The sequence below is a fragment of the Cibotium barometz genome, chromosome 15, assembly GCF_041138505.1.
Source record: "Cibotium barometz isolate CiBa-2024 chromosome 15, ASM4113850v1, whole genome shotgun sequence".
In the NCBI taxonomy this organism is placed as follows: Eukaryota; Viridiplantae; Streptophyta; class Polypodiopsida; order Cyatheales; family Cibotiaceae; genus Cibotium; species Cibotium barometz.
In genome coordinates, this window is record NC_141060.1 from 57,280,791 (window position 1) to 57,352,879 (window position 72,089).

The 72,089-nt window shown below is 40.0% G+C and overlaps 2 protein-coding genes across 3 annotated transcripts; both read right to left on the reverse strand.

The window, feature by feature from the left end:
* Positions 1-5,293: 5,293 nt before the first annotated feature.
* Positions 5,294-11,170, reverse strand: LOC147631458 (uncharacterized). Its single transcript, XM_086809191.1, has 2 exons — positions 10,873-11,170; positions 5,294-5,598 (listed from the first exon to the last, which is right to left on the reverse strand). Exons 1-2 carry the CDS (start codon positions 11,168-11,170, stop codon positions 5,294-5,296), a joined length of 603 nt encoding a protein of 200 aa, XP_086665317.1.
* An 8,359-nt stretch (positions 11,171-19,529) lies between these two features.
* On the reverse strand, positions 19,530-38,899 carry LOC147631459 (zinc metalloproteinase-like protein). 2 transcript variants are annotated; one of them, XM_086809858.1, is made up of 10 exons: positions 38,607-38,899; positions 36,923-37,138; positions 36,615-36,695; positions 36,296-36,382; positions 36,093-36,188; positions 35,934-35,987; positions 34,936-35,801; positions 34,794-34,842; positions 20,086-20,125; positions 19,530-19,981 (listed from the first exon to the last, which is right to left on the reverse strand). In XM_086809858.1, exons 1-10 carry the CDS (start codon positions 38,856-38,858, stop codon positions 19,839-19,841), a joined length of 1,884 nt encoding a protein of 627 aa, XP_086665984.1. In that variant the 5' UTR covers positions 38,859-38,899; the 3' UTR covers positions 19,530-19,838. The 2 variants fall into 2 exon arrangements, with proteins under 2 accessions (XP_086665984.1, XP_086665985.1); XM_086809859.1 differs by having other exon boundaries at positions 19,573-19,981; positions 36,931-37,138; positions 38,607-38,883.
* Positions 38,900-72,089: the final 33,190 nt, after the last annotated feature.

Here is a 72,089-nt window from a genome sequence, read left to right on the forward strand (position 1 = left end):
TCAAAGGCATAGCATTTGAATTTGATTCAATCAACTGTAAAACATAAAAATCAAGAAAACCATAGATTTAAAATTTATAAATAAGTAAGAAAATTAGCTTACATGGAGCTTGTAAGCTCTCCTTTGGCTTGAGGGAGTGAGGGTTCTACTTTTTTTTGAAGCAAGAGTGGCCACCAATTCACTTTGGAGAGGATTAGGCCAAAAATAATTGAATTATTAAGAAATTCAATGTAGATGGCTCTGGACAATGGCTCTGGACAGGAATGAAATTCCTTGGCTAGATAGAAGAGTTGGGCCACTAAAGGTTAAAAAATGGTTGTTTTTAGGCTAGTTTGGCACCCAAATAAGTTAGGCTAAGCACTCTAATCTTGAAACCACGCATCAATAGATGGGGCCTACTTTTGTTGTACTCAATTTGGAATTTTTAATCTCTTTGTTTATGATTATCATCTTTGTTTTTAATCTCTTTGTTTATAATAATTTATCCTTGTTTTTAATCTCTTTATTCATGATCATATATGGATCATTATCTTTGTACAAGAATTTATGCCATGAGCATGATGTAGTACTTGTATTATTATTCTTTTGCTCACTCATATTATATACTTTCCATCATTTATACACACACACACACACACACACAATCAATGTGATCTTTCCATCAATTATATATATATGCACACATAGTTAGTGTAATCTTTGCTCTATATCTTTTTTTTTCTCTTTGTGTACTAACAAACTATTATCGATGCACATTTATCTTATAAATAATTCACCAAAATTTCTTAATCATTTAATAAATAAAATGCATACAATTATCAAGAAATCCAACCTCCACATGGAGAGTAAAAATCAATGAGAGCCTACAATGAAAGTTCCTGACTTGATCGATATTATGTCCCACTAACATTGAGAGCTCAACGAAGAGAGAGATAATGAGTGAGAGAGAGAGAGAGAGAGAGAGAGAGAGAGAGAGAGAGAGAGAGAGAGAGGGAGAGAGATTATTAGGATGCCACATGTTATTTTTTAACACTAAAAATATCATAATATGTTAAACGATATGTCGGAAGTGAAATTCCTTATAAAACCCAATGGGGCTTGGATGTGTCACTTCTAGCATCACTAAGGCCCCATACAAGTGATCAATACCATGATCTCTGAGCTTGTCACATTCATTAGTAAGAAGGAGACAAGCCACCATAAGAGCCATGGGGAGCTTAAACTTTGAGCTTGTAGAGAGAGAGAGAGAGAGAGAGAGAGAGAGAGAGAAGGGGGGGGATGTATGGTAAATAAATTGTGTGTGTGTGTGTGTGTGTGAGAGAGAGAGAGAGAGAGAGTATATGTGGAGGGGAGAGAGTATATGTATATGTGATTATGTGTGTGTGAGTAAACGAATCTCAATTATATATAAGAGTGTGCATGCATACATGCATGTGTGTGTGTGTGTGTGTGTGTGTGTGTGTGTGTGTGTGTGTGAGAGAGAGAGAGAGAGAGAGAGAGAGAATGCACGAGTGTGTGCATGTGTGTGTGTGTGTGTGCATGAGAGAGAGAGAGAGAGAGAGTACAACATGTCAGGGTCATATCTCCACTTCTTTTTTACATTTCTTTTATGCTGTTAATATGTATACTAGTATAAGTGCCAATGTACATGTTGATAAAGCACCAATATAAGCATCGGTAGATTGACTGTTACATCAGTGTTGGAAAATGTATTCAAAAATAGGATGGACATCGGTGTTGGAAAATGTATTCAAAAATAGGACGGACATCGTGCTTATAGGCTAGACATTGTATCAAACTTTTAGGGGCTTTTTTAGAACCTCTTCCTTTTGGATAGTATTGCTTTTTAAACCTCTTTTTTTCTTCTCTCCTAACTTATCTTGCACTAAGAAAATGTGAGATCTCCTTTTGCTTTCTCTTTCTTCTATTCCTTCTTTACATTCTTACTAATCTCAATGTGCTTTCTCTTCGTTGTCATTTTTATTTTCACCATCTCTATTCTACTAAACCCTTATGTTTTTTTGTAAAGTGATGAGTTCATTTATTTTTTTTGGGATATCCAATACTACTTACTTTAGGGTTTAGTAAGTTGACATAATTTCTTTTATTTTTATTTTATTTTTATAAATGTTTAAAATCTTCTTTTGTAAGCATTTTTCTCTTGTTCTTACTTATTTGTAAGAAAGAAGAAGAAACTTTTTGTATTTGTCCTCTTTTTTTATTTTCTTAAAATATACTTTTGTAAGCATGTTTCTCTTTTGTTACTTATTTGTTGAGAAAGAAGAAGAAACTTCTCATATTTGTCCTCTTTTTCTTAATTGTTTGTAAAAGAACAAGAAGTAAAAGAAGAGGAACATACTATTCAACTTCTTCTTATTCTTATTCTTATTTTAACTAACAAATTCTTTTTGCTTAAAGGGTTTTCTTAAAGCTTTCAAGTGAGCCCCTTCTCCAACACAAGTTATTATCACTTATTATGTTAGGTAGAAGTGTCTACTCAGGTAGGACTCTAGTTCTCTTCTCCCTTATTTATATCTATTGGGGGTTTTAGTCCTTTATTCCTAAAGCTCATAATGCATTGGGGGTTTAGTCCTTTATTCCTAAATCTCATAATGCATTGGGGGTTTTAGTCCTTTATTTCTAAGGCTCATAAGCTCTTATGCATTATTCATATACACTTATATATTATCTCTTGAGAATTATGCACATGAGCTTCTGCATATGCATAAGCTCTTATGCATTATCCATGTTATCTTATGCATTAGCTCTTAAGCATAAGAGCTTATGCATTATGCATTATACATATAAGATTGCTCAACTGTTATGCGCATAAGAGCTTATGTAAACATAGGATATCTTATGCAAAATGCCCAGCTCATATGTGATGAATAAGAGCTTATGTGTAATGCATATGAGGTAATTCGTATGCATTAGCTCTTAGGCATTATGAATTATGCATTACACATAAGAATCCATAAGAGCTTATGCAATACACATAAGATCTCTTGTGTATTAGCATTTATTGCAAAACCCTCTTATACATAAGCTCTTAGCTCTTATGCATAACTTTAGGCTCTTATGCATAATACATAAGAGCTTATGTACAATTCCTAAGAGTGAATGCACAAGATACGATACATATGCATTTATAAGCTCTTATGAATAATGCATAAGATCTCTTATACATTATTAGAGCTTATGCATTATCTCTTATGCATAAGCTGAATGCTCTTATGCATAACTGAATGCTCTTATGCATAACTCTTATGCATAAGCTGAATGCTCTTATGCATAACTCTTGCCTCATGCATAATGTATAAGATCCCTTATTCATAGGCTCTTATGGATTCCCTTATTCATAGGCTCTTATCCATATAGGCTTTGATGCATATGAGTGTTAATGCATAAGAGCATAATGTATATGTAGAGGCTCTTATCTATATAGGTTTTTATGCATAGGAGTGTTAATGCATAAGAGCTTATGCATAGACACTTCCTCTTAAGATATAGAAATCAATGGCAGGCACCTAGTCATTAGGGTGTGAACAACTATAATCACAACACACACCACCATAACCAAACAACACACAAGGTAGTAAACATAAAGAGATAAAGAAGAAAAGGGGGAATAAGGACAACCATGAAGGCCAAATATAAATCAAAAGAAGGTTAAGGATTACAATGACTTGCACAACTGCTTGGCATACACATAAGCTTTCAAGTAAGCTTGACACTTATTATCATGAGGAGTAGGAGTCTACTTCTCTTCTCTCTTATTCATTTATGCGTTATGTAGTAGCTCTTATGTACGCTCTTATGCATTATGCATAAGATCTCTATGTATAAGCTCTTATGCATAATGTGTACGAGCTAATGCATAATAATTTCATACATGTGTATTAACTCTTATGCATAAGCGGTTATGCACAAGACCTTTATGCATAGAGAGCTCTTATGCATATTATTTTATGCTTAAACATAAAGCTTATTTATGCATAAACGTTTTTGTAATTTATGTTTACTAAATTTTTTTCCCTAATTTCCATGGGCATGATGTTGCTAGACAAATGGCAAGAATTGAGCACCGTAAGGTTTACTTAAAAGACATATACAACAAACTAGCTAGCTTCCCTTGAATAGCAAAGAGGGTTTTGCTTATAGTAATACTCATAGTAGATTGCTCTCTCTTAGATTGAGGATTTCATTGTTAGAGTAGTTGATGGAGCATGGCATTTAATATGCCCTCCCATGCATTGAAAATGAGAAGGCAAAACAAGAGCCAATTTTTGGGTGAATTTTGTCAAGGAGGTCATGCATAACCACAACCACCTCCCAATCTTCCTCTACAAGATCTACTACTTGGGCCATGTTGACCACAATGTTTTTCCCTCCAAGTTTGGCTTGGCATTCTTTAACCTCAAAGTTTGGCTTGGCATTCTTTAACCTCAAAGTTTGGTTAAAAAATGCCAAGTTTGGCTTGGCATTCTTTAACCTCAAAGTTTGGGCTATTTGTTTCATCTCTTTGTGTTCAGTTTTTCGTTCTTTTTTGTCATGAATGGCCCTAAGGATGGTTTCTATTAGTGGGCCATAGTAGCGTTTCAATTTGCTACCATTGAAATATCTTGCCATCTCAACATTGTCGAGTATCTCTATGTGCACTTTGCCTTGCAGGGTTATCTCAGTGATGACTAGGAAAGGTCCTAAGCCTCTGAGTTTGAGTTTCTTTTTATGGATTTTTGTGCTAAAGAGGAGGACCATGTCGTTCATTTGTTTGTCCTTAAGCTGGTCATCATTAAACCATTGTTTATGTCTCAGTTTTTTGACAGTCATACTATATATAGCGAGGAGGCGTGTTTCATCAAGTTTTTCAAGCTCGAACAAGCGACAGCCATGGACATTGCCCGTGAGTTTTTCCTTTCATACAATTCGCAAACTCGGGACAAAGAACTCCATAGGCATAACTGCTTCAGTACCATAGGTCAAACTGAAGGGTGTCGCATTGGTCGCAACCCTGTAAGATGTTTGATAGGCCCAAAGTGCCATAGAAAACTTTTGTTCCCAATCGTTGCGGTGGCTGGCTTCAGCTATTTTGGTTAAAACGGCACAAAGAACTTTATTGGTGCTCTCTGCTTGGCCATTGGCTTGGGGGTAGTATGGGAAGGATTTCCTGTGAGTGACGACAAATTCTTGTAAGAGGAATTATATTACCTCATTAATGAAGTGTGTATCATTGTCATTCACAATCTCAAGAGGGCATCTGAAACGAGTGATCATACAGTAATTTGGTAGTAGATCACACATCAACCTTGCCGGTAGCCCTTGCTTCAACCCATTTCGTTGTGCAATAGTCCATGGTGGTTGGCCACGATGATGTATCGAGCTTGAGTGTATCAAGCCAGGGACTAATGGGTCCGATGAAGTCGATGTCCCATTTTTCAAATGCTTGTAATGACACAATGGGGTTCAAGGGCATACTGTCCTTAAAGCATGGAATTGCTGCTCGGTAGCATTCGTCGCACCGCTTGACATATTCAGTTGTGTCAACCATCAAGGTGGGCCACCATAGCCCTATTGTGAGGACTTTGCGCATGGCAATATCTGCTACAAAGTGCACCCCAGAGCACAAGCGGAGTGAGCCTGTTCTAAAAGGAAGACATATTCTTCTTCTCGGACACAGCGTCTTGTAATTTTTTCTTTCCCCTACCCTATAAAGTTGGCCTACAATCAATTGGTAGGGAGCTGCATGTTTAATGAGGCGGCATGCTTGGTCTTTGTTGAGGAGTGGGTCAATTGGTAGGCCATTGGCGAGGAAGTGTGCAACCTCCTCTCCCCATTCCGGAATTAAGCATAGTTGGAACAAGGCAACATCAGGTAAATTGTCATCGACTCCCACTGGTGGCTCGCCGTTTAGGATGCAAGACATATGGTTCGCCAAGACATGCTGTGAGCCCTTTCACATTGTGACAGTGAAGTCGAACTCAAGCAAGATTAGCAACCGTCGGGTGATTCTTATAGTTTTGTAGGGTTTGTTTACCAGATATAGAAGAGCTTGATGGTCTATAAAGAAGATAAATTTGGTTGCCAGAAGATAATGGCGAAACTTCTTGACCGTGTAAACTATAGCTAACCCTTCCCTCTCCAGTGTTGGTATAATTCCGTTCTACCTTGTTGAGTTGGCGGTGGCTGACAAAGCTGATGGGGAAATCCATCTTATGCTCACCGGGTTGAGCCAACACACACCCAACTCCGAAGGCAAAAGCATCAATGTAGACATGAAATATAATGTCCCGATTGGGGACATCAAAATAGGAGCACTTGTTGCTAAGGCTTTCTTTAGGGTGTTATACGCCTGTTGGTATTCCTATACCCACTCAAAGAGGATCATGAGTCCGTAAAGGGGGCGAGCTATATCGGCATACATGAAAATGAAACACCGATAATATCCAACGTGTCCCATGAAGCTCTGGACTCCCTTAAAATTGGTTGGTGGTTGTGGCAACTCAATGATGAGCCGCACCTTGCTATCATCAGTGGAGATTCCTTGTTTGGAGACAATATGTCCTAGGATGACTCCATGTTGAACCTAGAACTGACATTTAAGAGGGTTTAGGGAAATACGGTAGAGCCTACATCTTTCTAGCACCTTCCATAAACATTCGAGGTGTGATTTCTATGTGGGATTGACACAAAGGTCATCCATAAAGACTTCAAGAAATTTTCAAAGATACTCCTTGTAGGTTGTGCACATCAGACGCTGGAAGGTGCTGGGGGCAAAAGGCATGACACGGTATGCATAAGTTTCCCATTCGGTAGCAAAGGGTGTTTTGTGTTTATCTTTTGGATCAATAAATACTTGATTTTATCCAGAGAATCCATCCAGGAATTTGTAGGCTTCCCTTCCTGCGATTCTTTCGAGCACTGGCTTTGTGAAGGGTAAGGGATCGTGATCCCGTATAGTGGCAGCATTAACCTTTTTAAGGTCCACGCACACTCGCACCTTTCCATTCTTTTTGGGCACTATCACTAGGGTATTACTATGGGTGATACCCATTCCATGTGCTCAATTTCATTGAAGAATGAGGCATCTATATGAGTCAATCAATTTCTTCCCAGACCATCTTGGAGTATTTTGGATTCATAGGGTAAGCTCGTTGCTTGACCGGTCTCATCGATCAACCATGGGAATGGTGTGTTTGACCACTTCGCGAGGTACACCCTTCATATCTGTGTACTTCCAGGCAAAGAAATCCTAGAATTCAGTGAGGAGAGTGATGAGTTTGGTTTCTTCACCCGAGACCGCCAGATTAACTTCATTCACCTTGTATGGACCATCATACGAGGTCCCTAGCTTTCCGTTGTGAGACCTTTGGGGGCTGAATCATATTGTACAAATTAATCGCCGGCCATCTTAAAGGTTCTTAAGTGTTTGAGCACTTGTTTAGTCTCTTTTGCTTTAGCACTTTCCTCTTCTATCAATTTTTTGGCCTCTTTCTCTTCAAGCACTAACTTCTTGTTGCGTGCTTTGCGCCGTGCAGAGAGCGGCAAAGCTTTTGGGGTTCGGGTTGGGGGTCAACAGGTTGTGTAGGGGTGGTCATGTGGACTAGGAGGGAGTTATTAATTGCTTCGATTCCTCCCCAGTGAAAAACCGTGATACACCCTGTATGATTCCTCCCGGCGAAGTTGGAGAATGTGGGAAAATTGGAATTATTGATGAACTCCTTTTTGCAAGATTTGGTTAAAGTATTCATGTGTTTCAATTGCCCCTATGCATTTAAGCCAGTGGGTATCTCAGTCAGTAGGGAAGACAACGTTCTTGTCTAGGGAATCCATCAAGTTTGCGAGTTCTATGTGAGTGTGTTCCCCTTGAAGGTTCCGCATTATTGGCCTTTTCAAGCTCATGAGTGGTGACTTTGGACAAGTATGTGGTGCTGAGCATGTAGAGAGACGTAATCTCTTGCCCACCACATTTAAGCCAGTGGGTATCTCAGTCAGTAGGGAAGACAACGTTCTTGTCTAGGGAATCCATCAGGTTTGCGAGTTCTATGTGAGTGTGTTCCCCTTGAAGGTTCCGCATTATTGGCCTTTTCAAGCTCATGAGTGGTGACTTTGGACAAGTATGTGGTGCTGAGCATGTAGAGAGACGTAATCTCTTGCCCACCGGCTGTCTCACGAACCTGGTTCCCGTGCGCCTCAGAAATATGTCCAAGGTAGCCAAGGATATGCATCCAATTCTCAGAGTCTTCCGGCTCCACCAGGAGAGGTGCACATTCCTGGCTATCCTTTTCCTCATCTATTGTTTTGTGGCAAGTTTGGCACGGGTGGACTGCAGTGGACCAGGCGGCGGTTGCTTCCGAAGGGTCGGCCACTCATGGGATGAACCTTCCAAGTGCGTAGGTTGATCTTGACTATTTGGTCTTTTCTGTGATTATAGATGTGGTCGATATCCTTGTCGTGTATCATTTTTGTCTCCCTCATAAAGGGTCGTCATCCAAGGTGCAATCATACGAAATTGGCTATCTGCCAAAGTTCATCACCAACGTGGTGGAAGGTGGCCCAAGGATCTTGATTTTTAAATCCTTCAAAAGACCTATGGGCCTAGTGGTGGCTCCATCATCGAGTTTTACAAACAAGGTCGTGTCATCCATGGTTGGTGCCCCCCATTTCTCCTAGCATTATTTGGTGATAATGCTTACTCATGCCCCCCCATCCAGAATGGCAATGACGTGGAGGCCATCAAAGGTTATTGGTAATACCCCATTGAGTTCATCACCTTTGAAATATTTTTATGAGTTTGTTGACTCAAACCGTGGGGGTGCCAGCAATCCCATGGGATTTAATGAGTTCATCGTCCTCGGTCTCATTATATCAATCTAGCTTTGCAGATTCCTGCATCCATGTCCCAAGGGGTCCCTCCATCCAATCTTTTAGATCCTTCCATAAGCGTGGGCTACCTTGAAGCAAGGTGCCAATGGGGATCTAGAGCTGAGAAGAGAGGAAGGAAGAGAGATCTATAATGTCTCTTGGAGCATATGCGATTCCTTGAGGAAGGTCGCCTTGGCTTGTCCTCAAGCTCTTGTTCGTATAGGGTATTGGGATTTGGACTTCTACGTCTGTCCTTTTGAGGTGGTCATCCCTCAGGCTTTTAAGATATTCAGCTACTCGATTTCCCTGGTGGGGGGTAGATGGCATGGCTACCTTAAAGCAAGGTGCCAATGGGGATCTCGATCTGAGAAGAGAGGAAGGAAGAGAGACATGTAATGTCTCTGGGAGAAGATGCAGTTCCTTGAGGAAGGTCACCTTGTGTGGTGGGTGTTGATGCTAGTGTTGGCCTATTCGGGTGCTTGTTCTTGGAACTCTTTGTTATACACCTGAGCTTCCTCGGTAGGTCGCATCTTGGAGACCGAGGGGCATGGCTCTAGCTAAGCTGTCGGAGGCTCATCTTCTAACTGAACTTGGCAATCCTAGGCCAACCCTTGCTTTCCCATTAGCCTCTCCTTTTCCTCAACAATGGGATTAAGGTATTTAGCTAACTTTTTGGGAAGCTGGTTAGGGTCAATTGGCTCCCTGGCATGGCTGGCTAAAGGTAGCAATTGTTCCTCTCCAGATAAAGAGGTTGATGCATGGGTGGTTGTGCCATCTTCCAAGCTGCTTTTAATGACTACCCAGCTATCCTCTTTGCCAATTTTTGTCTAGTCATGCGTGCTTGTTCCGAGACATTCTTTTGAGATAAAACTTTTGCAAGGTTGATGCCTCCGCTGCGCGGGAGCTGTGGCCCTTTGTCTGCTTTGTAATCTCGTCACTACATTGAGAGGGACCGTATGGATGAAGCCCTCTCTTACACTCAACAAGTTAATGCTAGTGCTGGGATTAGCTGCATGAGCTTTTCCTGCTATGCCTGCACTCAGCGGATAGTAAGTGCATGAATGTGTGGAATAGTAGTGCTTGACCCCCTGTGGGTAGTCTCTCTTTCTCTGTAAGTGTTTTTTTTTTGGGAATGGTATGGCCATACACTTTCAAGAAGGTACGCGCATACGCTGAGATGAGGACATGGGCATACACTTCTCGGTAAGGGAATGGAACGGGCATGGCAAAGAAGACATGAGCATACGCTTCCAGGAAGACATGGGCGTATGCTTCCAGGAAGACACGGGCGTGGCTACAAGAAGGATACAGGGGTGCACTTGTGGAAAATGAAGGAAGCCGCAAAGGGAGAAGAGAAACTAGACTAACATCATCCACTCCACGCATGCACCACAATCAAGCAAGCAAGCATTCACAAACATAAGCATGCAACCATAAACACGAGAGAGAGAGAGAGAGAGAGAGAGAGAGAGAGAAGGCAAGACTCAATTGTGACAAATGGGATTGTGTCTTTTCACATTCCATAAAACCATTTATATACATGAGCTCACTTTTAACAATGGCCGGTCGCCCATTTACAATTGGGGACCCAAAATTGGCTTCCTAGCTCTATGTACATCTAGCTCATTCCTATAACCAGCATTATACAAGCCATAAGCTCAGTCATCCCATATATCTTTTCTCACAAATTCATACAGGAATTTAGCATTGGATCTCGCATTGGCCTTGCGGGTATGATGTATCGAGTTGCCAGACTAATGGGTCCAATGAAACCAATGCCCCATTTTTCAAATGGTTGTAAGAATACAACAGGGTTCAAGGGCATGTTGTCCTTAAAGCATGGGATTGCCACGCGTCAGCATTTGTCGCAATATTTGACATATTCTCCCATGTAAGTCAATCAAGGTGAGCCACCATAGCCCTACTATGAGGACTTTACGAGTAGTGATATCTCCTTCAAAGTGCCCCCCAACATAGGCAGAGTAAGCCTCTTCTAAAAGGAAGACATACTTGTCACACGGACACAGTGTTTTACAATTATGTCCATCCCCTGCTTGTAGAGTTGGCCTACAATCAATTGATAGGGAGCAACCTTTTTGATGAGGCGCCTTGCTAAGTCTTTGTTGAGGAGTGGGTCAACGGGTAGGCCATCGGCTAGGAAGTGTGCAACCTCCTCTCCCCATTCAGGAATTAAGCACAGTTGGAACAAGGTGACATTTGGTAAATCATCATCGACTCCCGCTGGCGGCTTGCCATTGGGTATGCGTGACATATGGTCCGCCAAGACATGATGTGTTCCCTTCCACATTGTGATAGTGAAGTCAAACTCGACCAAGATCAGCAACCAATCTAGTGATCCTTCTACATGCAGGGTTTGTTTACTAGATGTGTTCCCTTCCGCACTGTGATAGTGAAGTCAAACTCGACCAAGATCAGCAACCAATCTAGTGATCCTTCTACGTGCAGGGTTTGTTTACTAGATAAAGAAGAGCTTGATGATCTACAAAGAACATAAATTTGGTTGCCAAAAAATAATGCCGAAACTTATTGACTGTGAAAACCATTGATAACCCTTCCTTTCAGTAGTGGTATAATAGGGAAATCCCTATTATGTTCACCAGGTTAAGTCAACACACACCCGATTGCAAAGGCAGAGGTGAATTATAAAAAGGGGGGTTGTGTCCATTCATTATGAGATAATGCATTATTATATATAACTAGCCCTTATTCACACTTGGGGATGTCCAAAACTTTTAACTAAATGAGTTTAGGTGTGGCTAGATTTTACATAATTGTAAAACTTTTATAGTGTCTTGTTATGTTCACTCTCATTTGTGTGGAAGAGAGCATCTAGTTAACCCAAAATAGAACTAGCATCCCCCTACCTACAAATTCTATCCTTGGAAATCAATTATAGCCTAAAATCATAGTTGTGAGCTAGTATCTGGTTACGGTGTGAGTGGAGTCTTTTGAGTACACACTTGAGTAGGAATACATTGTCCAAAAACTTGTTATGAAATTTTCGTACATCCAAAATCCCCACCTCTAGCATAGGATTTTTTTCACATTATATATGGCCGTAGGGGGCCAATGATGTATCAGAAGGAAATGGACACCCACTTAAGTTAGGCAGCTGGGCAAAGCCTATTTGTATATATACAACTTTTGATAATGTGAATGGGGGAATTCAATCATTTCTCAAGTGCAAAGCTTTTTTCTTCTCTTGAGCTCTTGCTTTCTTGATTATAGGATGCATGCTTATGTGTAGATTAAGTGTATTGAGTATGCATGCTTCCTTACTTGAGTGAGAGCGTGATTGAGCATGTATTAAGTGTATTGAGTATGCATGCTTCCTTACTTGAGTGAGAGCGTGATTGAGCATGATTAGAGAAGAAGGTGGTTCAAGCTTTTAAGCGTAACCACTACCTTTTGGAATGATTACTTAGTTGATTTAAGAGTAGAGGAAGAGTTCAAATAAGAGGGATTAACACACCTCTTGGCCTCTTTAGCCTCTTCACTAGGGACTTTCATGATCCAAGATAAGTGGTCTAACCGTTAGCACTATGGTTCCTTGATAAGGAGCAAGAAGATTCTTAATATGAACAAATGGCGCTGCTCTACCACGGATCAAACTAGTCTTGGGTGGATGAGGTTAAGAAGTAGAGCTACTTTTCAAAGATCTTCTATTATTCTCACTCTATCTTGCCCTTGGATGCAAATCCTTGGTAGAATGTTGAGGAGATGTGTTCTAGAGTAGGATTGGAGTTGTTTTATGTGGTTATGTGTGCTATTTGGGTATTTAAGAGTAGATTTGTGTGATTAGAGTAGGCCTTGCTTCTAACCTTAACCTTTTTCATGTTTTATGTTGATCGCTATGTTCTATTCTTTGTCTCCTGGGAGTGGTGGAATGAAGAGAAAGCTCTCCCAAGTGTGATTGAGGTAGGTTATCTCTCCCCTTGGTTGATTTGAGCTTTATCTTAGATTAATTAAGAAATTAGTGTAATTAACATTTTTTATTTATTTATACTATTAAGGCATTAATATTTGAAGCTATTGTTTTTGTAAAATTGAGTTGAAAATCATGACATTGGAGTGATGCTAAGAAACCCCTTTCATGTAAAAGAACAAAAAAACCCTTAAAAATCAAAAAAAAATCTTTAAAAAGTATTTTATGGTCTTTGGAATTCTTGGATAGTCAATCAAGATTTGGATCATTCAAATTCAAATCATTGACCAAAGCCTAAAAGTGGTTGATGAGGAATTGTTGTGGTAGATGATTTTCATTGCCACACACTTGAGGTTTAAGAATGGTGGTTGTCAAGGTATCGATCAAATATTCTCTTATAAGAAGGTATAAAGTTTTGTAAAGACCCTTGATATACCTAATAAGTAAATAGAAATCTGCTCTTGCCTACCACCATTAATGTATTGTTGGATCGCCGATCCCAAATCATCAACCACGTTCAATCCCGATCCCAAATCCGGAATGTCAATCTCTACTCCAAGAGTCCAAATCGCCAATCCTACTCTAAGAAATCAGATTGTTCACTTTTGGATCACTTGTCTTTTCAGATCATTAACTTTTTTGGATCAAGCGATTCCAAGGTCTCAGCCGTGGACATGTCCTGATCATTGATCCTATCTCCAGATAATTTACGATCCAAATCATAGCCATATTTAGATCATTGGTTTTATATCTGGATCATCGAGATATTCAAATTGTTGGATCTTCAGTTCATAGCCTATTCCGATCATTTAAGATCTAGATCGCCAATCTGACATCCGGATTGTCAATTTGACATGATTCCAGAGAGTGAAAAAAATAAGAAAAGATAAAAAAAATTCATAGTTGCATTGCTTATGTACATCTTGCATGTTCTTTCTTATTTCTATGAAACCCCATTAAAAGACTCAAAAATTATAAAATCCTCATAAAAAGAATTCTTGCACAAGTGATTCTCGTACTTGATCTTATGCATTAACGATCACATCGAATCATTGCCTAGTCATATTCTAACCCGATCTTTGAATACCAGCCTTCGTCCCTCTCATGATTCGACAGTAGTAGGGAGTGGTACCACACCACGAGTAGAATTGACCTCCCTCATTACGCCAAACACTAGCTCATAAGTAGACCAAGAGTCCTTCACAATGGAAGAGACACGATCAATATTGTGGGGTATAAACCCTATAGAAGGGTATGGCAAGAATTGAAGCTAAACAAGACCAAAGAGAGAAAGACCCTAAATTACTTTGAGATTGAGGATGTTCTAGCTTCCTCCACTCAAATTGCTTTGAGATTAAAGAAGAGCGGGGAGTGGGAAACCATGATGAACCAATCCTCATGGACAGAATGGAAGAACTCAAGGAAAAAGCTCAAAAAACATCTCAAGCCCATAGGGACAAGAGGCACAAACAAACCAGGAATCCAAGGGATGATCCAAGATATATTAAGATTGAAGATGTTCCAGAACCTCCTTTTTAAATCACTTTGGACAAGGAATTAAGAGATAGAAACCAGTGATGGATCAATCTTGATGGATGGGATGGATGAACTCCTAGAAATGGCCAAGAAATCTATGGAAGGGTGATATAAATTGAGACCGAAAATATGAAGAACTCCTTCCCCAAAAAATACAAGAGTGCCCTAACTCAAGATAGGAGATCTCGAGGTTAAGCAAAGCACATAAACCGGTACATGTGGGCCCAACTAGAAATAGAGGGTCGTGTAGGAATTACAAGACTCCTACATCGAGACCTCTAGAACCTATCCTAGAAGAATCTCATGAAGGTAGTGTCTCAAGCTAGGAATTACAAAAATATTGACATTCAAAGGACCACTTAGAACAACAATGGGAAAACAAGGAAGCACTAAAAGAGCTTAAACTTAGAGAGGGAACCTGTAATAATGACCCTTTGGAGCTTGAAGACATAGGAAACATAACAGCTCTACATGACCATATCCTGAGGGAATGAGAGGTTCATGAGAGGTATCTTGTGCTCGAAGAATCTGTGGTAGGAGAAAACACCAAGGAAAATGAGTTAGAGTGAGCATGGGTATCATCACATCAAAAGGAAACTCCTTATGGACCATGATTTCATACATCGGCTCAAAAGAAGAGTCAATAACTATAGCTAACGTGCATTCACAGTAAGGTCAAAACTTAAGAAGAAATGAGAGCCTTGAGAGTGATCCTCTTGACCCGAGTGACTATCTCTATGGCTGAATACTTAAAAAGGGAAACCAAAAACCTAGAATGAAGACCACCAATGGATGAAAATTCAACTTAAGCCATTAGGATATTGACCAAGAAACTGAGGAAAACCTATTGAAGGTATACAAAGACATGCCTATCTCAGTGCAGTGGTAAAAACTTCGAAGATGATGATATGAATGCCACCGTTCCAATCAAACTAGAGGGAATGACCATGAGTGCAATCCTAGAGGAGGAGCAGGAGTGAACATAGCCACCAATATTGAGGTACATTATCAATTTATGAGAGAGAAAGTACTATAAGGTCAACTGGATCTAAGATTTGTAAAGGCTGAAGACCAAATTACAGATATCTTCACCAAAGCATTCATGAGAGAGAATTTTGAAAAGTTTCAAAGACTATCTAGCTCTTGAGTAGAGTCCATAGCCACTACGTTCCATGCTTGCTCTTGAGTAGAGTCCATAGCCACTACGTTCCATGCTTGCTTAAGTATTAGGGGTGACATAAAAAGCATGGCGTTAGGTCTTCACTTCATCTTTGATTTGGCATTTAATCGTGTGGTTACAAAGGCTTGTGGTGTAGTTCTTTCAATCTTGAAACCCAAATGTAGGGGAACCCTTTGTTAAAGCCTCTTGAGCGTCAAGTAGGATGGGATCCAATGTGGTGTTTGGCAAATGCTAAGATAGAAGGAGATTCAATGTGGTGTTTGACAACTGCTAAAAGCCTTGAGCATTAAGTAGGACGGGATCCAACATGGTGTTTGATAGCTTATAAGATAAAACTGGGATTTGGGGCTGCCTTGCGTAGGTAGGATTGACTACTTGTAGACTTATACCTTGCTTGAGATTCTTCTCTAACCCCCTCTTGTGAGGGAGAATGGCTATCCTCTTCTTGCCTTCATCTAGGCAAAGAGAGCTCTTCCTTCACTCCCATAGCCATGGAATCTCCTTGGTGTGACAAACAGGAGAGGATGCAGAAGAGGATGGCGAGCACGTCCACCCACATGAGAAGTTGCTTTTGTAACTCTATGGAAAAGTAACAAATGACACTTGTTTTGGCACAGGTTAAGGTAATTTCTTGCATTCAACAATCATGAACTTATGTGCAATACCTAGTACCACAACTCAACCCTAGTTCAAATTCATTCATCATCACTGTATGGGGTCCCTAATCTCATCACTGTATGGGGTCCCTAATCTCATCCAGAGTTGGTTTTTACTTCTAAGAATTGAAAGCATAATTGAGGGAACTGAAAAATATTTTTACTCATTGTTTTGACCTAATTTATATATACTTTTGGGAAACCTTGCAAATCTCAAAACATCTCCATTGTTGTTGAGTTTTTTGGAGAATATTTAAAAACACAATGTAAAAATTATTATGATTCCTCCATCAAAATTTAAGCTCAAATTGGCACCTATTTTGAATATTTTTTATAAAATAATACATGAAATTATTGTGTTTCTTCTCATTGGAATTATTCTTTAAACTAGAGTTTCTCCACTAAAATTTATAGTTTCAAGATTTGACTCTCTTACAGCCTTGGCCACCATTAACATGATGAGGTTTTTGCCTTAAAGATTACTCTTGTGTCATGAATTTTTCTATTTTAAGTCAATAGTCAAGCTAAGGTTATTCGCATTCAAGTATAAATGTGTTTTATTTGGATCCATTGGAGTTTTCATATTCTTATTTAAAGCAACACACTATAGGTCGTCAACAAAAACCTTCATTTTCACGATCCTCTATAACAAGCTTAAAAATTTAGGTCACTTATATACCTTAATCTAATTTGACTTAGAATTTTAATAAAATTTCCAAAGATCCATCGATGATCTCATAAATGTCATTATAATTGATAACCTCTTCACCATTTTTTGACCCTTATATTATTTATTTACATCCCATGGAGTCTTAAAAATTATATAAGATAATATTATAATATATCAGGGTTGATATTAATTTATATTCATTGACATTAAATGTATAATCGATATATGTGCCAATCTAAAAGTTTATATTGGTCAAGATCAGTCTTTTTTTTAAATGTGAGAGAGGGTACTTAATTACACATGTGTGAGTAGACCTCTCATTTGAGAAATGAAATGAAGCCAGTTAATCAACCAACAAATTTTTATATCTTTAAAAACTTGGGTTTTCATGAAATGAAGCCCCTCAATCATACTTGTTGTTTTCTAAAGATCTCTTTCATGAGACCTGAGTTTCACAAAAGTCAACTGAAAGACTCTATTTCGTCTTCTTCCTTTTTGATTATGTAGGTGTTTGTAGTTTCTATTTAAAGGGCACAAATCTCACCTCAATTGTGGTACTAGCTTGGCAACGATGCCAAAATCTTGCTAAAGTTGTCTTGTATCTAGTAACCATGCTAAAGTTATCTTATAACTAGCAACAATGTCAACCATACCAAAATGCCCCATGCAAGTGGACTCCACAAACCAAAAGGATTCACGATAATCTGCTAGTATTCACGATAATCTGCTAGTATTCATGGCCTATGATGTTATTCTTATCTTGTTCAAGTTACCCTATGTCCCCATAGTCTCACCTAGAGAGGCTAACTAGTAGTATTCATGGCCTATGATGTTATTCTTATCTTGTTCAAGTTACGCTATGCCCCCATAGTCTCACCTAGAGAGGTTAACTAACTTATTATTTGGGTTTTTCTTTAGTTATTTTGGAGCTTTTAGTTATGGATTTTCTACTTACTCTATTCTTATATTTTCCTCTGCTAGGTCCAATCTATTCCACTCCCATCTCAATACGTAACTACTAACAAGGTTTTAAAATGATGGGTCTAATAATCCCTTTTTAGAGAAATTCAAATGTTTTTGAAAATCTCCAATGACACTCAAAACCCACTAATATAACCCATTAACTACCATCTTGCTTTATTACTCTATTATATATTACAAAGCTTCTGTATATGCTCTTGATTCCTTTAATTACATGACTCAACCAATTTCTTACAATGGTCATAGGATGCTTCCACCAATGCTGCCAGTAACCCACTAGATATGAAAGGTGTAAATTTTGCAATGACCTTTCATTTTGTCAAAAATTAAGGCACGTAAAATATCAGTTAAAGAAAAAGACCATTTCACAAGAAACCTAAATTAAGTTGAAATTCCAATTTTCTTGGTAGTTTTTACAAAGATTCATGTGTAAAATTGATCTTTGTAAATGTATGTATCATCAAAAATAATCACATCTAAGCATTATGTCAAGAGCTAATGCCTAATAGGGATCAAATTGCAAGCTAAGAGATTCAAAGTGGTAGCAAGGTAGCGCGAGGGTTGAGCAACCTAGGTAAAGTATGCAAACCCTTTCACACTATTGACTAGTTCCTGCACCTATAGTTCTTTGTCCAAAGCTCTGGATTATGCATCTATCTAAAAGGAATGCCTAAAGTCACACTTTGTACATCCACACACAAAATGACTCTCTAAGGTCACACTTTGTAAATCCACATACAAAATGACTCACTAACCCATCATGTGTGAGATCAAAATGCATCAAAACCACATATAATAATTCTCTTTAATACTGTGCCTTTGAAGTTAGCGAGAAATTAACATCACCTAGGCTTCTTTTATGCATGCACGTTCACAAGCAATGTGATCCAAGAATCCACAAGTACAATACAAGAGGGTTTGTCAAAGATCACATAGATGGTAGTAGCCATTGCAAGGAGCCTCCATGTCACACAATATCATAGCATGAGATCCCAAGAGGATATGTCAAGTTCACACAAATGGTAGCCATGTAAGGAGCCTCCATGCCACACTGTCATAACATGATCCCAAACCACAACAATGTCTCCATGATGACGTTCTCCCAAGCTATAGTACTTGGGGTTGTGTGTAGCATCCCGGTTTTATGATCACAGTTAGAATCCCCACATTAATAGTTGCCTTGGTTTACTTATAGTAAACCGAGCCCCATTAGATGGCCTTCCACCTCTTGGGATTCATGCCCGGGCTTCTCCACCTTCGATCCCACCACCTAGGCTTCATTTAAGACCCCGTGGCACTATAGTGCGGGGAGGCATAACCACCACCGAGTATACTTGGGACACCGGTGGAGGAGTTTATAAGTGGTGAGAACAAGATCACAAATCAGCTTCACAACTCTATAACTACAAAATCTTTCCCCTTCTGTTAATACATTGTACTTATTTTGATGCCACTACACATTATCTCACGCTTCAACTCCCAACCTTGAGTTTGATAACAATATTTTCATAGATACGTTGTAACTTTTTACTTTTGAGGTTTTTATTTTATGTGGACTCAAACACTGCTACATATCATTCCTCCTTCATAAGAAATTTAAAAGATACGGATGAGGACTTATTAACTTGATACAAAAGATACCCACATATTTTCTGCACCAAAGTTTGATAGCATTCTTATCACATAGAACATTTGTGTCTGTAATAATTCTTTCATTTTCTTCGCGTCTCTTGTAGTTGAGTTTATTTTTTAATCAAAAATAATGTTTTCTTTTCCATCACATCAATCCCAAATTAGACAGCCGACTTGCAACATGTGCATCTTCACACTGACTGCCTTATGAACTACTTTCAATACCCATTGCACTATTACACGTGCTTTAGAGCCACCTTGCCCTTTTGAATAACTTCAGTCCATTGTGAGACTGAAAGCAATTAGTTATGTATAGCTATGGTTGATTGGTGGCGGCTGATTTAAAATACATATAACACAATGTGATTTATGGCACTAGCCCATGCAAGCTTCTAAGGAGGTCTGTGCAAGCCAGAGTAGCACTGGATCGTCTCTCTTCAAGACAAGACAATCATTGCCTTCAGTACCATTGCATGGTCCATCCGAAAATCCAACTGCATGCAGAACCTCCATTGCACCTAATAAAACCAAGAGAGTAATTAGGTGACGACAAATCTAGGTCCTTCAGTTTATATTCAAAAGCGGCAGCAATATGTAACAGTGAATATACCACACGCCATACCTTTGAACTTGGCAATGCGATTCTGAAAAGCTGTATTTGCCTGTTAAAAAATCCACAATGAAAAAGTTCAATCAAGAATCATCACAATTAGTTTCTACCAGCTTTGCACTGAACTACATATTTCTACATGGGCACTACATCCTTCTCCATGACATTCAGAAAACAACTCCTGCACCACTGCAAGGCAGCTAGGGGTGCAAATGGGCAGTACAGAGTCTGTACAAAATGCTCCAGATACTGAACTAAAGAATAGTTACTTGATGCCATAAGTCACCAAAAAGCAAAACAAATTCTATCTCATTGAACAAGAGACGATAGCAAACCAAAAACACAAAAGCAGGCCATCATCTAAATGTCCCTAGCAACCAGGTACTAAAGGGCCCAACCCCTAAAAAACCAGCTTTTGTTGAGGTCTTCCCTAATACTCCGAAGGGGGGGGGGGGGGGGGGGGGGGGCCCATTCCGGCCTCTATGTGGTGTCACATGTGCAAGCTCCATTTTCAGCATTTGTGGATGTTATGTCCAACTTTTATGTTTTATGCAAAGTGATGATGGATATGTGTTAAGGCTGTGGCCATGTTTAAATGTTTTAATATGCATTGATGGTATCAACAAGTGTGTCAAAGGCCCTAGTCCCCCGGGCACTCGCGAGTTACAAATAATCCAACACCTACTCTGTAGGGCTCCCCGCCAAGGAAACAGCAATAAGGCAATGGCCGAGATCCTCTCAGTGGCAATCCACTAGTCAGGTTGCTCAAGTCCCCCCTTCCCAGTCCGTTTCTTTCACCACCCTGGAAGAGATGTCTAATTGGTCTTCCCTTACACCTCATCTACGCTCCTCGGCCAATGTCGCTCAAGTCACATTTAAGGTTGACTCTGGCCACTCCTCCAAGGAAGAAGAAACAAAGGCCTAGACGAGGCCATCCGCGTGTGGAAGCCTCTGCCTTCATTCAGATCTGTAAGTTACCTGACAATCCTCCTGTGCCCATCATTGAGGCCCACCCAACTCTTCCCTGTGGTCATCCAGTCACTTGGGTAGTTGACAGCGGAGCTACACACCATATGGAACGCAATGCTGACATTTTCATCTCTCAGCGTCCTGCTAAGGGTGAAGTTCGATGTGGCAACAATACAATGATGCCCATCAAATCTATTGGCACCATCTTATTTGACACTAACACAGGCCCCGACCAGGCTACCTTGGACAATGTCCATCTTGTCCCTGATTTAGACCTCAACTTACTTTCTGTATCCCAGCTGACCCAACTCAATCATAGAGTTTACTTCAACAAACGAGTTGTTGAGGTAATTGATGAGACTACCGGTCTTGTTGTTGCCAGAGGTCAAGCTCAGAAGGATGGCTTGTACCGGATGTCTACTTTTTTATCCGGGCCATCTTCCAATGGTTCGGAGTTTCATCAGGTTCGTGCATATGCGACTCTAGCTCCATCCGACATTGAACAACTATGGCACTTTCGCTATGGTCACCTACCCTATGACACACTCTATGAGTTATCTTGAGACCAGTTAGTTGAAGGCATACCTAGCCTCAAACTGACAAAGGATGTCTGCCAGCCATGTCAAATGGGTAAGCAACATCGCTCACCATTCCCACAACATGCTACTCATCGTGCTCAGGGAATCCTCAAGTTCATTCATTTTGACTTGAGTGGCCGATCCCCAAAACCTTCCTTGAATGGATCTCTCTACTACATGCTAATTGTTGATGATTATTCGAGATACATGTGGGTATATTTCCTAAAGCATAAATCCGACGCCTTCCAATACTTTTCCACGTGGGTTCGGTTAGTCACTAATCAAATGGGCGTCTCAATTGGAATTGCTCACAATGACAATGGTGGTGAGTTTATCTCCCATCAATTTATTGAGTTCTTGCAAGACCAAGGCATTCAACGCCAACTCACCTTCACCAACTCTCCCTCACAAAATGGAGTGGTCGAGCGCAAGAACCGAACTGTGATGAATATGGCACGCTCCATGCTTTTTGCAGCTAAGCTGTCTGAATACCTTTGGTCAGAATCGGTCAACACTGCGATGTAGCTTCTAAACCGTTGCCGCACAGTCGTCGTTCCCCACAAGACACTGTTTGAGGCATTTTATGGCGAAAAACCAATCATTTTCCATTTCCGTGTCTTTGGGTGTCGTGCGTACACTCACTCCAAATGACACAAGGGACAAGCTTGAGCCAAGGAGTGAGTTGCTCATTTTTGTGGGCTACTGTAAACCGGCCTCCAGCCTTCAGACAAAACCAAAAGGCGGTGCAAAAACAAACTTGCACACACAACACTTCAACACCTTTGAGGACCAAGAAAAGGGAAACAAACAGGGGGAGCTAGAGTGCTCCTACAAACAGTACACGGACACCGATTAGCCCCAAAACACAGTGGCGCCCCTTGCGGTATTTCTTTGATTGATTATAAGAGGGGCTTTGATTACAATAAGGCTGGAAACTCAACCGTCACAGTAGAACTCCTGAAGCCTGCAAAGACCCTGCATCATGGCTTCATATCCACTCGGCATCCACAAACAAGTCCAGCCATTGTTCACATCAAAAGACTCCCACACATTGAGTCTGCATACAGAAGCTTTCTCCCATGACCAAGGCTCCCACAACCAACCATAGCCTCTCACCCTATGAACAGCATCACACCCTGACACATCCAGTGCTCCTACATCACAATGATGACTCCAAACTGTTTCCCAAAAGAGAACTCGCATCACAGCAAAGCATACCATACAGTTGACACACCTGTACCAACTCTCTCTGCCTTCCAAGGGTACTATCCATCTCAGTCATGGATTCCCGAACCCCTGTCCAATCAGCCAGCAAGGCTGTACCAAACATGTGTCCATTCCTGTACCCTCTTCCTGCACATGACCTATCTCTTGGAGACCCAAAAACATGTTTCCACATGAAACAAAGACCTGTTTCAGCAAACATCGGGTGACCTGTTTTCCCATTAAACATCTGGTCTGACCCAGTATGAAACCCATGTCCTGTTTCCACGTGAAAACATTCTTGGTACATACTCAAATGTAGTGCCAACACAACACACAAACAAAAGAGAGAGCTCTTACTGAATATGTATGGCTGTATTTCTGCCCCACAACTATGTTACATAGGTATGCCCAAAACTGATGATCCCTCTGTTCCTTCCAAGCAGGAAGAAAGCAATCTCCTCCATGGGTATGCACCTATGCGAGCTTGCTTCGCTAACATGCCAAGAAACATAACCAGGTGACCTTGTACTTGCAGCCAATAACCCATGTACATAGTGTACTTGCAGTCAAGCAAAACAGCCCATAAACAGTCTCAAAACATTCCCCGTTGTGCGCCTCCTTCCAAAAGAGATTAAGATAGCGCATGTTGCCACTTCAGCTTACCAGCCTTCCCTTGAGAAAAAGCACACACATGCAGTTGCAGCCGGCCTGTTGCAAATAGGTAAATAACCTGCCCCTATGCGCCCCTGCAAAACTGCCCGACAGCCTGCTATTCAACCCTACTCCTCTGTTCAGCCCACGTGCAATCCAAGCTAACAGTCGCCAGAGAGAGAAATTCAGTCAGCCCTGTATGTACTGCAGCGCAGCCTTTTTCCAGAGAGAGAAAGCATACACACACTCCTCTGCTGCAGCCCTGTGCGCCTGCAGTCCAGCCCTCGATGTGTCAAGTGAGAGAGAGAGAGAGAGAGAGAGAGAGAGAGAGAGAGAGAGCATGTGCTGCAGCTCCAGCCCGCCGCCTCCTGTTCAACCCTCCATTTTTTTCAGCAATAGGGAAGCACCCTCTGCAGCCCGCCAGCCCCTCTTTCCGGAAAAAAGCACGTAGGCCCCCAATATAGCTTTTGGGCCACGATCCTTTTGAAAAAAAGGTATTCTAATGTTTTAAAAACCTTTTGTCCCCTCCCCCCACATGGGGTAATGAAAAACGGACCTTTTTAAAACCTCGAGTCCTTTTCGACCCCAAGAGTTGTTCCTTCCAAGCAGGAAGAACGCAATCTCCTCCATGGGTATGCAGCCATGCCAAGAAACATAACCAGGTGACCTTGTACTTGCAGCCAATAACCCATGTACATAGTGTACTTGCAGTCAAGCAAAACAGCCCATAAACAGTCTCAAAACATTCCCCGTTGTGCGCCTCCTTCCAAAAGAGATTAAGATAGCGCATGTTGCCACTTCAGCTTACCAGCCTTCCCTTGAGAAAAAGCACACACATGCAGTTGCAGCCGGCCTGTTGCAAATAGGTAAATAACCTGCCCCTATGCGCCCCTGCAAAACTGCCCGACAGCCTGCTATTCAACCCTACTCCTCTGTTCAGCCCACGTGCAATCCAAGCTAACAGTCGCCAGAGAGAGAAATTCAGTCAGCCCTGTATGTACTGCAGCGCAGCCTTTTTCCAGAGAGAGAAAGCATACACACACTCCTCTGCTGCAGCCCTGTGCGCCTGCAGTCCAGCCCTCGATGTGTCAAGTGAGAGAGAGAGAGAGAGAGAGAGAGAGAGCATGTGCCGCAGCTCCAGCCCGCCGCCTCCTGTTCAACCCTCCATTTTTTTCAGCAATAGGGAAGCACCCTCTGCAGCCCGCCAGCCCCTCTTTCCGGAAAAAAGCACGTAGGCCCCCAATATAGCTTTTGGGCCACGATCCTAATGTTTTAAAAACCTTTTGTCCCCTCCCCCCACATGGGGTAATGAAAAACGGACCTTTTTAAAACCTCGAGTCCTTTTCGACCCCAAGAGTTGTACCAATCTGTCCATGAAGTTATTGCCCCAAACTGATGCCATTCACACTGTTCACCATGTCCCCGTGCACACCTGCATACTGTCCAGAGAAAAACACAAGGTCGTGACAGCTACTCTTCTGAATCAAAGGCTCACAAAGTTTTTGATCCAAGATCAAACAAAGTCTTCGTTTGTTGAGACATTGTCTTTGATGAGCGAAATTTACTTCACCTTCCACTGCCCATACCAATTGAACAAGAATCTCGGACTGTACCAAGTCACCTACAACTTCGCCTCTTGAGGAGGCTTCCTCCTTCCGACAGCCACCCAGCCATGCGTGATTCTGGCATGCTTCCCCATCATACCCCTTTGGATGGTCCTCATCAATCCACCAGGCTTGCTCCTAGTGCCTCATTTGCCTCTGTTTTCTCCATAGACTATGTTGTGCATGATGAGCCAACTTCGTGGAAAGATGTTATCCAACAGCCAGCCTGGAAACAAGCTATGGAACAAGAACTTGAAAGTACTGATCGGCACATGGTCCCTTGTGGATCGCCCTAGTCATAAAAAGGTCATTGGGCCCAAATGGATCTTTCGCACCAAATTTAAAGCCGATGGTACTTTGGATAAATACAAAAGCCCAACTAACTGGAGGTGTAAGGTTTTCGCCAAAAAGAAGGCATTGACTTTGACGAGACCTTTGCCCCTACCGCTCGAATGACGACAATCCGTCTCTTACTCAATCTGGCCGCACACACCACATGGCCAGTCTATCAGATGGATGTCAAGAGTGCCTTCCTCAATGGACTTCTCGAAGAAGAGGTTTACGTTGACCAACCTCCGGGTTTCTCACTCCATGGGTATGAGGACAAAGTCTTCCGCCTGCATAAAGCGCTTTATGGGCTTAAGCCCCCTGGGCGGGGTATCATCGTATCGACAAGTTCTTTCGCAGCCAAGGTTTTCAGCCATCTCATTGTAATCCCAATATCTATATCCACACAGATCAAGAGATGGTTTGCTACCTAGTTCTGTATGTCGATGACCTCATCATTTCCGGTTCACATCAAGCCAAAGTGACTAACATCATGGCACAATTGAGACGGACTTTTGAGATGACTGATCTCAGTCCTCTCTCATATTTCCTTGGCATGGAAGTGGTCCAACATCTTGATGGTATTTTTGTGTCCCAACAAAAGTACTGTCTTCAACTCATTACTTCCTACTTTCTTGCTGGTGCTATCCTTGTGGCTTCTCCATTGGATCCCACCATCAAACTATCCAAGGAAGGGCACTCACCTCCACATGAAGAACGAGCCTTCCGCCAAGCAGTTTGGAAACTTATCTAGGTCACAAATTCTCATCCTGATATCTCCTTTTGCACATCCATTTTAAGTCAATATTTCAATGTTCCTAAGGGGCCACACTGGAGTTCAGCAACGAGAGTTGTTCGCTATCTTGCAAGTACCTATATGTATGGACTTCACTACAGTCATGGGATTACCATGCATGGTTACACGGACTCCAACTGGGCCGGTGAAAGAGTGCACAGAGCGGAAGCAAAGTGGCACTAGAATGTGGTGAACAGAGAGTGCAAGAGAGAGAGAGAGAGAGAGAGAGAGAGAGAGAGAGAGATGGAGAAAACTATGCTGAATATACTGAAGCAAAACAGTCCCAAGGAAGAGACACTACAAGTCTCGTAAGTGAGGGAGCAAAATATGTACAAGACTGAATGAATAATGAGAGGCCAGCCCCACCTATTTATAGGTGAGGAGGGCTGGCCGACTGGAGCTGAATATGCTGGCCAACTGGAGCATATGAGCTGGCCGACTGGTAAAATACCAAAAGGGCTGGGAAAAATCCCAGAAAAATATGTAAAATAGGGGTGGCCAGCCCACAATCAAGGGCCATACAATTGGAACCAAAAGGACACCAGAAATGGACAGAAATTGGGGATGAATGTGCTAACACCCCCTCTCAGCACCAGATGCTGAACATAACTCCAAGAAGCCGAAGAAGTTGTCCTCTGTCAAAGACAAAAGAAAGCAGCAACAACAGGTACCAAGAAAGCTCCACAAGCAATCTCCACACCAACTCAACTGCAAAAGCAACTGAACAAACTGCGAGGTACACTGTTCCTCTAGAAGAAATTAACCATGAAGGTTGCGTCGTGCTACTCCAAATATCGGTGCCAAACCCAAATAAAAACACAGTGTCACAAGAATCCCTAGAAGCCTGTAGCTCCAAGAAGATAATACCCTCAAAGGAAATAGAGTCCATCTCCTCCAACTCTGTACCAAGAGTAGCCAAATGCTGTATAATAGCACCCTCCTCGAAGGTCAGCATCGCCAGATGTAGAACTCAACTGCCCCCTCTGAAAACTGATGTCGGGACTCCACAGGCCCAACCAAATCCAAATCCCAATCCTTCAATCCCTGGAAGTACCATTGTGACCCAGGCATGATCACGGACACACTTGACCACAATCCAAAATCCTCACACAGAGTAAGGGAAGTAGGAACATTCACCGTAGTAGTAACTGTTAAATACCCTTGCCTTCAGTATTTCTTCACGATGGAAGCCTCCAAAACAGTCCCCAACAGTCGGTATTCTTCATGGGCAGCCTTCAAGAGAGAGAGAAAGAGAGTAGCCATCATTAGGGCAGCCTTCAACGGTGGTAGAGGCTAGTGTGCAGCAAGAGAGCCTCCATTAATGAAGAGAGAGAGCTCCAATTTATAGATTTGGGCCTCCCATGAGCTAAAATGGCAAGAGAAGGCTACGATGACAAGTGGAGAGCCACACAATAGCTGAAGTGACAAGTGTGAGGCCACTTGTCTCACTTTGATCCACTTTCTTAAAAATATCCCAATTGGTAGACATTCTGTCATAGGCACTTTGCCAACTCTTGGTATCTGCTCAATTCCAGATATAATGACGCGAACAGAATTTCCATCGGAGTCGGGCCAAAAATAGCAACTCTCCTAAATTTTAGGAGTGTGGTCCTTTGTATTCTAGGATAATCCCCCATTCCCAAAGCTTGTACTTTCCAAATATTTAAACATCCTGGAGTCCACCAGACCCCTTTCAGACTGGGAAATGTCCAGGCTGGTGACATCCTCCCCAACTTCTTAAAAGTTGTCCGCAACTTTAAGCTTCAAGCCATATATTCAAGATATAATCATGTCCCATCGATTGGGCGAGACGAGACAATCTCAAAAATCCAATATAACTGAAGAATCCATGTCCCAAAGAAATGGGCGAGACTAAATAAGTCTCCATAATACCAATGTCCCAAGATAAATGGGCGAGACAAAAACAGTCCCATAAGTCTAGATATCATAATCATGTCCCAAGATAAATGGGCGAGACAAATCAGTCCCATAAGCCAGATATCATAATCCATGTCCTAAGATAAATGGGCGAGACAAATCAGTCCCATAAGCCAGATATCATAATCCATGTCCCAAGATAAATGGGCGAGACAAAACAGTCCCATAAGTCCAAATATCATAATCCATGTCCCAAGTAAATGGGCGAGACAAATCAGTCCCATAAGTCCAGATATCATAATGCATGTCCCAAGTAAATGGGCGAGACAAAATAAGTCTCCTGCCAACAAGACATCGGTCCACATGACCGTTGGCATAGACATAAGTCCCGTCATGTCCACTTTACCACTTGCAATCTGTGTTGGTACTCTGACCACACACCTTGGATGAGAGGTGGGCTCAAGTAACAAGATAAAACAATCACTCGTCGCAGGCATAGATAACCTGGTGTTCCATAAGCATTTCTGCTACACATAGTTTTTAGGCATTTCAGCCACCAATAGTTTGTAGGCATTTCGGCCACCAACTCACACTACCCTCTCAAGTGCCCATGTTCCCTTCCATGTGCTCTCTATTGTTCCACCCACACATGGTAGAAACAATGTTCAAGAGAGCACGTAGGACAAGAGAACACTACACAGGGTATGTTGTGCTTGTCACTGCCCTTTGAAGTGCCCATGTTCCCTTCCATCTGCTCTCTATTGTTCCACCCTCACATAGTAGAAACAATCTTCAAGAGAGCACGTAGAACAAGAGAACACTACACAAGGTATGTGAATCATGAGTTTCATAAGTCCAATGCATCCCAAATAAAGGAAGCCAAAAAGAATAATCCATCCCAGTAAAAGGGAGCCATAAACATAATCCATAAACCTGAGGATGGATCCAAATTCCTAGAAAAGAAGTCCAAGAATCCATAGACCTGTATACCATAATCCTTGTATACCATAACTCTTACCACATACTCTGTGCTAACCACACACCTTGGAGTAGAGGTGGACTTTATCCATAAAAGCATCATATCCATGAGATATCCAAAGATTTCTTCTCTATAAACTCGGACACATTCGTCCATAGAAATTGCTTGTGAAGCCCAATATCTATATAAATCTCGTCCAAGAAAGAAATCTCCATGGATATAATCCACCCCAATAAAGGGAGCCATGAAAAGAATTCATCCCATTAAAGGGAGCCATAAACAATGTTTCCCTGAAACCATCTCAAGACAAACAACAACACCTTTCTCCTTGCATAGCTATACAAGGGTTAGTGAACATTAAAAACACTTCATAGTAAATAGCCAAAGCACCAACTTTGCAAACTCAAAGTATACTTAGCTTTTCTTTGCCAGGTTGGTCATGAAGCCAAAAAAAATATCTCGTCACCATATCCTTAAGATATCCTGAGATATATCGCCATATAGCTTGCCTGTAAGCTTGATAATATAATCCACACATAAAGCCAACTTCACACTTCCACGATAAAATTCTGTGAATTCATAAATCCTTAGATCAACAAGCTGTCTACTGCTCATGCTCTTGCCTCATAAGCTATGAAGCGGCTGGCCATGCTTAACAGCAATGATGGTAAGTGTGGTCTCCACTTGAGATCTTTTCTCTTCCTATTGATAGAAGGAAGCCTCCGCTTCCAAGAAAGCCTATGCTCTGATACCAATGAAACTCGTGGCGGGTGCCCGGGGGACTAGGACCTTTGATACACTTGTCGATACCATCAATGCATATTAAAACACTTAAACATGACCATAGCCTTAACACATATCCATCATCACTTTGCATAAAACATAAAGCTGGACAAAACATCCACAAATGCTGAAAATGGAGCTTGCACGTGTGACACCGCATAGAGGCTGGAATGGGCCGACCCCCCTCTTGGAGTATTTTATTACCCAAGGAGAATGGGCAGCCTTCCGGTGGTAGAGGCTAGTGTGCAGCAAGAGAGCCTTCATTAATGAAGAGAGAGGGCTCCAATTTATAGATTTGGGCCTCCCATGAGCTACAATGGCAAGAGAAGGCTACGATGACAAGTGGAGAGCCACACAATAGCTGAAGTGACAAGTGTGAGGCCACTTATCTCACTTTGATCCACTTTCTAACAAGTGTCAAGCCACTTGTCTCAGTTTGGTCCATTTTCTTGCCACATGTCCCAATCTAAGAGATGGGTCCTTCCATAAACTTTCTCTCTAAAAATATCCCAACTGGTAGACATTCTGTCATAGGCACTTTGCCAACTCTTGGTATCTGCTCAATTCCAGATGTAATGACGCGAACAGAATTTCCATCGGAGTCGGGCCAAAAATAGCAACTCTCCTAAATTTTAGGAGTATGGTCCTTTGTATTCTAGGATAATCCCCCATTCCCAAAGCTTGTACTTTCCAAATATTTAAACATCCTGGAGTCCACCAGACCCCTTTCAGACTGGGAAATGTCCAGACTGGTGACACCGACAAGCACCACTGAGGCTATGTATCTTCGACCGACAGCTTCTTACAGAGATGCGCGTTCCCATTGACACCGCTTCTATCATCTTCGTCGACAGTCAGAGTGCGATTGCCCTTGCTGGCAATTCTTTTTTTTTGAGCCGTACCAAGCATGTGGATGTTCATTTTCATTTTACCAGGGAACAGGTTGAGCTTGGTACCATCAGACTCCAATATATTCCTACGGCGGACAACCATGCTGCAGACACCCTTACAAAGTCCATCAACCGGCCCATCCTCGTGCGTCTTCGCGACCGCATATTGAGAGGGGGATCTTCCTCTCCTGAGTCAGTGAAAACCCACTGCATTGCATTTTTTCCATCTTGCATTCCCTATGCATAGCATTCTGTTTTTTGTTTGGGACGCATGTGTGAATGAAAACCCAAAAATGGGCATTCATACATGTGAAAACCTCTTGCATTGTGGCATTGAATCCAATACCACCCAATCTCAACCGGTTCTACACCATCGACAAATTCTCGCCCCATTCCTGGTCATGATCCTCTTCAAACCCCTTTTTCATCTCGTCTCATGGTCCCCTTTTTTGGCCTGAGAGGGGGTGTGGAAATATGCCATTTTATCCAGCCCAAAAAGGACACTTTTTGGATATTTTGGTTTTTTCTTGTCTTGTGCTGCTGGCCGCCACTTCACCCTGACCGACCAGCAGCCCTTCACTCATATAAAAGGATTCCAATGTTTTCTTCAACCATGATATCAAGTCTTGCTGCTGCTGGTGCAGGCAGCCTACATCAGGTTCATCTTCAGCATTTACTGCTGCTGGACTCACCGCCTACATCGGGAGCATTTACATCGCCTACATCAGGGCCAACTTCATCGCCTACACCAAGGCTGACTTCATCGCCTACTTCAGGCTGTCTTCAACGTTTACCTCAGGCTGACATCAGCGTTTTTCAGCAGCCCTACTTCAGGCTTGTATCGACGCTTTCATCAGGCTCACTTCAGCACTGTTATCTGTGTTTTATGGGACAGCAGCCCTCTCTGCTCCTTTGACCTCGACATTGGGACGGCAGCCTACCATCTGCCTCGGATCGTGGCCTTCACCACCCTCTGCATTATCACGGGACAGCAACCCTCTCTGCTCTTTCGAAGTCTCACACAGAGCTCCTGTACTGGATTTTATGTCATATATATATATATATATATATATATATATATAGCCCTCTCTGCTCCTTTGACCTCGACATTGGGACGGCAGCCTACCATCTGCCTCGGATCGTGGCCTTCACCACCCTCTGCATTATCACGGGACAGCAACCCTCTCTGCTCTTTCGAAGTCTCACACAGAGCTCCTGTACTGGATTTTATGTCATATATATATATATATATATATATATATATATATATATATATATATATATATATATGAGAAGCAAGCAAAAACAAGAGTTATAGTGTAATTTTATGGTTTTTCTCTACTATTCTCAATATTTTCACTTCTCAACCCCTCTCAAGCTTGATAAGTTTCTAAATTAAGTGTTTATAATGCAAATCAAGCTTTTCTTAAGAGTTGTAATGAATAATTAAGAAAAGTTTACATTTATGCTTAGGGTGCTTTTTATATTTATCTCTCTCTCCCCAAAAAAATGGTCATTCCTATGACCAATTCTCTATTCAAATGATGATTCTCATTGATAAATTCTTAATTCACAAATCAAATTCTAAGCTTGTGAATCTAGAGGTTAAGAAAGTGGCTTTTTATACTTTTATGCTTCTAAAATTATGATAATCTTATAATTTAAATCCATAAATTGGATTTAAGTTTAGAAGATAGTTATACTATCATAATTGTATTACTAAGTTTATTCTTTTCAAAAATATTAAAGCATAAGAATGAATTATGTATCAATTTCTTAAAAATTTTGTATAGCTCCGCTACTATTACTGATAATATATATATATATGTGCACACACACACCCATTGCATGTTGTGTGATTTGCTCTGATCTCTCGTATATTATGAAATCGGAATGATGAAATGAGCACAAGTACATGCTACCTTTGTAAGTGAACTCTCTCACATACTTGGATTGCAAGCTTTATTTAATAACATTCAAATTTCAATTCAAAAATACTTGTAAAATCTAGTATGATGAGAGGGTACCTTTGGCACTAGGTGGAGTGGCCAAAGGGGAGTGCGTCTTGAACCTTTTGTGCTGTATGAGTGCTTTGGTAAAGTGGTACAAAAGGGCATCAGGTACATGGATGTGAAGACATGGCCTCAACCCTTGCCAACCTTGGTAACGAGGTGGGAAGACTTGGCTGGGAGATCGGCAAGTAGCGCTTCATCAACGCACATTGGTTGCTATTAGCATTGGTATCAATTTGGCAATGATTATGATGGAGCTGTTAGATGAGGCTAATATGGCTTGTCCAGGGTATGCAGAACCCGTTACTCCTATCATTGGGAAGCTTCGGCTTCATTTGCAAGGTTATGTGGACAGCGAAGAGTTCTTTATTATGCCACTTGATGGCTGTGATGTTTTGTTGGGGATGCCATGGTGCCATAGAGTACATGCGGTGGTGGATACTTACAGTAGGAAAATCACTCTGACTCATAGAGGGAAAGAACATGTATTGGATGTAAAACTCAAAGGGGAATCTGTTCCTATTGTATCCTGGGAATGAACAGTGCCTTTCCACCCTATTGCAATAGCAAACCGTGGTTTCACACAGTAGGATAGGTGTCCACAATGCACACCAACAAAATCACAACTTACATCGTAGTGGGAAACAATCCCAAGGCTGGCCCAGCCAACGACAAGCCCAACAGCAGCACCCAAACCATCCCATGCTCACTGGTGTTTCCAGCTATTCCAAGATAGTCGCACAATCTCAGCCCCGAGAGCATCCAGGGTGGTGCTAGGATTAGCATTATTTCTCTTAATCAAAAATTAAAAATGAAAAACCTAGAAAGCAGAGTATCCCCAATTCAGCCGCGTTGCTGAATTGGGAAAAGGGTGTTTTTCAACGCAACTAAAACTCTATTCCCCTCCTCTCCAAGAGTTGGGAATACCCTTCGTCTTCTCCTCCTCAGGAAGTAGAGTCATAACCAAAGTTACAGCCCATTTCTTTCCTTCGAGAGAATAAAGAAAACTAGAAGCTGAACTCAACTTCGTCTAAGCGAGAGATTCCAGTCTTCTTTCATAGTGAATCAACAAAGCATACCTCGAACTTTGTCGCGGCGAGAACTATCTCTGTATCCCGTCTTTTGATGCCAGTCTCGCTCTGATACCAACTACGACATGCTCCCACAGCAATCATCATACAGAAAAAGCACTCACGCACACATACGCATAGAACACACAAAGAAAACAGCAGGCGGGGAGTCACCTCATAGGCTCGCTTCGTCAAGCAACCCCAAGCTTTGGAACAATAGACGGATGCACCGCCATAGCATGAGGCCTTCAGATTACGGCACCACCTCACAGTCATACCACCACCATGTGCATCCCATACCACACACAATACCGGTCAGTGCTTGGAAGCCCTAGACCCACCTCCAGGCTTGTCTAGATCCATACCCACACAAGGCATGGTGAATAATAAGTTATGAGCCCTTCTCATGCTTGTATAGGAGTTTGGCACCAATTTTATCCATACACCTATGGATAAATGTCTAGCTCTCATCAAAAGCCAACTGCTTACGTGTGACACTCCCTTGGCCCATGGATATTGACCCAAACCCTTGCCAGAGATGTGACACAAGTAATCAAAATGTTATTGCTACTACTTCATCCTCCTCCATTCAGCTCTCAGGCAATGTACTTAGTTAGCCTCAAGCCCTTTCTTAAATGTGTTATCCACCTCCTGGTTCATGGGGTTGACTTGTTATGACTAAAGCTATGAACATAGCTTGAAACACACAGGAGAGACATATTCACGAGAACAACTTCTTAATAGCCACAATTAGAGTACACAAGAAGGTGATTGTACACTTTGCACCACCTCCTACAGTTGCCATAAATTATTGAGCTACACTATTATGATAACCAATTTCCTCATCTGTCCTTATACTGATACTTGTTTTTATTTAGTAAGTGCACATGATGTGCTTGCAACAGCACACAGGATTTAATAGAAGTGTTCAGCTATTTGCCTATCTTAGAAAAGGCAACAAAGATGATATTAGTTACCTTTCGCAGGCATTTGAACTTAGCCTCATGTGGATGCTCCTTCAGATTTCTGATGTGTCAAGAAAAGTATGAGGTTAGGGTTCCATTAAAAAATCTCACAACATAAACTATCCACTCACTCAGCCGCCTCAGATATATCTACCTGAGAATTCTGAATAGAGTCTGAATAGTTGCTGCAGCTTCTGAGGGTGTTGCTTCCTCTTTAAGGTTGATAATTGCATCCTGTATTCGCTGGCAAACCATCTCTGTATACTCCTGCATTGATTTCAGGCCCAAATCCTCTACAGATGACTCGAAAATCTCTCTCTTGAATCCCTCACTCTGAGAATTGGTGCTTAAAACATTGTGCTGTCTAGCTGCCAAAGCATTCAGACCATGTGCTTCCCTTTTTTCGGAACTTATCTCCTCTGGATTGTCTGACTCTGGATTGGTTGATGTCTCCTGATTGGCCTTGGAATGCATTAAAACAATGTCCCTCTTTTCACAGCTCAAAGAGTGATCAAGCTGGGCTCTCACTTCTTGGTCCTCCATAGCATCATACATGTCTGGCTCAAATCGAAATTCGGGAATTTTGATCATCTCACCTAAGCTTGGATCTTGTTCTCTTAAACATTCATCTACTTCCATGCTCTTTGCCTCATCAGGATCAGGCTCAGCCCTTATGTCGTCATCAGGGTCAGGTTCTACTTTACTAGTAACACCAAGATCAGTTTGATTGTGAACCTCTTTTCCTTTGGCAATGATGTCAATTTCATTTCCGATAGCATTATTGTCCTGAATTTTGTTAACATTACTGGAGAATCGGAGAAAAGCAGCCAGTCCTGCTGCAGAGCGAGCACCAAGTTGAATATGTTCTTCGCTTCCTCCAAGTTTCTGGCCACCACTTGTGTGTACACCTCCAGCATCTATAGACTCTTCTTCATTGTCATCATCATCTAAGTGCTTAGAGCCACCCAAGCTGTGACCCCCAGATTTTGTCCAGTCCAAAGAGATTGCTTCTTCGTTCAACTGCAACAGAAGACAGGAACACCGTAATGTTGTCAAATAGCTGACCTAAAAGATTAGAATGGAACTCCAAGAGAACATATCCAACTGCTACAACACAAAAAAAAAACTTTATAATATGATGCTCTTTTGCACCTGCTTGTTCAAAGCATGGAAATCTGCATCGTGCTCTGAGTGGACCATGTGAGCCTGTGACATTTAACGTTACCGACAATTCAGCTGCTTCTGTAGTATTTATTGAACAACAATGTTACTCCATACTTCTCTTCTGAGGCTAAAGAGAAAAAAACTTACAAGTTCATGTAACAAAGTTTTCTTTATACTCTCATACTTCCGGAAACCTTTCAAATCGTCTGTCCGAAGACGTAAAGATATCTCTTCTCCTTTATTCTGTGATGGGCAAATTAAACAGTGCAGTCACATTAACAATATTCCAGACAAACAACACAACTCTGTAAGCATTACATCAGTTCAACAATTCTTCATACAAAATATACCTTGTTATAGCCTAAGATACATTCTGGGCTGATTCCTACATAACCAACAGGTGCCATTTCTGTCATCACTCCAACCCTCCAGTGATGCTGTAATGTCAGGTGACATAGCCATAATCAAATTCCATGAAAGAATATATAGTGCAAACAGAATAGAAGCCTCTGATCAGTTCAGCTATGCCAGATCTTCAAAACACAGCGTACACAGATCCTTAGTGTAAATACCCAAGCATAGCCATGAATCAAACAAATAGCTGGAGCCCTCCCAAAAGTCGGGATTGCAAGAAAAAAAGGCCATTTCTAACAAGGCCACCCCAATTACCTTATTCATGATGGCAACAATGCCTGGGTCACTCGCAAGTTTATGCATGATCTCCATAGCTTTTCCTGCAGCAGGGTGCAGCTGCATGACAATGGTTTCAAACAAAGAAACACACACATAAGCACAAACACCAAAGAAAAGGAGGAGAAAGGATTGCACTAGGCAGCACCAACACTAAAAATCCTTCCATTGAACTTAGCAAAGAAGACAAGGTGCTGCTCATCCATTCAAACTTTTTCCTCTTTTTAACAAGCATAGTAGTTTAGTAATTCTAAAAGCCAACATTATCTTAGAGATGTGATCTTTACCTCAATACCTGGTAGCTGTAAAGTTCTAAAATCGCAAAAGATGTAGTTGCCTTGAGGAAGTTTCTTGGTACCACGAGCTCCAACAGATAACCGTTGCTTGGCACGTTTTTCCTCATCTGAAAAATTAATAATTATCCTTTCATACGTTTTTCCAGCTTCTTGAGATACTTCTTTGATTTCTCCAGGAAGAGCTCCCATCATTCTTATGGGTCGACCCTAGAATATAGACAGAGACAAAGCGTTAAGACATGACAAGCATTCCAAATGTATCAAAAGAGCAAGCTCATAAATGTATACCAAAATACATCTGAAACTAGAAGGATTATTTGGTCAAGTTGCCAAGAAAAGTATGCATTCTAGCTGTTAGATGATGGTAAACATCTGAAACCAGAATGATCTTTTGGTCAAGTTGCCAAGAAAAGTCATTATGCATTCTAGCTGCTAGAGGAAACACTTGGCATGCATCCAGTTATTACAGGTGGCAGCTTCTCCTAGTCAAGAATACAAGCACTCCGCAAAGATCCCTAAGCTCTAACACTTAGTAATGGGCTTTTTACAAGGGGCAGCTTCTCCTATGAGCACTCCACTGATGTTCTTGCTTTCTTGAACCCCTCAATTATTGGCATATATGCTATGAGTAGTGCCACATGTGAACATGGGCTAACCAAGGGCACTTTTCTCGCTTTGGGTTTTTCCCCTTGGACATATGGTGTGAAAGGACACCACCATTATTATTGTACTTTGATATTATGGAGTCAACTCTCTAGCTCCACACATTCTATGCAATCCTTCTTTGAGTGAGCATCAATCACCATCTTCTGTGTGTTCTTGCTCTGCTAATTCTGTGTGTGTGTCTGTCTGTGGAGCCCTAACCCTCGCAGTAGTATCAGAGCAAGGTTGCCCCCCTTCTGCATGCGCAGTTTCTACTCGCGAAGTTCTGTCCATCGGCAGCCGTTTCCATCCGTCGAGGTGTGTCTTATGCACTGCCGCCTAACCTGGCACTCAGCCTCCCTCCCGCCCATTTCGGGTGGCACTAGTGCCGAGGGCTCCGCCACCGCCTAGCCAGCCAGCGGCACTCTCACCATAGTGGGCGGCGCCTGGCTTAGCTCAGCCACACTTGTGCCTAAAAAGAAAGTCTCCTGATTTGATGGCGGAGATTCCTCCTCTCTAGAGACCCAAGACCATGTAGCAAGAATGGCAAAACTATATTTTGCATTTCCAAGAAGCCATTTCATGTGCACAATTCTTCTAAATTTTCAAGTGAGTCACTTGTGGTTTTGGAGGGAATATGGCCTACATGGTATACATGAGCCACTCTTATGGTGCCATTTGCGTTCAACTTTTTATTACATTTATGTTGAATGATTGTTTCAATGGGAGGGAGGATTTCAAAGAGGAAGGGGGCAATGAGGAAACCAAACACCGACGGCGGGCATCAGCGCTATAATTTGCAACCATGCCTGGATTTCAAACTTAAAAAGCCTACAAGGTACCTGAAACCCATTGTTCAATAGAATGTACATTGAAAGGCCTTTTTTAATTAGACCCCAATTTTCAAATAGGAGGATGCTTTTGAAGGTTGAAATGGGATATAAATCCCACTGTAGCCTTCAATTTTCGGCACTGGAGGCATTAAGATATTAAAACTTAAAAAAAGGACGAGAGCAGTGACGGAGGAACTTACTTCAGAGATGCCGGATTGTGCGATTGGAAGCGATCCGTGCTGGTCCGAGAAGGGAAGTAGGGCGGGGGAGCGCGGCAGGAGGAGGCGGAGGGTGTGCGGCGCCACCCCCGTAGCGGACTCCAGCTGCCGCCCCAGCTCGCGCAGCGTCGACGCCGCCGGCACGGAGAGCTGGAAGACCTTGCCGTGATACACGAACGACAGATCCAAAAAACACTTCTTCTCTTGCTGCTGATGGCTATTGTCCTCTGCCATTGCTGTTAGCGAGCTTAAAAAACAAGAGAGAAGATTTCCCGCAACCTACATATATATATATATATATATATATATATGCGTTTATCATTATTGATGATGACGTAAGCTATGAACTCACTCAAACGTGTGTATTTCTAGATTTCTCTGACCGCCTTTTCACAACTCTCTCTCTCAGGGCTAGTGGGATTGCCTTTGGGATGACATGGACCCACCTAGGTTCAAGTCTCTCTGTAAATTGGTCTCTCTAGATAAATAAAGTCGACGCTAAACGGCTCTCTCTCTCTCTCTCTCGCCACACTCTCAAATGTTGAAACTCTCTCTCTCTCTCTCTCTCTCACACACACACACATGTTCTCTCTCTCTCTCTCTCTCTCTCTCTCTCACACACACATGTACTGTACACACCTGCGCTCTCTCTCTCTCTCTCTCTCTCTCTCACACACACACACACACGCACGCATGCACACATCTCCTCTCTCTTCTCACACTCTTTCACACATAAAAGCTCAAGCTCTCTCTCTCTCACACACACACATGTAAATATTAGTATATACCATATTATGTTTTAGATACATATACCTATACATAGACACCGTTATACTTATATATACATATACCTATACACAGACACATACTTAAACATCCATATATACACGTATTTAAAAATATAAATACACACAGAGACATAATTTTGATTAAATTTTAATGTACGTGGAGATGCGCGGTAAGATGTGCTTACTTTTAAATATATAGATGGATATATTATACACACATAGACTTACAAACATACACACATACATATGTGTGTATGTGTGTGTGTATATATTGTGTGTGTGTGTGTGTGTGTGTATTTATGTATGTATAAATGTATAAATATAAATAAAAACACACACATACATGTATACACATATACATATATACTTTTAATTTATATTATATTATATTAAAAGTTACTTTTTATTCTCTATTTCTCGCTCTCTTTTCACTCTTTCCCTCTCTCTCTCTCTCTCTCTCTCTCTCTCTCTCTCTCCTAGTGTTAAAACCCTAAGATTTCTCTAGATAATTGTTATGCATAAACATGCATAATCAGGCATAAACTCATCCACCCGACCATCCCCGAGCCCAAGGGATGCACACATGAATTGTAATGAAGTACATCATACCTTTACCTTGATGTCCCATACCATCAAGAGGTATAACTCCAATCCAACAGCACATGTAGCTATAGTGTGAAATGGTAGGTGAGTAGTTATGATCCTCTACACAAGAGAACATAACCTAACCTCAAGATAACATCAAGAGACCATAGCCTAAGCCCCAAGATAACATAGTCTTAGCCTCCCTTGAGTGTACCCCATGCCCCTATTATATAGGAGGGTCCTCAACAAGTGACTCTTGACTCTCCATTTCCCATGTGTGACTCTTGGATGCCTGACTGTTAGGGCTTTCTTATGTAATTCTTAGACCTTAGTCAAAGGGCTTGGGGGTTAGTTATGTGTGGATGTATCTTTTGGGATCTGAACCGAGTAGTTATTCCCTGACAGTTGCATCTAGGGAAGGGCGCTAATTCTGATCGCTAATGAATGAAGGAGAAGTTCTGCTATGTCTTTGCTCAGTGTTTATCATGTCTTTCTGCAATCATTATGCTGTCGTGATAAATCAGAGTCTGTGCTCTGAATGGTGTTAAGTGAGTATTGTTTGTTAATGTCTTGTACATGTTGAGAAATGTGGTGCCAAAGAGCACAAGGAAAATATGGAGTGAGTATGAGAAGCCACATCACCAAGTGAAAGTTATCCCACATACAAGAGAAATGCTAAGTTATACTCTCCTCATATAAAAAGAGGACATTTTAAGCAATGGAATACAAGCACAACATCTCAAGTCTTTCTATGAGTACAAGTTTCCATCTTGTAACCTAATTGAACTTGAGTTGAAAACCTTAATTTGAACACACTCATGATGAGTTTTTTTCATTTCTATCCACCTTAGTTTAGTATTGTGATTAGTGTAAGATTAGTTTATGATTAGGTAAATGTCTTGTAATTAGGATGTGTAGTTAGGAGAGCTAGATTTCCATAGTTTCAACATGGTATCAGAGCTTAGGTCTAGCTCTCTTAGTTTATGTTCGATTCATTAGGAAGAGATTAAGTACTTTATTAGTAAAAGTGTTTAATTAGAGTGATTAGGATTTGGATTAGATCTCTCCTCAACCTTCTTTACAACCTTCTTTATTTATTTATTTGAAATAGGGTTTCAAGTTCATTTTTCTTTGTCTCCTGTTGTTGCAAAGAGGGCCAGAGCTTGGCAGTTAGAGATGACGAGTAGACCAGCATCGTAAGAAAAGCCCACCACACACCACTGTTGCCATTAGCACAAGGCCATCAATGCATGTGTATGCCAAGTAGAGTCACCGACGGTATCCACCAACAGAGCGAGCAGAAAATAACATAGAAAAAAAAAACACAGACAAAAGTGATTTGCGAGTTTGGCAGTAGCCTCCTTGACCTTAATCACCCTTTACTTCTTGAAGGTCAAGGTCTATTCCCCGCCTGCTGGGTTCCTGCAGACTGCGCTTTTAAGGGCTGCGTAACGTAGGAGAAGGAAGAGGAAACGGCGCCAGCAGAAAGAGATCAGCACCATGAACCACATAAAAATAAAGTATATTATCTTTTAAAAAAATAGAATTCAAAAGACAAAGGTCTCAAAGCCTTAACCCTCTTTAAGAGGTTGTTCACACGGGCTTGTACAAGGGCTTGCTCACGTGGATTGTACTGCATTATTTTTATGGGATGCATCAACATGGACTTCACAAAATCAATGCAAGCCATGAACGTTGGCTATCTCATCATCAAAAAAAAAATCTCAAACATGTTGTATGCGGCCAAATGAGCACGCAATCAAAAATCCTCTCACTACCCATCTCTTAAACACAAAAATGTGTTGGTTTTTTTTTTTAAATCCTACTTCCTACAAAAAGTGCTTGTAACTAGCCTCTGGGACCAATGATGTACCCAAGCTAGAAATTTATCTCTCACCTAAGAGACAAAGTAGCATTAAGGGGAGGAAGTGCCAAAGTAGCACATGGACCAAAGTTACTCACAACACATAGGGGAATGTAGAAAGTAAAAAGTCAAAACAAGACTTTGTAACCGACATTCAACCACCTTGAGTAGCCCAAAGATTTGGCACCAAGGGGGGGTGTTGAGAAATGTGGTGCCAAAGAGCACAAGGAAAATATGGAGTGAGTGTGAGAAGCCACATCACCAAGTGAAAGTTATCCCACACGCAAGAGAAATGCTAAGTTGTACTCTCCTCATATAAAAAGAGGACATTTTAAGCAATGGAATACAAGCACAACATCTCAAGTCTTTCTATGAGTACAAGTTTCCATCTTGTAACCTAATTGAACTTGAGTCGAAAACCTTAATTTGAACACACTCATGATGAGTTTTTTTCATTTCTATCCACCTTAGTTTAGTATTGTGATTAGTGTAAGATTAGTTTATGATTAGGTAAATGTCTTGTAATTAGGATGTGTAGTTAGGAGAGCTAGATCTCCATAGTTTCAACAGTATAGAACCTTTTAGAGGCCATGTACACACTGGCGATCCTGCAAGTTCGAATGCCCTGAGTTCTGGGAGGATATGACATATTCAGAGGACCGCTAGCCTTGGATGTCTGAAGATAATTCAGGGAATTCAAGACGATATTATACAAGGTTAAGGGCCAGAGATGCTGATGCTGCTTTACCAAGCAGGAATGATGACAAAGAAGGTGGTGATTATGATTCAGATTATGAAGTTCCTCCATGGACAAGTGGACCATTGGAAACTGTTTTGGAAGAAGATGTAGAGGAGGAAACATTGGATCAAGAAGCAGAGGATATTGATGATGAGGAAGAAGCACATGATCAGTTTGTGGATGCTATTCCAGGAGAAGGGATTCCGACAGGTCCGGTACAATCTGAATCTGATTCGGGCATTCCAATTTTAAATAGTGATTCAAATGTTAATGCAGAAGCAGGAAGTGTTGGGGATGCTCAAAATCCACCAGTATTCTCAAGCACTTTCAGGGCATTTCTTGGAGGAACCTTGTTGAACAGAGTTATCAGGGGAAGTAGTAGGAGAAGGTTGCAGTTTCAACCATTACCAGTCTTAGCAAGGAGGCCAGTTAGAGGGGCAGCAATGAATCCTCAAAATCCACCAGCACAGAACCCAAAGGTGAGATTAGCAAAGTTCAGGGGAAAACCCAAGGAGGACCCTGACTGCCATGTAGCCCAATTCCAAACAAGGTGGGAGGCTAGTGGCTATGACACACTTTATGGGGGAGAGGTGAAGAAGAGGCAGTTTGCTGCTACCCTAGAAGGCTTAGCAATGGATTGGTTTAGCCAGTATGGGTTGGGACATTTTGGAAACTTTGATGCTTTGAGAGATAGTTTTCTTGCCAAGTTCAGAAGGGAGAAAACAGCCAATGATATCATAAATAAAATTAAAGATCTTCAACAAAAAAAAATGCTAGTAGAGGACTATGCTCAGAAGTTCAGGGTTCTCTCTAGAAGATTGGAAGGAGCAGATAGGCTTTCCAATGAAATGTTAGCTTCCTATTTCTTGAATGGATTAAGGAAGACAATCAGATCAGCAGTGGCTATTGTGGACATTGTTGCAGGTTTTGATGCTTTGGTGCAAGCAACAGTAAGAGTGGAAAAGAGGTTGGGTGTTACTACCAAGAAGAAGAAAAAGAAAAAGAGGTCTGATTCAGACCTAGACTCTGACTCTAATGAAGACACAGACTCAGAGAGCTCTGATGATAATTCAGAATATAATAGTGACTCAGATTCAGATGATGAATCAACTAGCCAGAAAAGGAAAAAGAAGAAGAAATCTTCTAAGTCCAAAGATAAGGGCAAAAAGCAGAAGAAAGGATTGGATGATGAACAACTGTTAAAGAGGCTTAAAGCATTGAAGTATGCCTCAGTATTAACAAATGACAGACCAGTGTGTCAGATATGCTCAAAGGAAGGACATTTAGCAACCAATTGTTGCTGGTATAACCCAAATTTCAGAGGAAGAGTTCCCCTCGGTGTACAAAGGTCAAAGTAGCAGGAAGAAACTTTATCTAATCAAGTCTTCCCTGCTCAAGGTAGAGGAGCAAATAGACAGTTCAGATCACAGCCTAGACAAACATGCAATCAGATTTTAGAGGAGGATTGAAGTGCACTTATTGTGACAAAGAGGGCCATAGACAGGGCCCAGCTTGTGAGTTATGGTGCAAGCATAGGACAGAGAGGGGTATCCCAATTGTAAGGTACCCTGTAGCAGATCAAAATCAGAGAGGAAAGATGTAGCAAAATCAACAAATAACACAGTTAAATGCAGTGACAGTAATAGAGGACCAGTTTCAGAGCAACTCTGATATGGTTGAGAATGTTGCTTGTGATTGTTCTGGATGTGTAGTCCATGCAAATGATAAGGATGGGAAACAACATGTTCCTGCCTTGGCAGTGGGAAGAGCTTGTGATTGTTCTGGATGTGTAGTCCATGCAAATGATAAGGATGGGAAACAACATGTTCCTGCCTTGGCAGTGGGAAGAGCTGCAAAGTTGAATAAAGGTCCAATTCAATGGGTGGATCAGGAGAAAGTTAGAAGTAAGGTTCAGAGGAAGTTGGACAAGAAGAAGCCAGCTTTGGAAGAACTATTGTCAAAACAAATAGAAGAGGTTTGTGAAGAACAAGGACAGGACAAAGGAGAAGAGGAAATTTCTATGGTTGACTCACTCTATGAAGCTCTGTTACATTCAGAAATTCAGATTTCTCTTGACCAATTGCTGACATTAGTACCAGGGTTCAGAGATTTGCTGTTTCAAAGAATTCTTCAGAGAAAAGGTGTTGATTCACCTCAAAGTAATTTTTCAATGAGTAATATTGTTCAGGTGGAAGATGTTGATTTCAAAGTTCCTGCCATATTAGTCAAATATCAGGGCCAGTCCATACATGGAGTTCTTTTGGATGGTGGATCAGGAGTTAATATACTTCCTGAGTCAGTTTACATTCAATTTGGGAGCCAAAAATTGCATCCAGCACCTTTTCAGGTTAAAATGGCTGATCAGAGGAGATTACAACCTTTAGGTTTGTTAAAAAACCAGGAGATCTTCATTGCACGATTGAAGTTTATGGTCAACTTTGTAGTACTCAGGATGCAATCAGGGAACTTGGCCTCTCCTTGGCCTACCCAATGCTCCTTGGAAGACCCTAGTTTAGGCAGGCTAAGTTAAAGCAAGATTGGGGAGCTAATATGGTGATCTTGAAACAGGGGAACCAGAAACAGACTTTACCCATGACATCTACTATAACTATGTCAAAGGAGCAAAGAGCTTTGTGGGCACAAGGCATACACCTGGTAGATGAAGCAGAAGATGATGAAGAAGAGGAATATTTGAAGGCCAATCCAGCAGTTGTCCCAGTGTTTGATATAAATGTGATGACTATTTTGGGAGAGTATGAGGATTGTTTTGCTGTAGTTGCAGAAAGGGGAGACAGATCAGCAATTACAGGATATTCAAACAGGGACTGAGATGACTAAGGAACAGTTCAGAGTTCTACAGGAATCAGAGCTGTCAGAGTTAGAGGAGATGCAGAATGGTCTATCAACTGATCAGGCTATTACAATAGCAGAGCAAAGATATGAAAACAGTATGAAGAAATCAGCTAGAGTTATGGAGGATGATCTGAATGAATGGAATTTGGGAACAAAGAATGACCCTAAAGTTGTCAAAGTTAGTGTTCATGTGGAAGGAGAATTCAAAGACAATCTTCTGAAATTATTAATGGAATATAAGGACATTTTTGCATGGGAATATTCAGATATGAAGGGGATTGATCCTGCATTTTATTCCCATAGGATTAATTTGAAGCAAGATGCTAAGCCTGTTATCCAACAGAGGTACAGAATGAATCCTAATTATGCAAAGTAGGTTAAAGATGAAATTGACAAGCTACTCAAGGTGGGATTCATTAAGCCTGTACATGAAGCAACATGGCTATCTCCAATTGTAGTAGTTCCCAAGAAAAATGGAAGAATCAGAGTTTGTGTGGATTATAGAAAGCTCAATGCAGCAGCCATCACAGATCCTTTTCCATTACCTTTTGCAGATACTCTGCTAGATTCAGTTGCAGGGCATCAAATGTATAGTTTTTTGGATGGGTTCTCAGGATATAATCAAATCAGGATGCACCCTGATGATGAACACAAAACAGCCTTCATTACAGAGTGGGGAGCATTTGTGTTCACAATAATGAGCTTTGGATTAAAAAATGGACCACCAGCTTTCTCAGAGGTGGCAAGCAGAGTGTTTGAGCCCTATTTGTCTTCTTTTATGAGGGTATTTATGGATGATTTCTGTGTGTTTGGATCCAAAGAGATGCATTTGGAGCACTTGAGGAAAGGTTTTGAAAGATGCAGGAAGTATGGTATGTCATTGAATCCATACAAATGTGCAATTGCAGTTAAAAGAGAAGTCTTGTTGGGCCACATAATTTCAGAGGAAGGTATACAAGTGGATCCAAGAAAAATTCAGAGCATCATAAAGTCCGAGAGCCCAGTGAATCTGAAGGAAACATCTAGGTTTGTGGGTCAGATCAAGTGGCACAGTAGACATTTAAGATATTTGTCAAATGTATGTGCACCCTTGTCACATTTAACCAAGAAAGGAGTAGAATTCAGGTGGTCAGAGGCCCAGGAAGAGGCCCAGGAAAAGGCATTTCAGACTTTAAAGAAGATGGTCAGGTGGTCAGAGGCCCAGGAAAAGGCATTTCAGACTTTAAAGAAGATGTTGGTGGTAGCTCCAATTTTGCAGCCTCTTGATTGGTCTTTACCATTCCATGTATTTGTTGATGCCTCAGACATTGTAGTAGGAGCTATTCTTATGCAGGCAAAAATCAAGAATTGGTTCAGACCTGTCTACTATGTAAGTAGAATGCTAACTTCAGCTGAGAGGAATTACTCAGTTACAGAGAGAGAAGCTTTGGGCATGGTGTTCTCTTTACAGAAATTTAGACATTATCTCTTGGCTAACAGTCTTTTTCCATGTTGACCATCAAGCTCTGTTATTTCTTGTGAAGAAACCACAGTTGACAGGAAGGTTAGCAAGATGGATGTTGTTGTTGCAAGAATTTGACTTTGTGATAGTACATACTCCAGGGAATCAGCATGCTGTGGGTGGCTGATTATTTAAGCAGACTTGAAAGTAAGGAGGATGCTATAGGAGTTAATGATTATTTCCCTGACTCTGATCTGTTTGTTGTTCACAGAGCTGGAGCTCTGACTCCTTTTATGATCAAATGTTGCCGTTTCTCACTGATGGATTGCTACTAGAAGAGATGAGTGTGGATCAGAAAAGGAAGTTTGTGCTGAAAAGCAAGCCATTTTTAGTTATTGCAGGAACATTGTATAGAAAGGGGATAGATCAGATAATAAGAAGATTTGTTCCTGATTTTGAACAAGCAGTAGTGGTACAAGAGGCACATGCAGGGTTGTCTGAGGTCACTTCTCAGGGGAAATAACAGGAAAGAAGATTTTACAATCAGGTCTGTGGTGGCCAACAGTTTTGAAGGATGCTCACACATATGCCAAGGAATGTTTGGTTTGTCAGCAAGTGGGCCAACCCAATTCTAAAGATAGGATGTCAGACCACCCTGTGCTACCTCTAGATCCATTTCAGAAATGGGGATTAGATTTTGTGGGTCCTATCAAGCCAGGTAAGAGTTATATTCTGGTGGCTACAGATTACTGTACTAAATGGGTGGAAGCAGTGGCTCTCAGAGACAGTAAAGCAGCTAGTGTGGCCAAATTCTTGTATAGTAACATCATGACAAGGTTTGGATGTCCCATTGAGCTTGTCAATGATCAGGGAACACACTTCTTGAATGATGTTATCAGATAGCTGACTTAAACCCATATGATTTTGCATAAGAAGTCCACTCCCTATCATCCTCAGGCAAATGGATAGGCTAAGAGTTCAAACAAAATCCTACTTAAAATCATTAAGAAGATTGTTCAGGACAACAAGTCTGATTGGGATATGAAATTGGACTCAGCTTTATGGTCATTTCGAACAGCCTTTAAAGTAACCAGTGGAATGACTCCTTTTAGGCTTGTTTATGGGTTAGAAGCAGTAGTACCCATGGAGTTTGTGGTACCTAGCTTGAGAGTTGCTGCAGAAAGCAAACTTCCACTCAGAGAATCTCTGATCTATAGACACCACAATCTGAATCAGTTGGAGGAAGACAGAGCAATGAGTGCTTATGTTTCAGAGATCATTCAAAAAAGGAGACAAGCTTGGGTAAATAGGAATGTCAAGTTCAAAGTCTTCAAAGTGGGAGATTGGGTCATGCTTTACAATTCCAAGTTAGGGCCACACCCAAGAAAATTGAGGCTCAGGTACATTGGGCCCTACAGAATTGAAAAAGACTTGGGGCAAGGAACGTTCATGCTTTCAGATGCCTTTGGAACATTGGTACCAAAGGGGGTGAATGGGTTTAGACTTAAGCCATTTCTGGGCACTCCCCCTGTAGTTCAGAGTACATGTTCAGATCAGGGCGGAGCAAAAGATCAGAGAATAGAGGAAATTCAGAGCTTGTGTGTGGATCAGAGTCCGTATGGATTTTTCAATTTGAACGGTGGGGAATATATTTCGCACGAGTCGACTGTCAATTGGCTTGATTTAACTTTTTGTCCGACATTATTTGCGGTAATGGCCGACGTGATGCATGAGAACCCCTATAAATCCGTAGCAGTGAGGGGACGGCATGTACGAATTCATCCAGCCCGTTCTAGCAGTGCATGGAAGAGGAGATTGCGTGAGGAGGCATCTGCGTTTTAGAGGCGTCCATTCCAGAAGCCTCATTGTGCTGTGTGCTGTGTGCCTCATTCTTTTTCTCTTTGTTCTCCTTATCCCCCTGCTCACATGCCCCGTAGTAGTTCTACCACTAGGCCAGACCTTCTTGCTCTGAATACTGTTAGGCAGAGGTTGGCCGTGGTGAAGGGTAAGCAGGCTATGCAGCAAGGGCAACCTAAGGTGGAGACCTCATCAGTTCAACGGTCCCTCTACGAGAGCATTTAGCACCAAGCAAAGAAGTGGAGCAATGTTTTAGCTCGGATTCTGAAGAGACGAGACAACAGGAGGAGACTTCTACGAAGGATATTTCTACTGCTGTGGGAAGCCTAATGGAGAACTTTGCACCCTTCAAGTACAGCATAGATTTGGAGAATAATGCAAATGTTCAGTGGCTTACTTCAATAGGGTTGATCGGATATGCAAAATTGGCCTGGGCTGAGTGGTAACACAATATCTATGCTCCCACACAGCTAGCTTTGCTGAGAAAGATAGAGGGAGTACTCAAAGGAGGTACAAGGGTAACCCCAGCTCTGATTTCTCAGGTATTTGACTTACCTTTTAACCCAGGTTTGGAAGCTTTGAATTTAGTTTCTGATGAGGATATAGAGAGAGAATTCGGGAACCCTGTGGGCTCCAGACATTATTATCATTTGAAGATAGTAGAGGCCGCCAGGAAACATGATTGCGATGGTTTATGGAGCGTGTTCTTTTACTTCAGAAGGTTGACTACGTGTCAAATGAATCTTATACCCCTTTAGCTGCAGTAGAGGCAGGAGTGGATGTGGATTGGGCCACTGTGGTATATCAGAGGATTGTGATTGAAGTGGGAGAGAAGGATAAAAGGAGAGCAGTTAGTAAGAGCAGGCTAGGCCCTTTCCTCAAGGCCTTATTTGATTATGACTCTTTTCAAACAGCTATACCTGCAAAGCCTGTGGACCCTAGACTTTCTTCACATACATTGGCTCTGACTCTGAAGAGGAAACTTAGGGATAGACAGTTGATAGAGGAGGAGCAGAAAACAGTAGGGTGTCTCATGGAGGCAGGTTATAGTTTGGAAGAGGCTACAACTTTTGTGTTGCAGTCTGGGATAGATGAAGATGATGAACCATTTCTAGGGGCAAAAGTCTCTAAGATAGGGCAATCTCGGACTCCTTCTCAAACCAAGTTGGGGAAGAAGATACAGTTGATTGAAAAGGAACATGTGGTAGGAGGCAGCAAAAGATATGACTTAGTTCGAAGGTGACCCCATTGGCAGCAAAATCCGGTTCAGAGTAGTCTTGGACTGTCACTACAGAAAATGTGGGAGATACTCTTGTATTTCTGAGGAAGTTTTGTCTGCAGCAAGTTGAAAAGATTAGGGAATATCAAAATAGAGCTTACGCGGAAGAGCAGTTGCAAAAGGCTAATGATCAACTTAGACTAATGCTTGCAGAAAAAGCTCAAGAAGTGGAAATGTTGCAGAATCAGATCAAAGCTCTGAATGCTGACATGGCTGAGTTGAAAGTTTCTTCAGCCAAGGAGATCTCTGAACAGACTAGTCAGTTGGTTAAGAATAGATTGTCTCTGAAGTTGTTTGAAGAATGGACATCTTTGAAGGATAGTGTAGAGTCAGAGATGCAAAGATTTCTTGAAAGACAGGTGGAGCTTGAAACAGAGAATAGGATGCTTTTCAATAGATTGGAACCCTTAGAACAGATGAAGGAGCAAATATTAAGTGAGCATGAAGAACTGTCTGTAGGAGGTGTTCTGGTCTCTGAAGTAGATGTGGGGAGAATCAAATCAGAAATGATTCAGCAGGGATTAGTGATATGGAAAGAGATCAGAGAAAGAATTGGGCAGTTTTTTTCAAGCCATATCAGAACCTCAAAGGAGTTGTGAACACAATGGAGCAAGAGGTGAATTTGAAGCGCATTGCTCAATTGGAAGCTGAGGTGGTACAGCTTGTAGCTAAAAAGTTCGAATTTCAAAGTAAGGTAGATGAAACAAAGGATATGCTGGAATATAAGACGCCGAGTGGTTTTGCTCTGAAAGGCACAATCAGGCCAGAGGAGTCCCATATGATGGGGATAGAAAGTCCTAGTTCTAATCCTTTTAAGCTTGTTAAGTTGAAATCGTCTGCAAGGAAGCTGAAGAAGATTAGAGCCCTTTTTCAGACACAGGAAGAAGGAGCAGGTGCTGCTGAAGGACAAACATCTGGAGCTGTTCAGAAAAAGAGCTCTGATGAGTACGTGAGCTTGCTGATGGGTATGGATAAAGCCTTACCAGATGATGAGGACCCTGAGGCGGTGATCAACATTGCAAAGGAGGTTCAAATGGACGTGGAAGCTGAGCATGAGCAGGTCTTAGAGATTCAGACTGACCAACTGGGTCAGGCATAGTGATGCTCAGAATGTTTACCCACAGTGTTTTTCAACACTAGTTTTAAAAAAAAACAAAAACAGACAAACACTAGGCATTTTCTTTTTGGGGAAATTTCATTTTGTTCTAGACACTCTCTTTACATGATCAGAGGTCTACTGCAGAAATCAGATTTTGCTGATCAGGGATTGATGGGTTCACGTCAAATTTTTGGGAAAAATTTAGCCAGCAGGCTGTGCCAAGTGTTAGGGCTTTCTTATGTAATTCTTAGACCTTAGTCAAAGGGCTTGGGGGTTAGTTACGTGTGGATGTACCTTTTGGGATCTGAACCGAGTAGTTATTCCCTGACAGTTGCATCTAGGGAAGGGCGCTGATTCTGATCGCGAATGAATGAAGGAGAAGTTCTGCTATGTCTTTGCTCAGTGTTTATCATGTCTTTCTTGATGTTTGTGCAATCATTATGCTGTCGTGATAAATCATAGTCTGTGCTCTGAATGGTGTTGAGTGAGTATTGTTTGTTAATGTCTTGTACAGAGGCCATGTACACACTGACCCTAACATTAACTCTTAAGGTTAGTCCTAACCCATGCTCCACTAGAGCTTGTTCCCATGCTCACAAGTCTGATGTGGGTTAGCCTCCTAGTATATGCACACATGATGTGCATATAACATACTTCCCCTCTCTCAAAACATTGCACTCTTGCAATGAAAAGAAAGAAATATGCGCTGAACATTCTCAACCGACTCCCAAGTGGAATCCTCTATTTCCCTATCCTTCCACCTAATTTTAACGTCAGGGATTAGTCAACTACAAAGTTTCCTTTCCCTGAATTCAAGTACCTTATCAGGTTCATGTGGAACATAGGATAATTCTTCGACTTCAACGAGTTCTTGAGGAGTAAGTGTGTTATCCTCACCTCCCAGTTTCCCTTTCAATCTATTGATATGAAAGACTGGATGAACTCTAACATGTGGAGGTAGTTTAAGTTCATACGCATGCCACTCCGATGTATAAATCGAAATGGAGCACAATATCTAGGAGATAAATTCGAGCATTTTCCTTTTAACAAAGTCTGAAAATCTTTATGAACTTTTAAATAAACCAACGCTCCTGGCTCAAAAGACCAAATTGAGCATCCTCTATCAGCATAGAACTGTGCCCTATCCTGAGCACTCCTGATAGAATCCCGAGCTTCGATCGGCATTTCCTACATATCACGCAAGAAATCCCTCGATGCATCAAGCTCGATGTCCTTAAGACTGACATCAATAGGTGCCCTGGGTTGATACCCATACATAAGCATGAATGAACTAAAACCAATAGCCGTACTGTTATAGGCAAATTCCATCATTGGAAGATACTTTTCCCAATTTGATGCTTTTTCAAAGACATATGCACGAAGCATATCCTCTACAATTTGATTCATATGCTCTGTTTGCCCATCAGAGTGCGGATGATCAAAGGAATTCATACTCAAAGTAGTTTCCTCGTTTTGTAAACCATTCGGAATAAAGTAGGAAAACATGGTATTATAACAGCAGAAACCAGGTATCCATCGGCAGCCCGATATACCCCACATCTGCTCATGGAATTATCGACGTCCCGAGTTACCCATATCAACATAGAGAGTCATCAACATCTCAATGAGTCACATATGTCCATCTGTAAACCATCAGGTTGACTATATAAATCACCTAAAGTACGGAACTAGAAAAAGAAATGCCAAGAAAGGAAAAATCCAAATTTCCTTAATCCGAATACAACAAGATAAACTCATTGAACTCTAAAGAAAGAGATTTTAACAAGTGAAAATGCCAATGAGATTACACTCATCAATACATACAGGCTATTGATAAAAGAAATTTATCTAGACAATGCCTACATTATAACTTCAAGTGAATTCAAAAAATGAGATTGTCTTTGAATGTTGAGGTCAACATGCTAAGTGATGTAAGCAAAGTAACAATCCTGAGCCCAAATTATCCCATAAGACAATATATGTGAGGGATCGCTAGCGTCCCATACCACCGTGATACCACCCATACATACCTTACCAATTTGAAACTCCCTAGTATGCCGTCTAGGAAATATGAATAAAATCCTGTATAAAAGGAATAAAATGGCCTTATCCCAGACTTTCACATACTAAAACCTGTCTCTATATACCTGAGACTACATGAAGGAATAACTCTTTACGAGTACATCATTAGAAAAGAAATTGAATTATTGGCTCCTTTCTAATGATAACTACCCAATAAACTCAATAAAGTTAGGGTAGAAAAATAACAATTCACCTAGATATATAAGCAACTAGGTATCTAAGTTGGAATATGTACAAAAGTACAAGGAACATAGTCCAAAATTACGTGCAAAAAACAAAGGCAAATGCTACCTTCAAAGTACATGATATTATCCAAAAGATCAAAAGATCCTTATAAAACTATGGATAAAAGCATAAAAGCTCCTCAAATCCATGAAAACCATAGTTGATCATAAAAATCAATGCATGCCATCTAATGATCATTAATCATGCCAAAAGAAGCATTAAAAATTGGTGGGACCAACTCATCAATCTAGAGTATATGAACGTGGTGTCGTTCAAACAAAACTCCGAAGTAAGCAAGTGAAACACGTGTGACACTCATCTAAAAAACCCCTAGATACAAGTGATCTAGGTAGAACCTCATGAGTCATATAAAACTTGGAAAACATCCAATAAAATCGACCAAAACAAACCGATCAACTAACCCATGATAGAATTTGTCTTTGACTTAGGAAATTAAGCATAGACCACACTTAAAAAAGTGTAAAATAAATTATCATGGAAAAGTGTCAAAGGTAAAACACACTTTAAACGTAAATTCTAGCCATCATTAAAGAAATTAAGGAACATGTCCAAAAAGAATGGCTAAACAATGGTAAAAAATCATGAAAACATCGTTTAGAATTAATCTAAACCAAAATAACTACTAAAACGAGGTACAATCGTATTAATAATATACGAATAACTCGCATCTATCTAATGTTAGCACGTGAAAACGTACTTCAACATTAAATAACCCTCAAAAATATTAAATTCTTGAGGAAAAAAACATGATTTTTCCTAATTTAATAGGGCCTCAAAATATGATAATTTTGAATTCCACCAAAATTATCTTATGGCATTCCAAACCTATATTTTTCCAGAAAATTTTCAGCAAATAAATTTGCTAAAAGTTCATTGATATTTTAAAAATATCAATTTTTAGGTTTTCTAAAAATAATTTTTAGAAAATTCCTAATTTTTTCTGAGAATCCCATCATTCATGAAATTTCCAATTTCGCCCGACAAGTCTCAAGTCCAATGAAAATTTATAATTTTAATGGATTTTCTAATTTTCTGGGTCAAAAAATATATTTTTAAAGGAATTTGAATGGTCACGGCCGCTCGAAAGGACAAACCACATGCCAAACACCAACCCCACATTTTCTAGAAATTTAAAATAACCTTTTGTCTAATTTTTTACTAATTTTCAAGAATTTTTTAAAAAAATTAATTTACCCCGAACGCATTTAGAATACGAATGGTCAAAAAATTTCGGAATCTCAATGGTTTTCTTGGAATATGGAAAGCCAACAGTTTCGAGAAAATCAAAAGATTTAAAAAAAAACAGAATGTGAAAGGTCAAAAGTTTCCGGAATCCGAAAGGTCAAAAGATTTTCCGGAATGCGGAAAGCCAAAAGGTTTCCCAAGTGCGAAAAGCCAAGAGATTCCAAGAAAAATTAAATTTCCAGAGGGAAAATAAAATTTTTCAGAGAAGTAAATCTTTTTTCCAAATCTCTTATCCCTTTTTCAAGCTTTTTTTGAAAATTAAAAAAAAAACTCTTCCTGTAATATATTTTAAAGCTTTAAAAAAATAATAATAAAGATTTTTTTCTTAAGCTTTTTAAAAAAATTATAAGGGGGGGCAAATTTCGCCCGACGGGCCGCAGCGCAGTCCCCCCTGCGCGTTTTCGAAAATCTGAGAGGAGGAGTCCTCTCTCCTCTCCCCTCTCTCCTCTCCTTCTTCTCCATTTCATCCCTCCTTCTCCACCCCCTCCTTCTCTGTTAATAGAGAGGAGGTTGATTAATTAGCTTTTAATTAAATCTTTTCTCATCATAATTATAAATTAATTATGATTAAGCTTAATCAAACTATGCCTAGCAACCAGAGGCATTCACAACGCAAGAGAGAGAAATAGAAAGAATCTCTGGATTTTAGGGAAGAGAAGAACTTTACATGCACGGGAGAGAACCCAATGCATCAATTGACTGCCCCACATTGCTTTTCAGCAAAAAATTGGCAGAAAATCGAAAGCATACCCGCGAAAAACCTGCAAAATGCATTAAAAATACATTTTTAACCATAAAAATTAGAAAAAAATTAGAAAAAATTTCCTAAAAATTATAGAAATTCAAGGAATCCATTCTACCAAAAATATCTGTAGTAAAATATACGGTATTTTGGTAAAAATTTTCATTAATGCTTATTTTAAACCATAAAAAATAGAAACAAATAGCATTAAACTCACAAAATTTCCCCGCAACGTCGATTCGTCCATTGAATAGAAGAAACACGCGTTCCAACTGCCATATTGATGATCCACATGTAAGTTATAAACATAAATCAATAAATTAACACTTTATTTAGTAAATATTAAAATTTACTTTAAAAATGCCCAAAATTGTAATAAGAAAGAAAAAATATCAATAATTAACTAGAGATTGCTCTGATACCACTGTTAAAACCCTAAGATCTCTCTATTGTTATGCATAAACATGTATAAATCAGGCATAAACTCATCCACTCGACCACCAAGGACTGCACACATGAATTGAAGTATATCATACCTTTATCTTGATGTCCCATACCATCAAGAGGTATAACTCCAATCCAGCAGCATGTAGCTGTAGTGTGAAATGGTAGGTGAGTAGTTATGATCCTCTACACAAGAGAACATAACATAACCTAACCTCAAGATAACATCAAGAGACCATAGCCTAAGCCCCAAGATAACATAGTCTTAGCCTCCCTTGAGTGTGCCCCATGCCCCTATTATATAGGAGAGCCCTCAAGTGACTCTTGACTCTCCATTTTCCATGTTGTGTGACCCTTGGATGTCTGACCCAACCTTAACCCTTAAGGTTAGTCCTAATCCATGCTCCATTAGAGCTTGTTTCCATGCTCCCATGCTCACAAGCCTAATGTGGGTTAGCCTCTTAGTATATGCACACATAATGTGCATGTAATACCTGGCCTGCCTCCATGCTCTCTCTCAAGCACACACACACATAGATGTAGATGTACGCACATGCATGCATACACTCTCTCTCTCTCTCTCACACACATATGCACTAATGCAAACACACACACTCTCCTCCCACAGAAACTATTCACACATAGAAATTCTCTCTCTCTCTCTCTCTCTCTCTCTCTCTCTCTCTCTCTCTCACACACACACACACACACACACACATATGTATATATAATTTTAATTAATTAAATTTTAATGGTGGGATGTGCGGTGAGGTGTGCTCACTCTCAAATAAATGCACCTTACATGTACTCTCTCTCTCTCTCTCTCTCTCTCTCTCTCTCTCATACACACACACATGCACATGCACACCCCTCTCTCTCTCTCTCTCTCTCTCTCTCTCTTCTCGCACAGACTCTCCCACATATATAAACTCTCTCTCTCTCTCTCTTACATACATACACGCACACACACACATACTCTTTCTCACTCATGCATGTTCTCTCTCTCTCTCTCTCTCTCACACACACACACACACACATGTAAATATATATTATTTATAATATTATGTTTATTTATATTTAGAGATATATATCTATATATACACATGCATATGTTTATTTATATTTAGAGATATATATCTATATATACACATGCATTTATAAAATAAATAAACACACATACACATATTTTTTTTATTAATATTAAATTTTAATATGTGGGAATGCATGGTGAGGTGTGCTCACTCTTAGATAAGTGTATCTTACATACAATGTCTTTTGTCTTTCTTTTGCGTGTGAGAAAGAAACCCTCGAACACTGTCTTCTCTTCTTCTTTCTCCTTTTTAAAAGGTCTCCCTCTCCATTCTTCAAGTAAAGGCTAGGTTTATAGGGTAGGCAATGGGCACCCTTGCTTTATCTTGTATAGATATAGATGTGTGTGCATATGTACATGCATATGTGTGTGAGAATATGTGCATGTACACGTGCAAATGTATATGTGTGTGTATTTATATATACATATGTGTATGTGTACTTGTGTATATGAGTGTATATATGTGTGTGTATATGTTTGTGCTTATGTGCGTGTATATGCATCTATGTGTATGTGCAAGCTTGAGTGTATGTGTGTGTGTAAGTGTGCATATCTCTGTGTGTGCACGTGTGTCCACGCATGTGTGTGTGTTGCAGGTATATATTTTATCATATTTTTGATGAATTAATAATCGTATAAAAATATGTTTAATTTAATTCGTGCAAGATTTAACTTAATAGAATGTGCAAGTGAGCACAAGATTATTATATGTGCAAATGTGCACAAAATCATTTTATGTAACAAGGCCCATTAGCAATTATATTTGGGCAAAGGTTTTATATGTACAAACTTTAGGGATTTTGATATGATTAAAAATATGTAAAGCAATACCCCAAAAGTGGAAAAAGCAAGCCCAAATTGTACTCTCATCTATTCTTAGCTCCTTGGGCTATTTTTATGAAGAAAATTCTCTAAATACTCATGTTGTGGAAGTGGAGCTACATGACATGGGGGGGAGATTGCACCCAATCTTATCTTGATCGTGATGTTATTTTATTTCCCTTTCTTTGTGTTATGCTATGTTATTTGATTTTAATTTAATTCAAGTCTTTGTTTTAATTTTTGATATATTTTATGAGTTTTTAATTATTTCTTGAAGAAGTACAAAAGGGTCCAGTGATACTAGTATCCGAGCAGTGATACTAATATCTGAGCTTTGGTTTTATTTAATTTTTTTGAAGGCCGTCAAAGACTTGTGGACAAAGAGCTGAAAGAGACAAAAGAACATGTGATTTTGGTAAATTTTTAATTTAATTTGAAGAAGAATAGGTTTATGGATTTATGTTTATGCATGGTTGAAAGAAGGGTTTTTTTAACTATTGGATAACCAATCTCCATCAATCTATTACCCAAAGGGTAAAATAAGGTAAAAAACCATTAGTGGGTTTGTAAAACCATAAAACCACCTTTAATTTCACTAATCTACTTCATATCCATCAGTAAGGATTGAATCAGCAAGGAGAGAAGCATGGAGAGCCATAGCCAGATTGCTAAACCGCTGCAACAATACGAAATCCATTATGGAGGGATGTGAACAATATTATGGAGGGATGAGAATTGTTCACAGATTTGTTTTTCAAAATTACTTTTGAGTTTTTATTTTCTCTTCCTCAGTAATGCGCTGGGCGCAAGTCTCTTTACCAAAGCTTGTGGGTAAGCTAGTAATTATATATATATATATATATATATATATATATATATATATATATCCACCCATTCTCCTCACGGGCAGCGGGCATTGCTTCTCATTCACTGGTGACCGACAGCGCAGACATTGCTAGATTATTTTCTCTCTCTTTTGCGCAACTGGTGGATTCTTATAGTGAGGAAAAGAGAAAACCCTTTATTATTATCGAGTTTATGAGTTATATATAATTAATTAATTAATTAAAAAAACCTTCATGTTTTAAGCACACAGAGTGTGTGCCGGGTGAAGCTTTGATTAAAGCTTGATTTTAAAAGCATAGCTTTACTTAAACTTTACAATGAATATATATATATATATATATATATATATTTTCATTTATGCTTTTTCTTTCTGTGCGCCCCACGGCTGTCTGCCGTTCGAACCTTTCATAAAGCTTAGTTTTATATATATATATTTATTTACCTCCCTTTTACTCAAGCGGCCGAATTCTAAGAGTCTATAGCCTTATTAAAAGGTTTAATAATCAAGCTATATAAGCCTAGTTTAAAGGCTAAATAATCAAGCTTTTATAGATATACATATAATATATATAAACTTTATAGTGGTTATTCGACCGTTTTTCTTTCAAAAGCTTAAAAGCTTTCCTAAATAAAGCTTATATTATATTATAAGCTTATAAATAAACCTTATACTATAAAGTTTATATAAACTTTTTTAAAAAAACTTGTTCTTAAAAGAAAAAGAGAGAGAGATAAGCAATGACCACCCTCCCCGATTCTCTTTATCTCCCTTGACGCTCTATTTGCTTGTCTCCATCCCCTTTATCTCCCTTGACGCTCTATTTGCTTGTCTCCATCCCCTTTCTGCTATGCGCGGCCTACACTGAAAAAGCTTATAATATTAAGCTTAGGAAACAAACTTCCTACATCATAAATATATAGTCAATAGTAAACCTCAAAAAGCCTTAACTTTGGGGAGTAAAGCCTTAGATCATTAAGACCAAAATCTTGCTCCTCCAAGACCTTTCTTTAAGGCTTAGAAGACACCTTAATTTCTTTGTTCAAGTTTAATTATTTTTGTGATGTAGAGATTACAATATTTTCAGGATATCTACAACAATGTGTGAAACTTCAAGAGTTTTCATATTTTTATGATATGTGAATACCACTTTTATTGTTTTATTCTCAACTCATCACACCTTGAGGTAATTTTTCTTATCTGTGATTATTAATTACATCAGTCATATCTTCATTTGTTTATCTAACACTTTACCATGTAGATGTGCTTCCCCAACATCATATGAGTACGTATTCAATCCATTCATTAATTGCATTATGTGCTTAAAATTGGTAATAATTAATTCAAGATATATGAATCCTAGAACTACTTTTAAATTGTTTGGTACCATATAGTATGAACAATAATATTTCTTTTTCAGAATGATTCCAGCACTCCCAAGTAAGTCCCTCTATTTTCCATAATTGAAACATTACATATACTTGCGATATTTGTGACCTTTTAATGATGTATTTTGTAGCAAAGTTGTTTCGACACTTGCAAGTAAGTTGCTATCCTTCATAGCTTAGTAAATAATTCTTCTAATATTTCTAAGTAAGTTTTATCTTTTAGACGGTGACTCAAACACCTTCCAAGTAAGTTTCTCATCCCTACTCTTACAATAATGATCATGCTTAAATAATTATGCATAGAATTTCAATTCATACTACTCTAAGTTCTATTTCTTATAAAGTAGTAATTCAATATAACTCTAGCTACGTTTGAAAGAATAATTATATTTTAATCCATTCGCATTGTTTCTCATCTTTTTCAATGTAGAACATCATTGCAATCGGATATATATATAAAAGGGACGACTCTCTTACACTTCAGTTTCATGTTTATAATTCAAGTCTATTTCAACTACAAATGTAAATTAATCTTTCATCATCCAGACTTGTTCACTTAGTCAACATGGTTAGAATCATTACTAGTTATTCGTGCTTTATCAAATTTATCCATTTTTCCTTTATAATCTCAATCCCCCTCAAACAACCTTGTATATATATGTGTGTATGTGTGTGCATGCACCATTATTTAAAAGATCTTATACCTTAGACCATAGACTTTAAGACCATGTATGATTATATGTGTGTGTGTGTGTGTGTGTGTGTGTATGCACGATTATTTAAAAGATCTTAGACCTTAGACCTTAGACTTTAAAGACCATGTACCATAACACCATAATACCTTAAATCTTAGACCTTAGACTTTAAGACCATGTACCATAGCACCATAATACCTTAGATCTTAGACCTTAGACCATAGAATTTAGGACCATGTACCATAGCACAATAATACCTTAATATAAAAACCAAGACCTTAATATAAAAACCAAGACCTTCTAATAAGATCTTAGGACCCATGATCACAAGACCTTAGACCTTAGGTCTTAAATCTTATTTGTTTAAAAAAAAATACTTTACAAGGATTAATTATTCTTAATATTATAAATATTGAATAAAGGTATATTTAACTAATGAAAATTACTTTAGTAAATATATCAAATAAAAGTTTATTCTACTAATATATTAATACTATGAGGGATAAATAAAATTCTTAATTTGATCATACAAATATATATTGATATATGCATCTTAAAAATATATTTATTTTAAATATTATCTCAGTATATCATATTTAAAATTTAATCTATTTTTTAAGTTTTCATTAGATTTATTCTACTTATTATTATTAAAGTTTATGATTAGATGCTTAATTATTTAGATTCTATTTAATTATTATCAAAGTTTAACTATTTAGATTAATTAGTATGATTATATGTTTAATTATTTAGATTCTATTTAATTATTATTAAAGCTTATGATTAAATGCTTATTTTATGAAAATAGTATATAATATTTACATTCTAAACTGATTTATTTTACTAGTATTTATTATTTTTTATTTTTGAAAGGTTTGTGTTTAAAATAAACAAAATTATTTACAATGTATTTTACTAAGGTCTTAAGTCTTTAGCTTCTTGGCTATCATGTATACATGATACATGACACAGTTGGTGCTGAACAAAATAACCATAATGGCTAAGTACAAACTTGGCTCCATAGAGGGGAGCAAGAATCAAGAAAATTGAAAAGGGAGAAGGATGCTTGTCTCCTCCAGTATAGCTGGCCACTTTGGGGGGGGGAGGGAGGAGAACGACCACGTGGGTGGTCTATAATGCCAATTGGGCTCACCCCACCATTGTCACTGAGAAAAGAACCATGGTACTTTTGCATGCGGTCGGAGCCACCCTTAAAGCTTCCCCCCAATGTCCATGGAGGGTATGAATGTTATCAACCCAGATGCTCTGAATGGACTGTTAGCATAGCCTTGCTAACATGGTGGAAAACACGTGCTCCTACACACATAGCCATGGAGTACACGTACACATGAGCATGGAGTAAGAGACATGGATCAAGAACAAGATAAAGATACAAGCAAAACATCATAGTGTGTATTCCATTTCATGTCCAATTTTCATACAAGAGGGGCTTTATATAGCCATCCAACCATGTGACTCTTGGGATACCCATGTGACTATTAGGCTCCCATAACCTCCACAAGATCCTAACTCCCCACTAGCCCTCTTGTAATTAACCACTTCTTGATATGGCATCTTTTAATGACCAAATCCCACAACTCATTAGCCTAAGCTAATGCTAGTAATGCTAGGGGGTGTTCACACCCAAGCTAATGCCAAAATGCTAGGGGGTGTTCACACCCAAGCTAATGCCAAAATGCTAGGGGTGTTCATGAGAGCAAATTTTTTTGTGAAGTACGGTGATTACTAGCACCACTGTCAAAGTACCAAGCATCCGATTCTGCCACCACTGACATGCATATATCATGAACAGAAGGGTTATAACTGCAGTGTACAGTCCATGCCCAACCATCTTGAGCAAAACTTGCAGATTCCTTTTTCTGTGCACTTGGTGCAAATGCATCAGCCGCCATAGCCATGCCCAATTCTTTCTTTTTCTCCTTCTATAGCCTTTTCTTGCACTAATGTATGTAGTGCCCTAGTTTCCTGCAATATTGCCCTTCTTTTTTAGGCTTATCACCTTCTTTCTCTGCATCCTTACCTAAGGATTCTGATTTTGGCTTTCTATAGCCTTTTCTTGCACTAATGTATGTAGTGCCCTAGTTTCCTGCAATAGTGACACTTGCCCTTCTTTTTTAGGCTTATCACCTTCTTTCTCTGCATCCTTACCTGAGGATTCTGATTTTGGCTTATAGCCACCATGCGAAGAAGCTTTACCGTTGCCTTTCTGATTGGCAACAAAAGCTTGGTCACCAACTCGCATAAATGTTAATGCCATTTGGATTAACACCATGATCCTCAATTGAGGACATTAATAAGTGTTATGTAAAGGCACTATAAAGGTTGTACATTATGAGACATTGGCCACCCAAGGCCTAGTTAGTAAGTTTTGGGTGCCCAAGTGTGAATAAGGGCCAATTGTATATAAGGTACTTTCTTATTAATGAAAGGACACAATCCCCTTTGTGCTATTGAGGGCTCTTCCTTTGTACTTGTGAGAGAGTGACGAGTGAGAGAATTCTAGTATTGTGCCTCTCTTATGCTTGTGTGTTTATGCTTGTATGAGAGAGTGAGAGAGAGTGTGATTGGCCTATGTGATGGTGTGAGCAACTCCACGGTGACAGTGTGGAAGTGGAGCTTGGAGTTTGGAGCATACATGCGAGCTTGGAGGCTTTAAGAGACACGAGCTTGAAGCATTGGTAAGTACCCCATGACAGTTGTGTTTCATTGCTCATCTATTAGGTGAATGTGTAGAGTTTCCTCTTGGAGGTGTGCTAGCATAACATTTTTGGCACCGCTACCGAGAAAACACCTTTGTTTCTTCCATACTCCTTGAGTTTCAGATCCCATTGCATAGTATTCATTATTGCCTTTGCATTTTGGTAATGCATTTTGTGGAAAATGGAAGGATGAGGTGTGTGTGGTTGAGAAAAAATTATAGTTTTGATGCTCTGAATGTTGTGGAAAGTAGTTTAGGAAAGGATTCATTGGTTACTTTTGATAAGTTTGATGTTAGCACCACAAAAAAAACACCAACATGGAGAAGCAGGTTGTGTGTTGTTTTCTTCTTTTTTTTAAAATTCAACAAAATCAAAAACATAAGGGACCATTGATTGAGTCAGGAACTTGCATTTCATTCCTTAGCATTGGCACAATATAATTTTCATCAATTGGATAAGTATTATGTGTCCAAGACTACAAATTGCTGACGCGAAAAACTTCACGTGAAAGTGCAGGAAGTTGTTCACGACGTGAACCATTTTCTTGCAATTTCACGCTGGAGTCAGTTACGAAATCAGTGCCGAGATTTTTGTCGAAAATCATGGGATTACACTCCAAAAATAGAAAGCCTTATCCTAACACCTCCGACACGATTCAACCCGCCAAAAGTTGGATCACCTGAAAGTGCTGTAGACTTTCACGACGTGAAACATTCTCGAAGTAGTTCATGGCGTGAAACACTTTCGAAGTAGTTCACGGAGTGAAACACTTTTTGTTTCATGACGTGAACTCAATCCCGCTGCTGTTTCACGAGAATACCAAAACCAAACGAATTGATAAAACTAAGGCTGTGAGGGTCGGATAAAGAAGGAATTTAATCTTAAGGAGAAAGATTTGATCACGTGAAAGTGCAGTAGATTTTCACGACGTGAAACACTTTTTGTTTCTCGACGTGAACCATTTGTTCAGCAGTTTTACAATGTGAACCATATTTCACGACCTGAGCTAAGTCCTACTATTTCACGACATGAAATATTCTCTGCTAATTCATGCCTCCTGAATAGAGCGATAGAACAGGAATTGAATCAATTTGGGTTGGATACTATCTTATCAAATCATACATACATGCACTTAAGATCTGGAAAACTCATCGGAGACGGTCTTACGCTTAACGATAGTGCATCAAATCATCCAGGAAATTCCTATCGAAGAAGTGTGGGATCAGGACAATCTGCAAGCACACGTCTTGAGAAACCTAACCACCGCAGATACCAGTAGTGAGGAATCCATGGAAGAAGGGTTGCGATACACTGGGTTTGGGGAAGGTGACAAACCACACTCTCCAACTAAGTCCAGTGGGATCATTGATATAGCCCGGGGATTTTTTGGTCTCCAAACTAGTCATGATGAAGAAGCACAATCTGCGGGCATGGGTCCATCACCCAGCATTGAACTCGGTCCAAGACAAGAAGGGCCATTCCAGACGTTGAATTCTAGACTATCAAATACTGGCACCCCTCATATTAGACGAGATATGGAAAGTGCAGTTAGGAGGGGTCAAATATTCTTTCCCACCACCTCGAAAATGGAATTGGACTTCCAACAAAGTGAGATGGAACGACAACTCCGAGAATTGAGCTTAAGAAAACAAGAGCTTGATACTCATAGGACAAGAGCTGAGAGAAAGGAGACAGATAATGTTAACCATCTCCAATCACGAGGAAAGGAATCTAAAATTGCTACAGGTAGAGGCGATGGGGATATTCCGAACTTGGAACCCATCAATGAGGAATCCAGAATGGAGGAAGGGGTTACAACCAGAGAAGAAGAGGGTAACATAGCCAACTTGGCTGTAGAAGTTAAGGATTGGCTCTCCCAAGAAGGACATAGAGCTAATTGATCAATCACCCTACATTCTTACAAGATATGGAGATCTTAATTACACAAAGATGCAGAGAGGCTACTATTGGGGAATCCCACTAGGATACCACAATCGGACAAGTCCACGAACCTGAGATACCAAGAAGAGCCAATATGGGTAGGGGAGGAGGTCTAGTAAGGGGAGGAGCAATTCCCCAGAGACCTAGAAATGGTCTAGCCATGGACCTTAATGGAGCCACAAGGACAGACTTGTTGAATATTGCAGCTGCTGAGATGGGTAGGGGGATGGTCAGGGAGTTGGGTTCTACTCTAGAACCTCGACCTTCCCAAATGAAACCCCATATCATCTCAAAACTTGTCCAAAAATTCTCTAGGGATGGAGATCCTATCCAGCATGTAGAGATTTTTGAATCTACATGTGAAACCTGCAGGGACCAGTCAGTGATTGCTACTTCCGCTGCTAGCACCCCTGAATTCGTTGCACGGTGGGGACATGGATCTCACAAACTCGAAGAGTGATGACTCCTCCGAGTAGTTTTCCTTGTAGTTTTTCTTCATGTATAGTTTTGGTTTATGCAACTATGTATCTTTTTCAAGCCTCATGTGGCTACCATCATGTATGGACAGTTTCTTGGATATAAGATGAAATTTTTCATCTTCTTTATGTATCTATGTTTTTATTCAAGCCTTATGTGGCTACAATCATGTATGGAGAAAGTTTTGGATATAAAATATAATTTCTCATCTTCTTTAATCAATATTCGAAGTGTGCTCACAAATCTTTTTGTGCATATCTATCTTTAATTTAAGTTTTTATGTTGATATCTTTGCTGATCTTGATTCATCTATGTACAAGTAAGCAAAACCTTAAACCAGAGAGCTGCCTGTGCAGAAAATGCAGTTGCACAGGCAGCTGCATGTGTAGAAAATGCAGTTGTACATCTGCGTATGTAGCTCTCTAGATTTTTTTTAATTCCAGAGCGCGTCTATAAGCTCATCAATTTATGCGTCTATAAGCGCATCTATATGTGCGTCTATAAGCGCATCTATATGTGCGTCTATAATAATAGAGGCTATAAAGGCGTCTATATAGGCATCTATATACACATCTATATTCGCGTCTATATTCGTATTTATATCATTATAGACATGCTTATAGACGCGTATATAGATGCCAAAATAGACGTGTGTCTGTAGACACAATTTTAGACGCGATTATAAATGCACCCGTAACATTTTAAAGCACGTTGTCAAAACGCATCTAAAAACGTGCCTATGGTCGCTTTTCCTTGTAGTGTTTTACTCAAAAATGCACCTCCGATGCATCCAAAAGGTGTTCCATCCCCTCCAACATAACGGCGGGTTACCATGTTGTTAACCCCTATACTTACCTCTCTTTCTTATCCCTCACCTCACATTTAGCTTTTTGTATTCATCCAAGGGCACTTTTTCCCATGAGGTGTTTCCCCTTGGATATCCCACATTGCACTCATTTGTGTGCACACATTGCACACAATTTGTATTACTTTGTGCACATATTTTGAATGGTTTGAGGGGTGATGGGTATGCCCACACCCTATTGGTTGTAATATGTGGGATCACTCTATGCTTGCCACATGTGGCAAAGATATGAGCCTCATTTTCCTACATAAAGAAACATAGGGTGAGAGGCAAGGCATTCCTTCTCTAGCCCAAGTTGGAATCCACCATTGGTGTTTTTGGGTAGCCTCTCTAGTCTATCTTTTTTGGGTGATCTCTAGCCATTTGAGCTCTTGTGAGGGTGAGAGACTTGCTAGATGCTTATGGTAGATGATCTATTTGGTTGAGTTGTGTGATAGGAGTGGGGGGATAAGACTCCCTACTTGTGTGGTAAGGGTGCCTACCTACATGTGGGTTGAGACTTATTCTTTCTTTTTTTCATAGCTATGTTTATAATTATGGTTAAAAATATGATTTAAATTCATAGTTTGATTTTAAGTATAAAAGAGGAACTAATATCATATTTTCATTACATTCTTTTACTCTTTTAGGAAAAATTGAGAATTATTAGTAATACAGCGAAGCTATGGAAAACTTTTCAGAAAATAATACATATCTTATTTTCATGCATAATGCTAAAAGAGGACTTCCCACCATATTTTAGGATTGGACACCCTATGCAAAAAGAATGATTTTCATCATATTCATGGAAAATAAATTTTTAGTATTTATGCATAAATATTTAATTTAAAAGAAAAGAGAAATTTTTGGTAAATTTATTTTTATGCAAAAAGAGAAATTCTCATGATATTTGAGATCCAAGTAATTAAATTGTAAAATTTTTTTTTTGGTATAATTCAAATTATGAGTATTTATCAAAAGTAGAATTTTAAGTATTATTATTTTTATTGGAAAATATGGGTAGAATTGATTTTTGTAAATCCCATGAATCTTTTACTCAAAAAGAAGAATATTGAATATATTTTACTTGAGAACTTTGAGAAAGAATATGACATCGAGAAAACTTGGATAATTCTTAGAGAATCTGGAATCCCTCTGGGGGAGGATCGAGGATCCAATGAGTAAACGGAAGTTTAGAATTAGTTTTCATTAATGAAGCTTAAGGAATGAAAATACAATACGTAAATGCTCTTTCCGAGTTTTTACTATTTAATTCTGATAAGGTAGACCTTTTTAAACCTTCAACAAAACTCTGATATGTAGATTTAATGGGATCGAGAAAAAGTACCTTTAAACTAGGCCAAACAATTGGCAGAAACTTAGAAAAGTCCTATCAGTATCAAAAGTAGAAAACGGTACTAAAAGTGAAATGTGATAAGATGTGAATGTGACGGATGAGATGTGAGTGGATGTGATGTAATGCAAATGGATGTGGATGTGAATGTGAATGTGATGAGATGTGGATGAGATGCGATCTGATGTAAATGGATGTGGATGTGGATGTGAATGTGATGAGATGTGATGATATGTGAAAGGATGTGATGTGATGTAAATGGATGAGAATGAGATGTGATGATATGTGAAAGGATATGATATGATGTAAATGGATGAGAATGAGATGTGATGATATGTGAAAGGATATGATGTGATGTAAATGGATGAGAATGAGATGTGATGTGATAGATATGCATGTGAATGAATGAATGGATGTGGATAGATGTGAATAAGTATGAATGAATGGATGTGGATGAATGTGATGAGTTGTGAATGGATGTGGTGTGATATGGATAGATGTGGATATGATGTAATGTGGATGGAATGAATGAGATATGATATGGATGGATGTGAATGAGATGTGATAAGATGAGGATGGATGACGAGATGTGAATGAACGTGGGATGTGAATGGGTGTGATGGATGTGAATGGATGTGATGAGATGTGAGTAGATGTGGTGAGATAAGAGTGGATGTGGTGAGATGTGAATGTGATGTAATGAGATGTGAATGGATGTGATGTGATTTGGATCTGGTTAGATATGAATGGATGAGATATGATGTGGATAGATGAGATGTGATGTGATGTGAACTTGGGTAGATGTGCATAGATGTGAAGTGATGTGAATAGATGTGAACGTGATGTGATGATATGTGGATCTACATGAATATAGATGGATGTGATGTGATATGAATGGATGAGATGTGATGTGGATATGTTGTGATGTGATGTGATGAGGATAGATGTGGATAGATGTGATGAGATGTAATATGATGTGATTGGATGAGAATGGATGATGTGATTGGATGAGAATGGACCCATTGGGCAGTGGTTTGCACAGGTGGTGCCAGCAAAGCCAATGGGGCTCTATTTGTTTGCAATTGTGCTATATTTTGAAACCTTGAAAATCTACACGATGATGTGTCATGATTGCCCAATTTTACACAATGTGCACAATAAAGTAATGGTCTTGCCCTTAACTGTGGACATTCAGTGGTGGTATGGTTTAGTCTGCACATGGAGCACCACACCAGTTTCCTGCGGGGGTAAAGGTGACTATGCCCATGGCCCGATATCTCTCTTCCTTCCCTTACCTTTAATTTCTCCAATGTAGCATTGCTGAGCTCATCCACAGTCATATGTCCGACTTGTTTGCTTCGAGTTCCAATTTCTTGATGACTCGAGACACACGAAGTCACGGTTGCTGCCGATGTTCTAACATCCTCAGGTTGTGGCAATTCTAACATGTTATCTTCGTATTTGATTGCCAATTTGCAGCATGCATCAAGGGTAGCTGGCCGGGCTAGTACCAAGTAATCATGCATTTTATGGTCTCTAACCCTTCTCCTGAAACAAGGCAACAATTGATCGTTTGTCAATCTTTCCCGAATTTCGCATCTTGAATTCAAGTGTTTCACTCCTGAAACAAGGCAACAATTGATCGTCTATCAATCTTTCCCGAATTTTGCATCTTGAATTCAAGTGTTTCACGCGAGAAACATAGTCTCTCATAGACTCATCTTCCTTCTGTTTGATGTTATGTAGTTGGGCCACAGTGCTCCACCTGTCACCACTACGTGCAAAGCTGGGCACAAAATATTTTTTAACCTGGTGAACCCTCGCCCAGAAAGGCGATTCCTACAGGATAATTTTTACTCTAACGTAGTCAAAAGCCTTAACTAACTGAACTGATGTGACCAAACCCGTAAGTATCAAGTCAGATCAAGGAAAAGATTGCACTTGGATCATAGAGACCAACGCCTTTTTCCTCATTGAGAAGCACAACCATTGATTCTTTTTTTCCTCATTGAGAAGCACAACCATTGATTCTTTTCCATAGAACAATTCTTATCCGGGATTTACTTTATCTATCGTACCATAACAGAATTGAGTCTCATTTTAGGGATCCATCAGTCCAGCCTAACCGCCCAACCACTGTAGTGATGGGATCCAATTAGGAATTTGGTTAGGTTTTGTCTCGGGTACCAGGGAAAAGAGTTCCCAGGCCCCCTAGCTGGATATTCATGCAAACTTAAAACTAGTCACACCACTTACACACCCAATATGAAATTGCCTTTTTCACAAATTCAACTGTCTTTAAAACAATCATTTAATGAAATCATAGTCACTGATCATAATCCTCCAAAATCTTCGGTTGAATTCTAATTTCAAATTATTCTTTCATAGATGTATCTATGGCATCACTGGCAACCAGAACGCTCACCACCTGTCCACTCAGGGGCCTTTTCGATGATTCCTAGCTCATAGTACTCGGCAATATACTCACATAACAAAATGGAATCTCCATTGAAGATCAGCAAAATCAACTAACGGATCCATATAAAAGAGCCATGGACTCATCCGTTGTGAGGACCACCAAGGTCTATCAACCAAATCCATGCCAGAATTCAGAAAACAACTCTTACTCCTTGTTCCAATATCTTCCACGATGCACGCGTGGGTAGTATCGTCGGTGACCCCCTAGAGCCCGAGCACCGTATGGTCAGCACCCTCTAGGATCCTTCGCAGGTGACCTAGCACTTCACTCATAGGCCGCGTCCTTGGTCCCTCATCCACCGTACCGGAAGTTCACCATTTTAATCGAACCAAGGAGGCTGGTCAAGACCTCGGTCGATCTTGCTACGCGAGATGTCCTCCATTGACTCTCCGTCAGGCTGTTGCAACTTTAACAGTTAGGTCTCCAATGATCTCATTCACAAGACGGTCAAAATGCTTCCCCAACATTCTTGACAAAAACAGTCATTTAAAAACAAGTGATAAATACAGTTTCTATAACGAACTCTCGTCTTTCCCCATCATCAATCCACATTATTTAATTCCACAACCATTTCATAAGTATTCCTATTCTCATCCAATCACATCATTTAAAAACAAGTGATAAATATAGTTTCTATAACGAACTCTCGTCTTTCCACATTGTTCCATTATCAATCCACATTATTTAATTCCACAACCATTTCATAAGTATTCCTATTCTCATCCAATCACATCATTTTCATCCAATCACATCATTTTCATCTCATCACATCTTTCCTTAATTTATCCTCATCAGATCTCATCCACTCGCATCTACGCATATCCATATCTCATCACATCCACTCGCATCTATGCATATCCATATCTCATCACATCCACTCGCATCTACGCATATCCATATCTCATCACATCACATTCATTCACATCTCATCCATTCAGACCACATCACATTCACTCACATCACATCTCATTCATTTTACCTCACATCTCATTCATTCACATCTATCCCGATTGACATCCCCTCACATCACATTCATTCATATCCATCACATTCACATTCATTCATATCCATCACATTCATTCTTTCTCATCACCATTATATCACATCACTTCTATCCACATCATATCTCATTCATACACATCTCATCTCATTCATCCACATCCATCCAATCGTTCACATGTACGACTTCTCACATCTATCTATACATTCATATCTATCACTTCACATCCACATATATTCATGACACATCACATCTCTTTGCATCACATCACATTCTTTCACATACACATACACATCTATATCCATTCTTTCACATACATCCACATCCATTCTTCACATACACATTCACATCACATTCTTTCACATACACATCCACATCCATTCTTTCACATACATATCCACATCCATTCTTTCACATATACATTCACATCCATTCTTCACTTATACATTTACATCCATTTTCATCACATATCATATCCCATATCATTCATTTACATCTTGATTCACATGACATCACATCTCATCCATCTACTCACCTCACATCTCAT

Excerpts from the sequence above, each read along its gene's own strand:
- LOC147631458 (XM_086809191.1), bottom strand. The coding sequence starts at position 11,170 with ATGTGGAAGGGAACACATCATGTCTTGGCGGACCATATGTCACGCATA. Across the intron at positions 5,599-10,872 it reads ACACTGTGTCCGTGTGACAA|ATATTGCCATGCGCAAAGTC; the intron begins GTATGTCTTCCT and ends ACTTTGTAGCAG.
- LOC147631459 (XM_086809858.1), bottom strand. The coding sequence starts at position 38,858 with ATGGCAGAGGACAATAGCCATCAGCAGCAAGAGAAGAAGTGTTTTTTG. Across the intron at positions 35,988-36,092 it reads AAACTTTGTTACATGAACTT|GCTCACATGGTCCACTCAGA; the intron begins GTAAGTTTTTTT and ends TAAATGTCACAG. Across the intron at positions 34,843-34,935 it reads ACTCTATTCAGAATTCTCAG|AAATCTGAAGGAGCATCCAC; the intron begins GTAGATATATCT and ends TTGACACATCAG.